At 33.7% G+C, this 69,160-nt stretch overlaps 6 protein-coding genes across 6 annotated transcripts; 3 read left to right on the top strand and 3 right to left on the bottom strand.

The window, feature by feature from the left end:
- The first annotated feature begins 1,555 nt into the window (after positions 1 to 1,555).
- LOC145612671 (uncharacterized) lies at positions 1,556 to 2,005 on the top strand. Its single transcript, XM_081667993.1, has one exon. It carries the CDS (start codon positions 1,556 to 1,558, stop codon positions 2,003 to 2,005), a length of 450 nt encoding a protein of 149 aa, XP_081524119.1.
- Positions 2,006 to 17,745: 15,740 nt separating this feature from the next.
- On the top strand, positions 17,746 to 24,383 carry LOC145610160 (4-coumarate--CoA ligase 1-like). The gene is made up of 5 exons (XM_081665432.1): positions 17,746 to 19,010; positions 21,755 to 21,953; positions 23,212 to 23,425; positions 23,551 to 23,653; positions 23,954 to 24,383. The coding sequence occupies exons 1-5, from the start codon at positions 17,943 to 17,945 to the stop codon at positions 24,074 to 24,076; spliced, it is 1,707 nt and encodes a 568-aa protein (XP_081521558.1). The 5' UTR covers positions 17,746 to 17,942; the 3' UTR covers positions 24,077 to 24,383.
- A 4,926-nt stretch (positions 24,384 to 29,309) lies between these two features.
- Positions 29,310 to 29,789, top strand: LOC145612670 (zinc finger protein 2-like). Its single transcript, XM_081667992.1, has one exon. It carries the CDS (start codon positions 29,310 to 29,312, stop codon positions 29,787 to 29,789), a length of 480 nt encoding a protein of 159 aa, XP_081524118.1.
- Positions 29,790 to 44,956: 15,167 nt separating this feature from the next.
- LOC145610023 (calmodulin-binding protein 60 D-like) lies at positions 44,957 to 53,106 on the bottom strand. Its single transcript, XM_081665265.1, has 9 exons — positions 52,858 to 53,106; positions 52,420 to 52,594; positions 50,933 to 51,008; positions 50,333 to 50,391; positions 49,327 to 49,820; positions 49,079 to 49,239; positions 48,630 to 48,833; positions 47,309 to 47,546; positions 44,957 to 45,941 (listed from the first exon to the last, which is right to left on the bottom strand). Exons 2-9 carry the CDS (start codon positions 52,551 to 52,553, stop codon positions 45,379 to 45,381), a joined length of 1,929 nt encoding a protein of 642 aa, XP_081521391.1. The 5' UTR covers positions 52,554 to 52,594; positions 52,858 to 53,106; the 3' UTR covers positions 44,957 to 45,378.
- Positions 53,107 to 54,332: 1,226 nt separating this feature from the next.
- Positions 54,333 to 63,740, bottom strand: LOC145611334 (bifunctional dethiobiotin synthetase/7,8-diamino-pelargonic acid aminotransferase, mitochondrial-like). Its single transcript, XM_081666653.1, has 14 exons — positions 63,038 to 63,740; positions 62,362 to 62,532; positions 61,666 to 61,927; positions 61,338 to 61,418; positions 60,111 to 60,231; positions 59,747 to 59,892; positions 59,069 to 59,163; positions 58,537 to 58,649; positions 58,239 to 58,385; positions 56,418 to 56,551; positions 56,196 to 56,327; positions 55,415 to 55,549; positions 54,779 to 54,891; positions 54,333 to 54,677 (listed from the first exon to the last, which is right to left on the bottom strand). The coding sequence occupies exons 1-14, from the start codon at positions 63,673 to 63,675 to the stop codon at positions 54,485 to 54,487; spliced, it is 2,481 nt and encodes an 826-aa protein (XP_081522779.1). The 5' UTR covers positions 63,676 to 63,740; the 3' UTR covers positions 54,333 to 54,484.
- A 2,846-nt stretch (positions 63,741 to 66,586) lies between these two features.
- Positions 66,587 to 68,232, bottom strand: LOC145611853 (transcription factor MYB36-like). Its single transcript, XM_081667234.1, has 3 exons — positions 68,066 to 68,232; positions 67,726 to 67,855; positions 66,587 to 67,601 (listed from the first exon to the last, which is right to left on the bottom strand). The coding sequence occupies exons 1-3, from the start codon at positions 68,199 to 68,201 to the stop codon at positions 66,809 to 66,811; spliced, it is 1,059 nt and encodes a 352-aa protein (XP_081523360.1). The 5' UTR covers positions 68,202 to 68,232; the 3' UTR covers positions 66,587 to 66,808.
- Positions 68,233 to 69,160: the final 928 nt, after the last annotated feature.

Raw genomic sequence — 69,160 nt, 5'->3', positions numbered from 1 at the left:
TAAAAATGTAGACATGTACAGTTTCTTAAACGTGCAAAATGCAATAGATCAAGGCAATTTGGCAATTTGTATGTTTTAATGATGCGCACCTCTATTCTAATCTAAATCTAAAAATCTCATAAGACTAAGTCTAAAAATGAAGAAAAGTGTAAAAGATATTAAGAAAGTGGTGTATTACCTAATTAATACTAGTACTCCGTATTAGAATTAGTATAAGGTTTTCAACTTTCCAAGTATTAAGTTAGATCGATTATTATTATGAAGTAACCAAGTCAAACTCTATTTTTTTTTCCTTCTTTTTCATACGTAATTTGTTCTATTCTTTTAGTTTATTTGGGTGTTCTATTTTAAGTCATAAAGTCAACATTTATGATTCAGGTATTGTTGCATTGCATCAACACGGTTTCATGGTTGACTTTGTCTACTAAGTGTTATATATAACATACTTAGACTAGACCTTTATTTTTCAAGTGCAAATACTATTAGGATTGTAAAGACTAAGGAGAATGTCTATGATACACTCGCCTTTATTTAAGTTGGTCTATGTACACTAGTAAACTCGTTTTCTCACAAGGAGATTATGACTTCTTGCATTGATGTAATATATTTGAATTCATTTCCGCATAAAAAAATTAGTGGGATTGAATATGTACGTGCGGTCATCATATTATAATTGAGGTAGTTATGGATGAACAAACCTAATGATTTTAAAAAAGAAAAAAAAAAAAAAAAAGGTACGTGAAAGACAACGCAAATGTGTTAATTTGAAAAAAATGAATCTAACATTCTTTGTACATAAGCAAATTGGCTCATTTCCTATTTACAATAGGTAATAAGGGTCTATTCTCATTGACTGAACTCAGCTAAACTGAACTGGACTGAACTGAATATTTTATAACAGAAGGAAATTAAGAACTGAACTGAACTGAACTGAGCTAAACTGAACTGAACTGAACTGAATTTCAATGTATAAGAACAGGCTCTTGGTTTTATAGCAATTTAGTTTGTGTTAAACTGTACTTAAAAAAAATCTAAAGGAGTAAAATCTACGAATAGTGCATAAAAATCCTAAATGTGTAGACAAAAACTTTTGCATTCACAAGTGTAATGTATAGAGTATATTTACAATATAATCTGCATTATTCAGTGCCAAAACTCGTAAATGCAATAGATCAGATAAAACAAATGGAATATAATTCATAATATGTTGTGAAGAATAATACTAGTCTAATTAATTTGATGCACTAAACATGAACAATTGATGTAATATGCATGTGAAGTGTCTAGTAACAACTGTTAGATAATATATTAATATTATCTTGTTAATATTCTGTAAAGATATATCCTTGTGTAATTTAGGTAATCTCATGATTAGGTTGTAAACCCTATATATATTGAATGAATGAGAATGCCTCCGGTAAGGAGAATTACACTATTCTACATGGTATCAGATTCCTCCTAGGGTTTTCTTTTCTTTTTTCTCTCTATTCTCTCAAACCCTACAGGATCCTAGGCCTTGCCGTCACTATTCACCTCCGGTCAGCTGTCAACCTCCATGGCTGGTGACGACGCAACCCATCCTCCTCCTCCTCCTCCTCCCCCTCCTCCTCCACACAACCCTAACACTCACCCGGCCTTTGCTGTTCCAAACATCAAAAACCTATTGAGTGTAACTCTTGATCAGGAAGAAGCACAATATGCTACATGGGCAGAACTCTTTCAAATTCACTCTTGTGCGTATAACGTTCAAGACCATATTGACTCCGAGGTATCTCGACCGACGGGGATTGATGATGCAACATGGAAGAGGCTTGATGCAATTGTGAAGAATTGGATCTACGGAACCATTTCTAAGGACCTTGTTCAAACAATCATGAAACCGGGTGCCACGGCTCTAGAACTATGGACCCGTCTCGAGGAGATTTTTCATGATAATAAGCATACTAGGGCTGTGTATCTAGAAGAGAAATTTTCCAACACGAAGCTTGAACTTACACTAACATGAGTGATTATTGTAGGAAAATTAAGCTTCTTGCGGATCAACTAGCCAACGTTGATTGCCCGGTTTCCGATCGAAAGATGGTTATGCAATTAATTGCCGGACTCACCGAGGGTGAGTATGACACTGTTGCTGCCATAGTTTCACAAGCTGAGCCAACTCCGAGCTTCAACAAGGTGCGATCCATGTTCTTATTGAAGGAGACTAGGAAGAACAAACAAAAGGAGCAAGGTCAAGCCTTTATGGCCCAAACCTCGCAGGCCCAAACTGGGACCAACTCTGGCAACCCTCAGCCGCCTGCAGACCAACAGCGCAGCACCACCAAGGGTGGTCGCGGCCATGGCCGTGGCAGCACCAAATCTGGGAAAGGGCGTGGCCGTGGACGAGGTTCCAACAACAACAATTCGCAACAGCAAGGTTCTGGGCCGTCCAACGTGGCCCAACAGCAACAGGCCCCAAAATGGGGAGCCCAACCCGGCTGGATCCCATAACAACAGCAAGGGCAGTGGGCTTCACCACCCTGCCCTTACCCAACCCAGCAGGCCCAATACTGTGGCTATGGGCAGCAGCAGCCTTCAATTTTGGGAGCCCGCCCGCCTCAAAACCAAGCATACTATGCTGGGCCGGCCCAGCATGGTTATGGGCAGCTTATGTCTCCTACCGATTTGGGTCAAGCTTACAGTTCAATGAGTCTTCAACCACCGGACAACGGTTGGTATATGGACACGGGGGCCACCTCTCACATGACTCGTGATTCGGGTAAACTCTCTAACTTGTTTAATTTGAGCATTCCTCAATTTATTTTAGTTGGTGATGGCAAACGCATTCCGATAAATGGTTATGGCAATTCTACTACCCCTACACCTAACCCCCCTTTCAACCTCAATAATGTCCTCTATGTCCCTAACATAATTAAAAATTTAATTTCTGTTAGAAAATTCACTTATGACAATTCCGTGTCTGTTGAGCTTGACCCTCTTGGTTTTTCTGTGAAGGACCTTCTTTCGGGGACCATTCTAGCGAGGTGCAATAGTGTGGGGGACCTCTATCCTTTCTCATCAGTTTCCGCAACAAATGACAATAGTCATCTATCTCTAGCTGCAATTTCTCCTTCAGTTTGGCATCATAGGCTTGGACACCCCGACGATCCTGTTTTTTATTTTCTTAGGAAAAATAACTACATTCGTTGTAATAAGGGAAATAGTTCTCATTTTTGCTATTCTTGTCCTTTGGGAAAACATGTACGGCTTCCTTTTAATCCATCTACTTCTATTACTTTCTCACCGTTTGATATTATTCATATGGATTTATGGACATCTCCTATTTCTAGCAAATTGGGTCACAAATATTACTTAGTTTTACTAGATGATTTCTCTCATTATCTTTGGGTGTTACCTATTAAATATAAATCTCAAGTCTATGCCACCTTAATTAATTTTCGAGCATATATTCGAACCCAATTCGAAAAGGACATTAAAACTTTTCAAAGTGATAATGGCCGAGAATTTGATAATTCACCTTTTCAAAATTTTTGTGTGAATAATGGCATGGTTTTTCGATTTTCTTGCCCTCAAACTTCTTCTCAAAACGGCAAGTCCGAAAGAATAATTCGCACAATAAATAATATGTCTCGCACTCTCCTTTTCCATGCTTCCCTACCTCCATCCTTTTGGGTTTATTCCGTGTCTATGGTTGCATATATTCTTAATATTCTTCCCTCCACAACCATACAAAATAAAACTCCAACTGAGGTTCTTTATCGTAGGTGTCCCACTTATGAACATCTTTGTACTTTTGGTTGCCTTTGCTACCCGAATCTTAGTGCTACCGCTTCCCATAAGCTTGCACCTCGGTCCACACCTTGTGTCTTCTTGGGTTTCCCACCTAATCATGGGGGTTATTTGTGCTATGATCTTTCCTCTAACAAAATAATCATTTCCCGACATGTTACTTTTGTTGAAAGTATTTTTCCTTTCTCAAATATTCAGCAGTTTAAAGAAATTGATTATGAGTTCTTAGAGTTTTCTGATCCGTACCTACCTCTCTTGCAAGCCCAAGTCCCACAAAACACAAACCAACCCCAAACACAAGGCCCAGCTCCTCAACCAAACCCCACAAACCAGACGGACCAACACTCCCCTCACCAGGTGGGCCGCGGAACTCAGCTCTCCCCCGCATGCCCACCGCGGTCCCCCCTGCCCACTTCTCCCCCCTTCCAGTTTACTCCGCAGGTGGGCCGCGAAAGTGAACAGCAGGCCGCAACCCAGCTGCGGACCCACCTGCCGAGTCCACCACACTCTCCAACTACTCCCTCCTCCCCCATTTCCCCCACCATTCAGTTTGGGTCATTACCCAACCCCACCCCGGTTCCCTCTCCTCCATCTAGAGCTACTATTGAGCCTTCCCACATTATGACAACTCGTGCTAAGGACGAGATTTTCAAACCGAACCCCAAATATCAAGCTCATATTACGGTTCCGGCAATATCTCCTCTTCCTAAAAACCCGAAATTAGCCATGCTTGACCATAATTGGAATGCCGCCATGCATGAGGAATTTAATGCTCTCACTAAACAGCATACTCGGGACCTTGTTCCAAGGCCGGAAGGGGTGAATATTATTCGTTGTATGTGGTTGTTTAAACACAAGTACAGGGACAATGGTGATTTGGAGAGATATAAGGCGAGACTTGTTGTGAATGGCAAGTCTCAACAGGTTGGTATTGATTGTGATGAGACCTTCAGTCCAGTTGTTAAGCCAGCTACTATTCGCACTGTGTTGAGTATTGCTATGGGGAGAGATTGGCCCATTCATCAGTTAGATGTTAAAAACGCGTTTCTTCATGGTGATCTCAAAGAAACGGTTTATATGCATCAACCTCCAGGGTTTGTGAATCCTGATGCTCCTCATTATGTCTGCCGGCTAAACAAATCTCTCTATGGTCTTAAACAGGCACCCCGGGCATGGTACCAACGGTTTGCAAATTTTCTCTTGCAGATTGGTTTTGTGTGCAGCAAATGTGATAATTCCCTCTTTATTTTGCGACATGGTGCTAATGTTGTGTATCTCTTGCTTTATGTTGATGACATTGTACTTACAGCTTCTTCTGAAACTCTCAAGTGTGATATTATTGCTCTTCTAAAGTCTGAATTTGACATGTCTGACTTGGGTAAGTTGAGCTATTTTTTGGGAATTTCTGTAACCCGGACGAAGGATTCTATGGTTCTTTGTCAAAGTAAGTACGCAGAGGAAATTATTCACAGGGCTAAGATGGACAGTTGCAAACCCGTGGTCACACTTGTTGACACGAAGTCCAAGCTCAGCGCTCACGATGGTGAGCTAATGAAGGATCCCTCTCTTTACAGGAGTCTTGCAGGTGCACTCCAGTACCTCACTTTCACCAGACCTGATATTTCTTATGTTGTTCAGCAGGTTTGTCTGTTTATGCACGCTCCTAGGGAACCTCATTTTAACGCTCTAAAGCGTATTATCAGATATATCAAAGGCACTTATGATCATGGGCTCCATTTGTATCGTTCAGCTCCTACGATACTAACTTCTTACACAGATGCCGACTGGGCTGGTTGCCCGGACACTAGGCGCTCTACTTCGGGGTAGACGATTAAATCACCACTCCGAGGTCGTCTATATCTATTGCTACTCTGAGTTCGTCGCTGCTACAAGGTATGTTGTTACCGGATCTATAGTTTCTATGATAAATTGAATATGTTGATTAAGTGGAATTTAATTCAATAAACTATCAGTAATGATTTAAAAACAATGATATAGAGTGATTGTTGTTAGAAATTGCTTGGACTATTAAATTTTAAACTAATTATAAATTGGTGATTATGAATGAACAGGTTCTACAAAAGCAAGAAGAAACAACAAGAGACAAGAGCTTTATGGTGGTATTAGAAAAAATACAGTACAATAGAACTGTTTAGTGAGTTTGATTTGTAATTAGAGTTTTAGTTGATTGATTAATTGTTGTAATATTAGATGCTTATACTAAAACGATTTCATATGTATATATATACTATTTTTGGTATTGCTGCAATGAAAATAATGAAGATTAAAATTGTTCTTAAAAGATTATGATTTTATAGTGGTGGCGCGTGGGTTTGCAAGGCAATTGAAAGAGGTAACAGATTTATTAGGGAAAATTACCAATTTTTTTTATTATTTTTTTTTTAAAAAAAATGTACAAAGACACCACATTTCCTACATATATGGTCTCTTTGCCTTTTTATTTTATAAATTTAAAAGGTATCTAAGAAACCATACATATTTATATAGTATGGTTTCTTTGTTAAATCAAACTAACCACACTAAAAACATGGTTTCTTATGCTAAGAGACCATTGAGATATAAACCATACATTTTCTGGTCTCTTAGGCCTATTTGGTGTGGTTTCTTATCCAATTTTTGTAGTAGTGTGAAGCAGAATATAGAGGCGTCGCTAATGTTGTTTCTGAGTTATGTTGGCTCCGGGATCTTCTCCTTGAGCTACATTGTCCTGTTCGACGGGCATCGTTGGTCTATTGTGATAATATATCAGCAGTGTATTTATCGTGCAACCCGGTACAACACCATCGTACCAAGCACATTGAGATAGACATTCATTTTGTTCGCGACAAGGTCGCTATAGGTGAGGTGAAAGTCTTACATGTTCCGTCTTCTTCTCAATATGCTGACATTTTCACAAAAGGGCTACCACGTTAACTCTTTTTAGATTTCAGAGATAGTCGTCCGACCTTCTCCCGCTTCGACTGCGGGGGTGTGTTAGATAATATATTAATATTATCTTGTTAATATTCTGTAAAGATATATCCTTGTGTAATTTAGGTAATCTCATGATTAGGTTGTAAACCCTATATATATTGAATGAATGAGAATGCCTCCGGTAAGGAGAATTACACTATGCTACAAAAACGAATGACACTATGAACTCAACTATTATTAGCTCATATGTCTGCATCCGAAAAAACAAGTTACTAACAAGGGAACTTGTATTTTGTCCCACACAGCAGATAGATAAATTTTGAAATTGTAAATTAAAAACTGTTTTATTTGAATAATTTGTTTATAACTTGAAATGACACTTGTTAAGATTGAAGTATATATTATTCGTGTATGTTTCTACTTTCTATCCAGTCCAAATTACAGGAAACATAGTCTTCAATCCTCAGTGTTTTTTTTTTTTTTCTTTTGTTGTTGTTGTAAAAAAAATGCAACATTTCAATAGTGAAATTATTAACTTAATTAACTTTAATTACATTTAATTTCATAGATATACATACTAAAAGAAAAGTCATAATTATATGATATCTTGCTAGATTTGTACGTCTCAATGTCTACTTTATAAAAAAAAAACATAAATAAATAAATTTACAAATTACATAATTATAAATATTTATGATTAAAGTTATGTCATAACAAACATTAAAAAAAAATTACAGGAAATATTGTAAGTAAAAGAAAATGGAAGTTTTAAATACATAACCCCCATCAAGAATTAAAATTCTACAGTAATAGTTGTCCTAATGTCCTTACCTTGAAATTGTGACTTTTGTGAGTATATATGGCAGTATCCACTATCCAGTATCCAACATTCCAGAAAAGGATGATTCTAGGGTAGTCGTCAACTACAGACGATTACGGACGACTATAGTCGACTATAATAAGAGACTTAATCTGAACCATTGGTATTTTTTTATTGCTTAATCTTAGCCTTTGAATAATTTTTTTAAAAAAATAAAAAAAATCAAAGTTACACATCATTTAAGTCATGACAAGTCAGCGACCAGTCAGCACCCAGTCAACAAAGGGTTGTTTGGTTCATTACTTTTAGAGGGTCAAATTTTTTTTTCCAAATATAACATTAAATTGCTAACCAAACCTTCATCCTCATTTTGATTGTTTATCTTTCGGTCAGGCGTACTTAATCTAAAAATCCAACCATAGATTACTAAAGTTCATAAGAAATTAATAAAATTAATGTATAACTATAATATTTTATTGATTATCACCAATCAGATTATCTTCATAAACATTTTCATGTAAAGGATCTGGCTTGTATTATATCTTATGATTTTATGTTTATGTAATATTAATTATACTTTTTTTTATTTATCCACCATTGTTGAATATTGAAGCTCTCAAATATATACAGCACCATTGTTGAAGGTTCAAGATCTCAAATTGATAATAACTGTAAATTAGGAAGGTGGTCATATGATTTTAGATAAAATTTTAAGAATAATTTTAACATTTTTTTTTTTTGGACGGAAAGAAAAGAATATTAACATTGATTTACCAAAAAAAAAAAAAAAATTTACATGTAGCTAGTTTTCCGTGAATTGGGGGGGTGATAGCTTTGACTAAATATACCTTGATTATCTTTAAATATACCTTGATTATCTTTACCTAAAAAAAATTTGTTACAAAATTACAATATAATTAAAACATGATTTTTTTTTACCAAACTTGTGTATTAACATTTAATGTTTTAAAAATATATATTTAAATTGTTAGATTCGAATTTCAACTTCAATCATAAGATGCATTTCGCATAACATTGGTGTCCGGTGATAACTTTTTTATGGGAATACAGAGTAGTTTTCTATTTTGATGAGTTTTGACAACCAGGTTATATTGTAGAAGATAAAATAATACTATGTATAATTATATTCCTATTCTTGATGATACTATAAAATTTACCATGTTGATTTTCTGCTGTATTAGTGTATTATTATACACATATATATTAGTGGAAATCAAGATTTGAAAGAAGAACAGTGAAAATGTTAAAGATTTACATAGTCAAATAAATACATGAACCAAATTTATCTTTAAACTTTTAATGGTTTAGATTGAAAACATTTACAATATAATGGGACAATGACTTACATATTTATTGTAGTTATTAAATAGTTTTCCACTAATTATAATTATAATATTACTACATATTTGTTATAAAATATGGATTATTTTTGTAAATGAAAATATACATAAATTACATACATTATATTTTTTTTAAATACTTAATGTTTTTTTTCGATAAATTAAATATACAATGCATTTTTCAAGTTGAAATTCAGGTTTAACTTGTATGATTATAAAGTAAAATATAATAAACGAACAGGATTATTATATGTATTGATTCTTAATATTTAAAGGGTTGAGATTAAAAATAACTAAAATGGCTATATTTTATGTATCCACTGAAAAGTCTTCTTAACAAGATTATTTTGTACTTTAGTCACCATTGACGAGCTTTGAATATCTCAAGTAAAAAAAAATAAATTGGCTTAGGGCCTGTTCACATTTACTGAACCGAGCAGAACTGAACTGAACTAATTGAAGCTGAACTGAACTGAAATTTTTATGAGAGAAAGAAATTAGGAGCTGACTTGAACTGAACTGAACTGATTGGAGCTGAATTGAACGAAACTGAACTGAACTGAACTGATTGGAGCTTAACTGAACTGAAAATATGAACAGGCCCTAGTTATAAACAAAAAAACGAAAATGCAGTTGTTTGAAAAAAGACGTAAATTGAATTATACGATATTTTTTACGACAAAAAATATATCAGTTTCCTACTTTCCTTGAATCATAGTGATGTTTTTAACAAAATCTATCCTTAATTATCTCAAGTAAGAAAAAATCCATTTGGCCAAAAGAAATAAAAATACACATTTATACCTAGAAAAAAAAAACGAAACGTGATATCATATATTAAAATCTTGTTAATAGGGTGGTCCCAGATCATGAGTGGGTATCCCTACCTTGTTAGGGTATGGTGAATGAGAGAGATGATCTTAATAAATTGCATTTTTATCATTTTAACCAACAATGATACCCTTGTTGATTAAATTAATGTTGGATTCAATATTTAAGTGTTCTTATCAATTTACCAACAATGACACACATGGCCCACTTGCTCTATATAATAATACATTAATACTAGATAAGTTCTACTTAAACACTTCACATCATGAGGTGAAATACTATGGGACTGATGCTCAAGGGGTCTTCTCTATGGATGTCTTTGGATTTTGGGGATCTTTGTAGGAATGTGGATAGCTTTTGGGGCTTTTGGGACTCTATATGATGTACATATTCATCTCCATAGGAGATTAGCTTCGAATGTATGCTATGCTTATGATATAAGCAGCTTTTGTGGTTACATCGATTTTCTTTGTAAAAATTATGGGATGTACCTTGTAAATATTAAGGCTTTCGCCTTTTAATCTAATATATCTCCTAGTTATGTTAAAATCATGAGGTGAAATAAATAATAAAAAAAAAAATAAAGTCAAAAAATGAGTAAGGACCTGTTCCGATTTATTGAACTAATTTAAATTGTACTGAACTGAACTTAACTGAATAGAGATGAAATGAATTGTGTATGAGAGAAGAAAATTAGGAACTGCATTGAACTGGACTGATTGGAGCTGAATTGAAATTATATTTTAAACAATACAAAAGTATAAGGTTATTTCAGATTATTTTATCCGTTTTTAGTACTCTTGACTAGATTAATTATCACTCTATCTTTCCAAAGTCTCATTAGCTTAATCATGATCGTCCTTGTTTGGAACGAAACCCCATTATCTTAATTTAGAGATACGCAAAATTTAAAACATATGCTTGCATGTACGTAGTACGCAACAATGAATACAAATAGGTGGTCCCAAACGACTACTAGTTAGTCCCAAAATAAAACGTTAAAGATTAATCTGTCTTTAATCGAAGGATAATTATCAAAATTCATACACACAAGAATCCTATCAATTTCGATTAGTTCTATTGTTTGCAACGGATTACTCTTGTATAGAACAAAACTCACAACCCATTGAGCATACATAAATTTCACTTTTAGATATCCCTTATTTAATTTTGGGGATACCCAAAATTTGAATTAACATTAAAGATAAGACATTATATATCTATCTTCAACCTTATTGTTTGGTTTGAAGTGCCAAGTAATGATTGAGCATTCTCATTGTGTTACGGTAGATGAATTATATAATTTTAAACACAAACGTTTAAAAAACTGAGTGTACATTAACTTACTTTGTGGCGCAGGAAGAAAAAAAGAAAGAATTACGGGCAATTCCTGATAGCTTATGGGTAGCTTTTGATAGTTTCATATGTTCTTTTTTTATCTAACCAATTTTCCTTATGGGTAACTTGTCGTTTTCATATGTTATATTTTAATCTTATCAATTTTTTAATTCCTTTTATGGTAAAGAAAATATATATCATCAGAAAATGAAAACATAAAGAAAATAAATAATAATGAATGGTTGGAGAACTACGTACCTAATTTGGTTATAATAACTTTTAAATATTCTTTATTTGGATTTTATAATATATTTAATTGAGATTGCCTAATTTGATTGTAATAACCTTCAAATATTCTTATTTGGGACTCTATAATTCTTAGTTGGGATTGCCTAATTTGATTGTAACGACTTTCTTATCGGACTCTATAATACTCCGTAGTTAATTGGGACTGCCTAATTTGGTTGTAATAAAGTTCAAATATTCTTTATTGAGACTACATAACACTTATTGAGTTATTGGGATTTCCTAATTTGATTGTAATAATAATCGCATATATACTATATTAATTGGGACTTTATAATGCTTAATTGGGACTGTCTAACTAATTTGATTGTAACCTTTATATATTCTTGATTAACACTACAGAATACTTACTGAGATTGCCTAAATTGATTGTAATAACCTTTAAAAAAAGTTTGTTGAAAGATTTTGAGACTATGTAATATTTAATTGAGATTGCCTAATTTGATTGTAATAACCTTAAATACTATTTATTAGGACTGTAATACTTAATTGGGACTTCCTAAATTGGTTGTAATAACCTTTAAATATTCTTGATTGAGACTACATAACACTTGTTGGGACTGCCTAATTTGATTGTAATAATAACCGCATGTATACTATATTAATTAACACTCTATAATGCTTTATTGGGACTGCCTAATTTGATTGTAAAAACCTTTATATATCTTGATGGAGACTACATCATACTTATTGGAACACCTAATTTGATAATTACGCATTGAGAGCATACCCTTTTATTTTTTTAAAAATTTATTTATTTGGGATTACACTATAATCGTTTGGACATTCTAATTACATTATTATTATTAGGGGTGAGCATGCGAAGGATACCCGTATTGTTAGTACAAACGGTTCAGGTAACCGAAAACCAATATCACTTAAAGTACCCGGATTTTCGGAACGGTGTTATCGGGTATCCAATAAGATTCCAATAGTGATAATTAAATTTAATAATATATATTTTTTATTTATTTTTTTGAAAGACAAAGTGATTTTTTATTGACAAAAATATGTTATGTACTTTTTTTTTTTTTTTTTTTTTTTTCTGCTGAATTAGACCCATATTGCCAGGCATGATGATGAATTGATGATAATATACAAATCTTTATTTGCTATATACGAAGTATAGTGCAAACCAGCCCAAATGCCCAATCCTATGAAATCAAAATGATGGTCTATTACAAGATTTTCTTTAATAAAGAGTCCATATATATTCCGTCTAGTATTTTTATTGAATTTTTTTATATTGACTTTTTTTACTATTAACATGTTTATTTTGATCATATATACTGTATAACTTTGTATATTATTTTTATCATGGAGATATCTTTCAAATATACTTAATTTTATTTATTTTTTTATTTTATTGAAACAATTTATAATTTTATTTTGTAGACACTTTTTTAGTCGTGAAATCAACAATATATTTAAAGATAATTAGATTAACAATTGTGGAATTGAAGTTGTATATTAGCAAATGTAGAAGCCAATATACTGTATGTAGTTATTTAGAATAATAAAAATTAAAGATGATACATAGGATATAAGATAGGTTATATGTGCATTTTTTATGTTTTTATGTTTGGATATAGTTGTAAATTTTCTATGTTTGGATAAAGAATTATAAGAGTATATTTTTTTTGAGGAACAATAATAAGAGTATTATTATCATTTTAATTGAAACAATTAAATTAAGGAAAAGATATATTTTTGAAGTAATAAATCAATTAAATTTAGGAAAAGATAATTTTTTAACTTTTTTTAAAAAATATATTTCCTCCTTAATTTTTTTTTTTTGACAAGATACTTCCTCCTTAAATAACGCTTCTTTTTCTCTCTCAAAAAAAAAAAAACTTCTTTTTTTTTTCTTAAAAAAAAACGTTTATTTTTAATTTCAGAATTTGTGTCCCTTAAAAACAAATAAAAATCTATTTTAATAGTTACCTAAATTTTTTTAACGTAAATCTCTATAATTTCAGTTTTTTTGTTAATTAAACAAGTAAATCTATATTAAAATTTTACCTAAAATCATGCCATCACCTACTCTATTTAATTTTATAACCTTTGAGAGCTTCAACCTTCAACAATGGCATATTGTTTACATTTGAGAGTATCAAAATACAATAATGGCGGATATAATAAAAGATGTAACTAAATTATAAAATCATAAAACATAATACTCCATACATGCTTATTCGAAAGAAATATGTGTAAAGTTAACAAAAGTGAATAAAATACCTATTATTCGAATCACATTACTATAATTGATTAATACAAATTAATATGTCTACAATTGAATTGAATAATTCAAATAATTATGTACTGTAGTTAAATTCACAAATCATCGATAAAAAATTTTGGTTGACGATGAAATGTTTAAGGATGAAAAAGACATAGGTTGAAGATCAAGTTCAATTGTAATGTAAAAGATGATTTAAGGTTGAAAATAGTATTTTTACAATTTGATTTTTTTTTTTCCTTCTGATTTTAGTTAAAAGAAATTATATGTGGTAAAAAAAATTATCTAGTAACCAAACAAGCTATTGATGACTGTGTATCATAGGTGTTGAATTAGATGGCTGAGATTAGATAAATATATATCAATGGTTCAGATTTAGTCTCTTATTGTAGTCGACCATAGTTGTCCGTAGTCGTCCATAGTCGACAACTACGCTATAATTTTTATCCAGAAAAATGCCTAGCTAAAACAAAATTATTTATTCTTTAATTTTTTTTATGAAAAAAAAAGAAAAGAAGAAGAAAAAAAAAAGTTGAATGATTATGAGTCATTGAGTCATATATTCTTGTTGGTCTTTCAAACAAGCCATTTAAACAAAAAAGAATAAACAAACATTTGCAAATTATCTCAACAACTTTTAACTACAAAATTACTAATATTGGTAATATATCAAGAAAATCACGATGAACTCGTTGGGAATCTTGGGGCTTTAGAACGGTTTTGGCCGTCTAAACAGAAGTAGTGGTTCCATCTAACCCACCTTATAGCAAGAGGGGGCATGTGTCCTTGCTTGATGGATTATAAAAATAATATACGAGGTGACTCGACATGTATTATATATATTGATTGCTAATACGTAGTAATTGATTAGTGATTTGTACGAATGTTATATCAAGTAAGGTTTTGTGTAATTAGTTGCGGATTCACCTTTTCTTCTTAAGTATATATACGATCCAATCATTCCAACTAGAGTTTGTTGGTATTGAGGATTTGTTATCCTTCTCTAGCTTCCACTTGTAGTCTCTAACCCATAAGTGCTAAACTAAAAAAAGCCCCAGATTAGAGCTCAAGTCTAGTCAGAGTCGTTCTTCTTACCATAAAAACAGAAAGATATTAATTAGGTCATAATTGTATATTTATCTTGAAAGTCACCTTCGACATGGTCACAAATACAATTTTAAAAAATCATTTTCAAATTTAATGATTAACTTGTACACACTTTTATCATTTCTGTTTGATTAATTTTAATGATTTAGACAAATTTATATTTTTATATTTCGTCCATTTCTTTTTTTTTTTTTTTTTTTTTTGGAAGCAATGTCTTGCATTTTTATGCGTATTCATTTATTTTGATTATCTTTAGTGATTTATAATTTAGAGAAAATATTCACTTTTTTTTTTCTCATTTCAAATCGTCTTTAATAATTTTGATTTTTTAGTAATAAATTTATGGTTAAAAGTATACATTGACAGAAATACAAATATATAGATAAAATACTTCCTCCGTTTCTTTATAGTTGCAACACTTCCCTAAAATGGAAAATGTCACGGTAGTTGCAACACACTATAATTGGAAAGTATTTTATGTCGAAAGTTGTACCATCACCCTCATTATAATCTCATGGCCCACTAAATTATACTCTTAATTATCTCTCTCTCCTCCATTTTAAGTGTTTTAAATCACATTAGATCCACTTTTTTAAATATCGTGAAAAAGAATGTGTTATAAGTATTTAAAAATGGAGGAAGTATATATTATCGACCTTTTAAAAATTTCTAAATCCGTAACTACATCTATACTATTATAGTAAAGTAATCCCCGTAGTTATCCTCTAAGTACACGTGTCACCACCTTATACAAAATTTTCCCGCCAAATTATTTATTTATTTATCTTTATTTATTTTTTTGTTATTTGTCATTGACAGAAGTTTGTTGCTATATGTTAGGGAGAAGTTTTAGCATTATATTTATTACATAATGACGCCAAACAGTACTAATTTTAATTAAAAATATAATGTTAAAGAATAAGAAATGTTACGTAATAATATAAAATACTACTTAGGATATTATCAAAAAGGCTTTTTTTTATCTCCTTTCATCTTACGTACATTAATTATACTACAAATTCACAATGTTTATGGTAATTTTTTTTTTTTAGTTATAATGATTTTATTTTGTACCGTTTCTATTAAACGATTAATGAAATACTATTTCAAAACCGTGCCTAGCACGGGTTTTGAACTAGTACTTTAAAAGTTAGGAAATTAGGTAACTGCAAAAACTCGCCAAATGCTAACCTAAGATATGTCTACCATATTAATGGGCCCTAACTTACATAAAAACAAGTGTATATTGCGATAATGATGGCATGCTCTTTATATCATGATCTTTGTAGTAACACTTATATTATTTTTTGCATATTTTATTTCTTTGGGTGGGTTAGTGAACTTGAATTGTGTCCACAAATTATTTGAATTGAGCACTAGTCCACAAAATCAACACAAATAAAAGGTCTAACGTAAAGAAAAACACACATACTATGCTTCTTTTTTTGTTGATGATGTTTTTTGGTGGAGTGACGCTTAATAGCGGTCATGCACACACATATATTACATAATAAATCACTTTCACATTTGTGGAACCCGCCACTCGGCCCGGCCCAAACCCATCCAGCCCGACCCGTTTGTAGGTGAAGTAGGTAAACATTGTCGTTTTCCTTAAGCTTTTGCCCTCTCTTATCTTCTCACCAATCTCAACCTCCTACAACCCTTATCGTTGTAAGTTGGTTTTTGTGTCCCTTTAATTCTACTTTTATCTATGCTTTGGTAAATCATGCTCAACTAAAATTATACTAACATATCTATGACTCATACTAAAATAACGATGCAATCTTGCACTATTTAGTATAGTCCAAACTAATATCAATTTATTTGGACGGTGTATAAAGAGTTATTATGAGAGTATTAAAATGTACATGGCATATGATCATACATCTTAATTTTTTTATTAAATATCACAATTAAGATTTAAACCAATTAAATTACTTTACATCCTCAATATGGACAAATCTTGTGTTTTTGCGTTCGGATGCATAACTTAAAGTTAGGTGCACTCAAGATTTTGTTTTTGGCTCATTTTATCAGTTTTACAAATAGAGTAGCTATTCTCTTTGTGTTTTTTTCAAAAAATTGTAAGTAAAGATAGTTCTTATTGTGAACTTGAAGTAAAAAAAAAAAAAAAGGTTATAAATTTATGATTATATTTACAATATATATTTATAATTTTATACTCATAATATGAACAATTCAATTTATGAGAACTTAACTTGCATGTGACGTGATAAAAAGAAATACTTATAATTTTTCATTACTCAAAATACAAGTACTTTATCGTCTCGATTTACTTGTAAAAATTATATTATTACATAATTCATGTACGATGACCAATTATACAAAATTGACGAGCAACATTTTTTTTTTTAATTTGTTGCAAAACGTAGACTTAAATTATATCAATCTCAGATCTTTGATATTTTCCTTTCATTCAATTTAAAATATCTATAATATTATAAAAATGAATTAAGATATTACAAGCAAGTACAAATAAGCTTATAACATGCGCCGAAAAAGAAAAAAAAATGGTTAAATCTAACATTACTAATTTTTTTTTTTTAATTTTTTTTAATTATAATTATATTTCCATTCATTCACCAACTTTGTTAGGTGAAATCCTACATGGCAACTCCAAATAGCCCACCCAGTCAAACTTCTGACCTCCAAATTTAATTAATTATTTTTTTCATCCCAAAAATGTTGAATGAGGTATCCAAACAAGGCTTTCAACTAAATCTCTTCACCAACTCCATATGTCAAAATTTTTTGTGATCATCTATTCATCTACTTCTCAACCCCACCATTATCCCTCATATAAACCAATCGAAACACGCCACGTATAATCATGAGATCGTAAACACGACACGTGTCGCATAATCAATGGTGCATTAGTCATACCATACTATGATTATGCACATATTATGAGTTATTGTGGGTGGTATGTAAGAGAAGTTACATGTTTTGTCAACGCACTTTCCATTTATACTTTGATCGCATTCTAATCATACCAACCCCCTTTGCTCCACCCGCTACCCCCCTCTACCTCTCACCTACTTCCATATATTAACCCCTTAACCAACCCTCCCAAAAAAATAGGGAAGGTTTTAGTAATAACTTACATTACATACCTTCTCTTTCTATCCTCCATCTCTAAGTTTTCTTCGTTCCTACTTTTCTCATCAACTATTATTATCACATACATTTCTTAAACATGGGTTCTGAACAAGTGAGCAACAACCATATTGATGAGCAACATGAGGTTGACAAGGTTGTTGAGCCAAAGGAGTTTGTGTTTCGGTCGAAGCTCCCGGACATCTACATTCCTAACCACCTCCCCCTACACACGTATTGTTTCGAGAATCTACGTGAGCATGGTAGTCGTCCGTGCTTGATCGACGGGCCTACAGGGAGGGAATGGACTTACGAGGAGGTGGAACAGACAGCCAAACGTGTTGGAGCTGGGTTTCATCACAGGCTCAGGTTGCAGAAGGGTCAGGTGATCATGCTGCTCCTCCAGAATAGCCCTGAGTTTATATTCTCCTTCCTCGGGGCATCCTTCATCGGAGCCGTAAGCACGACGGCCAACCCATTCTGCACCTCGGCCGAGATTGAGAAGCAGGCCCGAGCTAGTGGAGCTCGAGCCATCCTCACCCAGTCCGCCTTCGCGGACAAGGTGAAGTCCTATTGTAAAGAGAACAACATTCATTTAATCATCGTGGATGCCATGTCTCTAGATGGTCCCCACTCTAACGAGTACAAGCACTTCTGGGACCTAGTTGGGACCCAAGGGGAGGAAAACAATTTACCCGAGGCAAATATAACCCCAGATGACGTGGTAGCTCTACCTTATTCCTCAGGCACCACAGGCCTCCCTAAGGGCGTGATGCTCACGCACAAAAGTCTCGTGACAAGTGTCGCACAACAAGTGGATGGTGAAAACCCGAACCTCTACTTTAATAGCGAAGATGTGATACTATGTGTGTTACCCTTATTCCACATATATTCCCTAAACTCCGTGTTGCTGTGTGCTCTACGCGTTGGGGCCGCGATTCTTGTAATGCCCAAGTTCGATATATATATGTTGATGGAACTCGTCCAAAAATACAAAGTTACAATAGCACCCTTCGTACCTCCGATAGTTTTAGCTATCGCTAAAAATCCGGACATGGACAAATACGACCTTTCATCGGTAAGGGTAGTATTGTCCGGAGCAGCACCCATGGGAAAAGATCTTGAAGATGCTGTTAGAGCTAAACTACCAAATGCCAAACTTGGACAGGTAATTAATTTTAATTAATCTCGTATCATTATTATCAAAACTATGGTATAAGATCATTATTAATTTTTTTACTATTTCCGTCGTATAGTATTATAGACCTACAAAATCAAATTTGAGATGACTAAAGTCTAAAAGTTAATGATTTGATTTTTTGCTACTTTTAACATAGGTTGCTAGTTCAATAAAAGTATAACATATCAGGAAAATATGAGGAATAAATAAATAAAGTTAAAAAAATGAGCATAATTTTCTGTTATATCAGTCAGTCAATTCTGACGTTTATAAGGTTGTCAGATTTTACCGGGAATATACAGCAAAATAAAGTAACAATGTCATGAACTCACGCACTAATTAGCTTAGTAATTATTCAGAATTTTAATATGAAATACAAGTGGGGTTGATGAAAACGAAGTACATGCATAATGTTGAAGAGAACGTAAAGTAATGAGAATACACGCTTATAAATGAATAGAAATTATCTTCTATCGGAGACTTTGTATAAGAAAAATGGTGCATGCTTCAAGGGTAAAAAGAATAAGTTAAAATCGTGATAAAAGTACTTGTTTATGAGATGAATAAGTCACATATGTCGTCATATACGTACATATGGGAAAATGCTTGAAGTAATGGTAATGAATTACGTAGTAAATTATTATCAATTTTTCCTTACATAATAATAAGACCGTAAGTAGTTAGTTCAACTTATTTAAGATTCAAACTATTTAGTAGGTTTTATTTATTAACATAATTTCTTACAAAACAAGTCAAAAAAGAAAGTCTAATTTAACAAATGATTTGTTTAGCTTTCGATTATTTGTCTTACAAGTTTGAATGAGTTTCAATTCAAAAACATAAGTCCATATTAGTCACATCCACAATTAACAAATTATAGAGAGTAGTGTAATACGACCTTAATCATGATTATGTTAAACTAACATGAAAATTAATTCCAAATGACACTACAATTTTAAAGTATTTTAACTAATGTCGTTTTTTATAGTCGTAAGAAAATATTTGACAAAATGTTATGCGCTTATTGATTATAATTACGTGTGTGGAATGAGAGTTTGCTCTCTCTTTCACCCCATAAAAAACAAAAATAAAATAATAACATTAATACGTGTGGAATTGATAGCCTAATATAACTATTAGGTTTGACATACTAACGAGTTAGGTGAAGTTGAGTACTAACTTTTCCATAATTAGGAGAAATTAATGTAAAATTAATTATAGGACTAATTGTACCTATTTAATTAAACATTTCATACAACGAACTGTCACTGCCAAGGAAAAAATAAAAGGTTAGTGATTTTGACTTCATAGCTTTGTAATTGGTCTCCCTTCACACAAGAAGAAAAAAAAAAAAAAAAAAAGCTTTGTATGTAATTAGTCTTGAGATTATCTTAAAATTATATGGAGTATTAATAAGCAACCATTTTCTATAATATGAGGAGTACGTACTCTTAATAACTGTATTACGTACCTTGATACTTTAAGATATTAAAGGCATAATTTTTTGTTTTTTTTTTAATTTTTTTTTAATTTTGTTTTTATACAAAGATTGAAGGCATAGTTGGTGTGGTGGAAATCTAAATTCAGTAAATTGTAATTAGTGAATGACAATTACGATTTTTTTGACTTGATAAATTATAAAATATGATCGACAACAAATGTGATTCAAGAAAAGAACGTGATAATTTCACTATCACAAAGAAAAGAAATCTGTACTGATAAAAAGGAGCTTAATTTTCATCATAGTTGACATAAAAGGTTAAGAAATGGACAAGGCATGCTCTCCACCACTTTCTATTACTGCCCAAAAATATAAAATTATTTAAAAAAGAAATCGATATAAGAGTACTAGTTATCGAAGTGGTGCATTACATGTCTTTTTTCTCCAATTAATTGAAGATAAAAAATCACTTTTATTTTGTACACACCGTATTAAAGAATGTCGATCTTTTAAATTTAAATCATTATCGATTAAAAAGCACTTCAAATTATTAGACAAAATGTTATGTTAAGTTGTTAACGATGTCTTTATGATTAAATATATTTGCATTTATAATTTGGTCCATTTACTAAATTCTAGTACGTTATATATTGTTTTATTGTATACTTTATAACGTAAGATTATATTCATAGGCCATGGCCATCACTTCACATTATTGTATAAAAATTAAAAAATAAATAATTTAGAGTAATAAATATAATAGATGGGAGAAATTAATAGATTTTGATCTTATTGGACATATAACATCTATGACAACTAATATTCATAACTCATAAGAGTTATAATTCATAATGGTGGTTTTATCCCTATTATTAATCGTGGCAAATTTTGGTGCACCAAAATGCCATATGTGGAGTGATAGATTGATGGTGATAGATTAAACTACTTGACCTTTGCTCCACATAAATCCATGGATGATTATCTTGCTTGATTTGACTAACCAAACAATTTTATTTATTATTTTTTATTTTTTTAAAAAAAAAATTCAAAGTACTCGGTAGTTGATAAGACCTTCCCTCCTCTTTTGTTTGTCAATTGATATTTAATTGTGTTTTTCATTTATTTTGTGGGATGTTAGTAGGATCTGGTAATACTAGACGCGAGATTAAAGTAATGTTATTTCATTTTCACATAATGAAAGAATCAAATCCAAAATGAAAGTGAGACAATAAAAAATTGACATATAGAGTACTTTATGTGTCGTATTAATTATATTTATCAATACATGCAGGGTTATGGGATGACTGAGGCAGGACCAGTGCTCGCGATGTGTTTGGCATTTGCAAAAGAGCCCATGGATGTAAAGTCTGGATCTTGTGGGACAGTTGTACGAAATGCGGAGTTAAAGATTGTTGATCCTGAAACCGGTCTTTCTTTGCCTAGAAACCACTCTGGAGAAATTTGCATTCGTGGTAGCCAAATCATGAAAGGTGCGTTGTTATCTTCTTCTCTAAGTTTTGTTCAATAGTCATTATGTGAGGAATACGAGTACATCTTAAATTCTTAATATGTTACCAAAAAAAAAAACAAATGATATTAATTAGGACTAAGGGCCTTAACCAGATTATAGGCTAGCATTTCAACAAATAAACATGACCCACTATTTCGAGACAGACTTTGTGAGACTCATTAATGTTCGATCTCTATACTTAGCCGCATATATTTCTATCCTGACCCCTCTTAGATCCATTTGGCTGAGGCTAATTTTAGTGGAAAAGAATAATCATTTTAAAATGCCTCACTATTTTCTAGTTGTAATGTTTTACTTTTGATTGCTATGTGGTCCACTATACTCCATTTTATCATGCATTTTAAATAGTTTTTGAATGGTTTATTTTAAATTCTTCACATTGACTTTAACTAGTTCTGATCCTGTTCAACGCATAGTTTGTGTTTAATCAAATCAGCGACTTTGTATTATAACTTTAAAATGATCGTCTTAAATCATAGTGGTAGGCAATGAGTCAACTAATTAGTAGAAATTTGCACATCCACAATATTTTCGGGCATAACAATGATCGATCGATAAACAATACACATGATTGTCTTACATAAAAGAACAAAATCAAAGTATGTACATTGAGATTTATGTTTAACTTTAGGGAGGCTTAAATAGTAGATATGGTTGGTGGGAATTGATGTTATTGAACTATTGATTTCTTGTTGGATGGCCCTTCTATGTTGTGGAATTGTGGTGTGAGTGAAAGAGTATCTAGTATGATATTGTTGGTCATTCAATTTTTTCAATAATGTAGGCTATTAATTAAGAATATGGGACGGTGATACACTGATATCATATAGTAAACCTTAATATTAAGAATTTTCATAATGTGTAATTGACCATACTGCTACATTAAAAACCGTTACAATAGTCACTTTTCACAATTATATTTATAAGGACATAAGCATCAATCAAACAATTTACAATAATTCACATAGAGTACTATTTGTCATTGTGGATGTCAACTAGCTTAGTTGGTTAAAGTCTTGAGGGACAGTACCAGAATGAAGGATTGTATCTCATTTACGTCATTATCCCTTTTTTTTTTTTTACAAACATTTACATCATTATCCTTGCGGCTCTCTTTAAAAATAAAAATTATTTGTCGTTTAAAAAAATGTCTAACTACAAGTATTTTAGCTCTAGTAACCCCTTAATTATTAACAAACTAATGAATAAAAATTCAGGTTATTTGAATGACCCGGAGGCAACAGCAAACACCATAGACAAAGAAGGGTGGTTGCACACCGGTGACATCGGATTTGTCGATGACGACGATGAGATCTTCATCGTAGATCGGCTAAAGGAATTGATCAAGTACAAGGGCTTCCAAGTAGCCCCTGCTGAGCTTGAAGGCATGCTAATCAACCATCCTAACATCCATGATGCTGCAGTTGTTGCGTAAGTATTTTTTTCTTCATTAATAACTTATTAATCAACAATAATCTCTTTTATTATGTATCATATTAATATATGTTACGTTAGATTTGTATTTAATAAATACAATTTGTTGAACAATTTTTCAGAATGCAAGATGAGGCTGCTGGTGAAGTTCCCGTTGCATTTGTTGTAAGATCAAATGGCTCTCAAATTAGTGAAGATGATGTTAAGCAATACATCTCCAAACAGGTAAACTTGGAGTTAAATTATGTAATTGGTTATCCCCATACCATTAAATTAAATTATGTCGCGTTATGTTTAGCTTATATTTGCTAAACGTAAGTACATAACATATTATTACTGATTAAAAATGATTTTTACTGATCAAAATGATTGTTCACTAATCAAATTTGAGCTTAGTTGGTTAAAATTGATTTTTATATAATGATCCATGAAATAAGTATAATTTTTTTTACTAATTTAAAGATGTTTTAATTATATACACGATGGAGTAATAAGCTAATACTTTGTGGTAAAATTTACGTGCAGGTGGTATTTTATAAGAGAATATACCGGGTTTTCTTCGTGGAATCAATCCCTAAACTACCATCAGGGAAAATCTTAAGGAAAGAGCTAAGAGCAAGATTAGCAAATGGCATTATTACTAAATAGGTTATTAACAGCCATTTAATTAACCGAAGCTTGATAAATTACCAAGGCATTACTTCCTAGCAAGAGCAACTTATGCAACAATGCAATGTGAAGCAAGGATGCCAGTAAATATATGATTTGTACCAAGAGAATAACCTTTTGGCTTTATTTTCTTTTTTCTTTTTTTTTTTTTTGGGGCAATTTGGAAAGGGAAGGTGTTGGGAATTTCAATTAATTACTTCTATATTTTTCTATGTCATCTTTTATAACTTTATTGTATATGATGCCATGGACATTCTATATGAAGATTTACCTTCTTTTAATTTGATTACTGAGTTTTTAATCTTCATTTTTTTATGCTTTATCTATATTAGATGCTCTAATCAATTGAAAAGTTGGTGAATAAAAGCATAATACATAGTATATTTGCCTATTTGGGATATGGACAAAGATTACATATGACAACACAATTATACACATGTAACACGTAAGAGAGCGATTTGAGAGGTAGGAGAGGAATTCGAGAGTAGAGATATCAGAAGTATAAATTGGTGATTGGATATGCGATGAACCCTAAATTGGCCTCAACACTCTAAACCGTAGTTTTTAATCATACCAGTATAAATACTAGTAATATATAGTATATATATAGGCCTTAGATCAACCCAAAAGGCCAAAAGTAAAACATGAAAACTAGATTAGAGGCTTATTTCTTTGAATTGGACAATAACAGAAATATGACCCATTACTGTGAGATGGACTATTACATTAGATATCCAATGATCTGATGAAGGAACTATAATATAGGCCCATTTAACAAAACTATGTGCTTCAGATAGGTGTCCTGTGGTCTTAGAGGATTCGATCTGTATTGCAACGAGCAAGGTCTCCTCCTATAACTTCCTCATGGTGAACACTTCGTCGTCGATGACATATCATACAACTTTCCTGATGAAATAACGCTTTCGGATCCAAATCATTGTATTCAACAAAGGTTGTTACCCCCTCTACATCTTGAAGGAACTCGTTACCGGTTATATTACCCCAGTTACAACTTTTATCGGATGTAAAATTGCTCAGGCCATGCTTGGATTGTGGATTATATATTAAGGGGGTAATAAAAGTTAAACTTAAAAAAATATAACTTAAATATAAAGTTATTAATGGTCAAAATCCTACCTATGTTTAGGCTGGATAGAGCTTTGAGATGAAAATCGTGTAGTTGCTAAGAAAATCTGATTTATTTTGAAATTTTCTAACCTACGCCATTATAATTATCATAATAATAAGAAAAAGGTTTCATAAAATCATACATGAGGTGAATAAAACATTTTGTTATTCCTGGCATTGGCCACCTCGAGTTAGAAAATTTTGGATTGAGTCTGAATAGCTAGACATCTCAATTCCCAACCTCACTCGTTTATAATACAATGATATGACAACAACACTATTTTTCCTATAATTTTCATGACTTTCTTATGTGCATGCTACTTTGTGTCCCATTTCTTTTATGCATACCTTAGTCTTACGTTAGCTCCTATATTACCTAATATAATAACAAAACAAACCTACAGTGTAGGAAAAACAAATATTATTCCGTCTACCTTTTTAAAGCTGTCCCGTTTTTTCTTTTGGGTCGTCCTTAAAAGATTGCTCATTTTTGTTTCAACTAATATGATCCTCGCTCACAAATAAATTCACTCAGCTCTACCAACTCAATACAACTCTTAATAAAGTAAAATAAAAGAGACCGAGGACAATCATCTTATAAGCTAGAACGGTGGAATTATATTATACGTCCATATCCTTACATATATGACCAAGCTAAGAATACGTACCGTGTATGTATATATTTTATTGGAATATCATCGTTATGATCACGTTGAAGTAGTATAAAGGGACAAGGACATATCCTGTTGAAACAATCCTTAAGTTTAAGGATGATGTCCTACAAATTTTAACCCAGGAATCTTTTGCAAGTACCTCAAATGAGCTAGAATAAAAGCATTTTTGGTAGTTTCCAAGTTGATGCAATGTCTCTAAATTTAAGGACAAGTCAAGTTTCACCGCAATTCTTGCTGACTCTTTGGTTTATTAGTTTGGCTTTTGAATTCTACAAAGATTTTCTGCTTTAAATTTGTTTCCTAGGGATTGCCTAAACAATTCATTCTATGATTTTCTTATCATAAAATTGAATTCTATGCATGTGCTTCTTGTCAATCATCATCGACAACGTTATGGGTTTAATAATATTCTGATTCAAATGGATTAACATGTATATATGTTCTACAATGGTGTCAATGTTTTTAAAATTAAACTATCTATACTTATTATAAGATGGGTTATTTTGTTTAATGAGAATTCATATAGTTGTGTATATGCACTAATTGTCAGTCCGCGCTTTCGTAATTAATGGGAGTGTTAAAGAATTTATTTGAATGTTTTTATACATGTTACAAATTTAAGATATGTATAATAAACATTAATTATTTATTTATTTTATTTTATTACTACAAATTACATAATAGGATGTCACTAGCCGTACATAACCACGTAAATTTTAATCGGCGTCATGTTGGAATTTATTTGGGTTATTATTAGTAGGAAGACAAATAACATCTTTTAAATAATCATAATTTTACAAGGCATTAAGATCACACATAAAATTTCGGAATTGTAGAATCGGATAATAAGATTCAAATTGGAATTTAAACAACCCATGGATCGTACGTATATTATTGTCACGTGTGCATGTTGATCTACATGGAATAACGTTGTTCAAGTGATGAGTGAATATGTCATGGAAACATCAAACATGTACTAATGAGTCTAATTTTGTTGTCACAACCTTCAAAAGAAGAGACGAACAATAGCTCATGAATTGAAAAACACTGAAAGAAAGTCTAAATAGACAATACGTAGACCGTAGTGTATGGGATTTGAACCAAAGTGATTGAAAACTTAGAGCATCAAACTATACCCATGATCAATTGCATGGGGTCCCATATTAACCTATAAAAGACACACTTCTTTTTCCCATGAACTGAGATAAGAACTACAAACAACATGTTGAATATTCATTATCAACTTTCAAGTACGAACTAGTTTTCTCATCAATCCTGTCATTATGTATTTATGTGGCTTTGTTGTGTAGTACTCTTGCCGTCCTATTAGGTTTGCCCTATTTTTTTAGTTTTCGTTATACCAATGAAATTGTCCCATGTTCTTTTTGGATGAGAAATAACTACCAGTAAATAAAGTTAGGAGAATGACATACACAATCCTACACTTGTTTCTCTTATACCAGCTCTTTTAGAAGTGATTTGATAAAACATATTTGGGGCAATTCTAGTGGAATGAAGGCAGTACCTGCTACTTAGTGAGATTATTTCGCACTCTACCTTCAATATATTGTTACCGCCTTTGTCCAAATGAACAGGTAAGGTTATAATACAAGTACATCCATAGGATTGAGAGACAACAAGGGTAGAATTACTTTCTACAACATTGTATGCCTTTGCAAAAATTTAATCAAATGGTTTTAAGGATATATCTTGCATTGTAACCACTCCTCCCAACATTTTTAATTATTGGGGAGGATACATGAGGCAAACATCTGATAGGAGGATTACCTAACAAAATACATAAGAGTAAGAACTAACAAGGAAACATGCATTATTCATATGATCATTGAAAATATTGATTGCATACTAGTATTTCGTGCCCAATTCTAATTTCCCAAACGTAAATTCAACAGCTAGATATCGACTAGACATACCTAAGTATGAATAATCATAATCAATTAAGCAAACATTTTAACAACATTATTGAAGCAAATATGAATAAAAAAAATGCAAAGATATGACATTAAGAGTCTACTTTATAAGATCCTTTTTAGGAAAAACCTGTCTTGTACCATACTTTAGGATACATAAGACTATTCATAAAGGACAATGCTAGTACATGTAATACTTAATGTAAGTTGTAGTAAATTCATTGCACTAATAGTTTGTTAATAATTGAATGGACCTTTATTGTATTGAATGATTGGTCTATTCAATCTTGTTTTAACTTACTCGGTTAAATTACCCATCTTTAGATGATTATTGGAATGAAATTTGAAGTGGAGGCCGATATTATTCCATTAACGTACGTTCAAGTAAACAAACGAACGTGGCGTAAGTGAACAAAATATCCAGAACCATTATGTAATAGTACATAAGTATATTTACTCATCGATCAACTTGGTGTAACACTTAGCTTGTTCAAAGTCGCGAACATAACTCATACTATATAGTAGAGTGAGAAGTTCAACCTCTTATATGTACAATTTATCACAGTTAATAGTCAAACAAAAAATTAAGCTCAAACACGACATACATCTAACCAGATCATAAAAGTTTCAAACAAACCAAAATACATACACATTCAATAACCGAACACCTTAATATAAGATTATAAGTGAAGGAGAACAATCCTTTAGAATTTTGCCTTAATAACTTGGACTCGGTTCAGACTTCTTACACAGTCGATCCACTATACATATATTTACCTTGATGTATGATGATTAGTACATCATTTCATTAGCTTGTTGATTACATAACATTCTCAGATTTATTTTTCCATAATCTTCTAATATTATACTTCGTATATTATATCTTGTGTATCAATATCGGTACAATTTTTACTATAAAATATAGGGAGAACAAGACCAAATCCAACGGAATTTGAAAAAACAAAAATCCATTATATGACAAACTTGATCTCCAAACACCACAATGTTATAAAATAAACAAGTAGCTAGATTAATTATGTAAAGATTCTTGCATCCTCATGTCTCAACATATACCGAGTGAAAGCTAATTAAATAATTATTACAACTAATTAACAATACATTAATATATATAGTATGTAATTAATAACTCTCTCTATGACCATTAGCCGACAGTGGGGTCCAATTTATGCCATTAGTAGAGCCCACAACACTTGCCTCTCTTTCTCTCTTTTCTCTAATTTTTCACTTAAACTCACATAAAATTTTATCTCTTTCTATTTTTAGAAACCTTAACCTTTCTTCTCTCCCTTTTCTTCTTCTATATATTACATCTTAACTCATATTCTTCTCCCTAACTTATAACCACTTTAATTTTCTTCATCTTTGTTTCATTCTAACTATTCATTTACTATTAATTCTCTCTTAATTATTCTTATTTATCATATACACTTGCTAATATTATTTATTCATAGCATATATATGGATTTTGAGCTCAAAACTTCACTTCACCAAAACACTTCCACTTCATCATCTAATGATCTTCCTCACTTGATCAACCTCAACCTCGTCCTTGAGCAATCGATGTCATCGTCTATGTCATCTTCTTCACCCTCGAGCCCGGCTAGTGAGGCTAGGGTGTTCTCTTGTACTTATTGTAAGAGAAAGTTTTATAGCTCCCAAGCTTTAGGGGGTCATCAAAATGCTCATAAGCTTGAGCGTACTTTAGCCAAGAAGAGTAAGCTACTTAACTCTCAACTTGCTAATGATCATAAGCATCATAACTTCGATTCGAGTCGTATGGCTATGGATTCACATCAACTCCATGCTTATGCTCATAGGCAATATAGGGAGCAAGGGTTTGAGTACAATTTTGGAAGTGATCATATGGTTGAATATGGGAGAAGGGACATTAACTATGGTTCTACCAAAGAGGATCTTGATTTGTCCTTGAGGCTTTAATTAAGTACTTATAATTGATGTTATAGTTGGATATAATAATGATTATTATTTTTGAATCATAATTATTAAGGTGTATTTTAATTTGTACTATTTTAGAGATGTAATGTTTTGGCATTATGATGATCAAGATCATTGTTTTCCATTAATTTAAAGAACAAATAGAAGAAGATTTGTCACCCTTGTTTAACTTTTTATATACACTATTAAATATGCACGTTTTGGTCTAGTGGTAAGATTTGTCCCTAGTGACGCAGTTACATCTTACATGCATTATCAAGTATTGTTGAGCTCCTAGTATTTTAGGAGATAGGAGATGATTAACCTAAATTCCCTTTCCTTTTTTTAAAAATAAATAAATAAATAAATAATCATAGATTGATGTTAATTAGGATATAAGAAAATAAATTTTATCTAAGCTAGTTCTCTAATATAAAAATGCTAATACAAAAGATTTTGAATCTTCATGAAGTTCATGTATTATTTTTTTTCAATTAGTCTGTTTGACAAGCAAAATATCATATATATACAATGATATTCCAATACAAAAGTAAAAGTAACACGATTAACTAATCAAAGATGATACACTACTTTCATAATTTTCATACCCAAATTATATTTAAAATTGGTCTAGGCCATTTCCTTCAAATAAGAAAATATTCATCTAGGCCAGCCTCAATACAAAACTATTACAAAAGTTTTTGATGGTTTTAAATGTGTAAATCTTCCTTCCTTGGAGTGATGTCCATTAATGATTGTACACAGAGTTACAATAATTGAACTAACTGTGTTAGAAAACAATGCATATTATGAAATAGTATCTATACAAAATAAACCTATTATGACAATAGTCGGTATATATACTCTATCAAACGGGATAATGATAGGTTCGATCTAACCTCAACCACATTTATTATTGTTAAGTGGTGATAGAAAAGTTATGGAGTACATACAATATATTATATATCAATATATGACTAGTTAATTAATTGTAGAGAACGACAAATAAAATCAAGGAAAATTACTCATTAAATCATTAGGGTCTTGTATTGGCTATTATTGGAAATTTAAGTGGGTCCAACTTGAATGTTTTACAATTCATAAGCTATTGCGAATAATTATGTCCTCGTTAAAAAGTTGTTTGAGGTCTTGAGCACTTACTACTTAGTACTAGTAACCTTAAATTATTAATAGGCTAGGCTACATCTACATGTAACTTGACTATTTTATAAAAGTTTTTAAGGTTTTTTTGTCAACAATGGTGTACTTTTGTTATGGTGAAGCTAAGTACATGAAAGGTTATGCCCTGATACATAGTACTCATGCAATAACTTTTACCTCTCAATTCACTTTAATAGTTATCATCAAACTCCAAACTCACTTATTCTCTTATTTTGTGATGTCCATTTTTTCCCTTCTCATTTACTATATACATAAAAACAAAACTAGTTTTCAAAATAATCAAGCTACCATCAGTGTTTTATATACACTTATTATATTTTGAAAGGTGTCATAGCTACCCGATAAAATTTTAAAGTACACAATCACTTTTGACCCTAAGTATTTGTTTGAAATATAGACTTCCCAACTATCATTTTACTATAAGGCTAAGGGGCCGCTACTCCTCCTATTGCCATATGGTTTAGGATGGAGTCTCCTTTGACTTGTGAAATTGACTCTCTCTCTTGATTTGCGGGTGCAGCCCAAACCCATATTTAACACTTTTACTAAGAATATCCCATCATGTACAAGAGTTGTAACTCTTACTTTTGAAAGGTACAAGATTTGCAACTTAAACAGTGCTTAGTAGACATAGGGTCTATTTTGATTTACTGAACTGATTGAAGGTGAACTGAACTGAATAGAGCCGAAATAAAATTTTTATGATAGAAGGAAATTAGGATATTGACTGAACTAATTAAAGCTGAACTGAACTGAAATTAAGCTAAAGAGAACAGACCCATAATTAGTAGTTTAAGGAACAAAAAACATTGACAATCACATATCAATATCTTATTAACAATGAATTAAATGGTCTATATATGTAATTATGATTGTAGAGTGAAAACAATCAAATCCTTGAAAAGTTGAATTTTAATGAATACATGAAAAAATTAATATAAAGTGAGACAAAAGCTATTGAACATCCAATCCAAAACTTTGTGTATTTATCTTTGCACATTAAAAGGGGGTAGATAGGCTAAGTTAGGTTTATAGAATTTATAGAATAAAGCATTGCCAATATTATAGCCTTTAAAGATTATGGTCCAAAATGTTATGAAAACGCCAAACTTTGTATTACTAAATCTATGTATATCAAGGAGGCAAGCCCAAGGTCGATCAATAAGTCGGATCGGAAGTAGTAAACACGCATGATTTATAGAGTTATAGACTTGTGGTATAAAAAAGTAAAGCATATAAGGTTGAACCGTTAAGGAAGCAAACATGAACTTTCAAAGGCACTAAAACAATACCCTATAAACCTAAGTGAACAACCGTGACAAATTTTGATGTTAGTTGAGTAGCTTTTATAATTAATTGCTTACATGTTGAAGCTGAGAACTTGAGATGATGTATAACGCTTCGAGATAAGGGAATATCGTGATGATATGATGTATAATGACTTAAATGAAGATAATTTGTGCTAAACTTGCTTGATAATTAAACTAGTATTGCTAATTTATACTTCCTCCGTTTCTATTTAGTTGACGCGTTTGATTTAGGCACACATATTAAAGAAAGCACAATATTACTAGAAATTAGCTTATGTATCTTAATAGGAAATTTTGACTATTACCACCTTCTGTTATGTCCATTTTAGCAATTACCACCTTCTATTTTTTTTTTTTTTTTTGAAAATTACCACCTTCTATTTTCAAAAACATCAAAAGTTACCACCTTCTTGCCCCCCAACTACCACGTGACGTCATTTTGAGCCCATTCTTTCCCTTTCCTCCCTATTTCCCTCACATTTCTCATTCCTATTTGGATTCTCATCTCCCCTTTCACTTTTTTTCCCCCAAACCACCAATAATTGTTCGTCAATTTTGATTTGGATGAGTGAATTGAAGTGTTTTTGATTGTTTGGGGGAAAAGAAGTGAAAGGGGGGATGGGAATCGAGTTAGAAATGAGAAATGTGAGGGAAATAGGGAGGAAATGGAAAGAATGAGCCCAAAATGACGTCACGTGGTAGTTGAGGGGCAAGAAGGTGGTAACTTTTAATGTTTTTGAAAGTAGAAGGTGGTAATTTTCAAAAAAAAAATAATAGAAGGTGGTAATTGCTAAAATGGACATAACAGAAGGTGGTAATTGTCAAATTTTCCATCTTAATATTGATCAACATAAGATAATATATGAACCTTTACCACATCACATAAATTTGAAAATAAACAATTGGACAATTTTCATTATTTTACACTGGCTTCACATCACACACACACACAAAACCTCACATTTCAACCTTAAGTAAAGTAGTAAATGCATGTTCATATTATAATGTTAAAAAAAATAAATAAAGGTGATTGCAATGCTTATTTTTATACGTGGTTTTAAGACATTTTAATTAGTAGATGGGGACATATCATAAATTCGTAATGTAAAATTGTACCATCTTTCATTAAAAAAGAAGTGTTCATATCATATTATCATGTGACAGAGTATAACGCGTTACGTCTAGATTTATGATGGACATTAGTTGATATGACTTAAACCATGACTTTAAATTGAAAGCAACATGCATATTTGGTTTGGTGCCTAAAATTCATAGATGAAGCAAGTCTACTTGTCTGATTGTTACTATGTCACTTTAATTAAATTTCCAAATGAGTTGAAATGCTTAATTATCACAACTTGTACGATGACTAGCTACGAAAAGATTAATAATTGGGACCTCTTTAGCTCATGTCGTTGTACAATATGTACATACTACCATTATGTCTTCTATACTTAACTTTTTTGATTGGTCTAGCTTGGAATTTTATGTAATGTAATCGTGCAATTCTACTGGTTTAATTTATTGACTATTCTTGAAACATTAAAGGTATTAGGAGGAGAAGGAGATCGAGTTGTTTGTGTAAGAGTGAGTTAGTGTGTGGGTCAGGTAGTCATGAAGCCTTTTTTTAATGGAAAATCACGTGGACTAGTGCGATTTTTTAACACCTGAAATCATGTTTATATGGGTCTGTTTCCGGGAATTGATTTAGGCACACCCTAAATTGATTTAGGCACACCCTTATGTGAGAAGAGCATAGAAAACTGTGCTCTTACATAGGAGTGTGCCAAAATCCCTTTAGGGTGTGTCAAAATCATTTCCCTCTGTTTCTGCATAGTCTTGTTCTTGTAATGCAAATTCTGATTTAAAATATTCTTGCTTAATATTTTTCGAAGAAAAAAAGACTTACAAAAGTACAAGAAAAACATACTACCTCCGTTACATATTATTTGCAACGATTAGACATTTTTCCTCTCTACTTTATGTCAAATCGTTGCAAATAATATGTAACGGAGGTAGTATAAATCATTCGTTTATTGTTTATGACTTTGTGTTATACTTTGTTTTTTTATTCTTGATTCTTACTTTATGATTTTGTTTATTCGCCTACTTGATATGTTGTTTATTCTAGTATTCTTATAGTCCTACAAGCGATTCCATAAATAATCAACATACAATTACATACTCACACAATTAATTTAACTGAGCATTTCTAGCATAAGAAATACGTTACAAGTATAATGAATATTACTCTATCCTCTTACATTAGTGTAAAATAAGTGTTTCAAAGGCTACAAAAATATAATGAATAATGTGTTTGTTTGATCAAAGGAAGATGGTGTGACATGACATTTCATCACTAACTTTAATTTAAAAATGAATTCTGGCGCCACCGGGGTGCACATTGTATTGCCAGTACATTCCCTAAGTTATACCTTGCCAAGATATTTACCAAGGTCCCTAATATCCTCCGTGAGCCCATTTGGGTGGATAAAACCGTTCAATATGCCTTTAAATAGTCAATTTACTCGATTGCAACGTACACTAATTACATAAAATCAAGCTAAATAGACATTTATAACAACATATAATGGTCACATATGGTTCCAAACGTCATTATATGACCCCAGGATGTATCCTCTATCATCTCAAGACTTTCCGATACCGGGTCCCTGGTTGAGGGAAATAATCGGTCGTTGGACGATCACCCTAAAACCAAACAATATTTCTACCTAAACCAACCTAAGACAAGTCTAGGGTAAGTAGAGGATCGTATCCACAGGGAATGGGTAAGTACACCGAGAGTATGAAACGGTTGCAATCTAGTTCGGTCACAAATTGGGGGTTTTGATTAGATAACTACTATGGAGACAAACACTAGGGGGGAATAGGGATCGACTCCAACCAAACCAACGGATCAAATCAATAGGCAAGCACGAACACAAATTGGGTGATAGAGGGGGCACTCAATGTTACCTTCTTTCGAAGCCACAACACTAAGCATTCCTAAGCCAAACTCAACTAACAAGATAGGCCGACCAAGTCTTAACAATGAGAAGTAGACTACTAACTCGGGTTTGTCTTTCGATCGGTCCAAGAAAGCATTAAAGCACAAGCAATTGAGATTTCTCACCTAATTGTTGCAACTAAGACTACTACATCATTCAAACAAGGAACCATAATCAAGAGGAGATTAGCATAACCATAATAAGAAAAGGCTCACAACTAGACTTCATCTCTCAATGCAAGCATAGAAGTGAATACATGAGCAATAAGTGGCCATCCAATTACACATGCAATTAACCATCTCTTTAACAATCAATCATCAATCCAAAATGAACATGCAAGCACAAACATCAATCAACCCATGGCTTGGTTGGGTCTTCCCCCAACCCCTAGCTAATTAACTACTCACTAAACATGGTGAGGGACATCAAAACAACAAGTTCTAATCCAAGCATTAAGTTAATAAGTTAAGAGGAGTAGTAGGAATAAGGTAGATTGGACATGCAACAACAATTAAGCAAGATCAAGAGAGAAATTAACAATTAAAAGTAAATAAAAACTGAAATTAAAGAGTAAGAGATAGAGGAAAGAGATTACTTAAAATGCTTCAAAGTTGAGAAATTGTTGAATTCAAGAGAACAATCTTCAATTAATCTACTACAATGATTGAGTTTGAGAAGATCTAAGCTAATTAATGAGGGTTGAGAAGAACTAAGAGCCTAAGAAAACTAAAGGGGAAGAAGATGATCTTCTCCAAGGAAGAAGATGCAGAAAACTGAAGCCAAGGGTCGTATTTATACACCCCGAAATAACATTGTAAAATCCGCCCAAAAAGTCGGGTCTGCATGTAGGAGCGCCCGCTCCTACATAGAGGAGCGCCCGCTCCTCAGGCTGGAGCGCCCTCTCCTGGATCTTGCGCGCCCTCTCCTCCTGCAGCAATTTGAGGCAGTTTGTAGGAAAACAGGGAGGAGCGCCCGCTCCTATATAGGTGCACGCCCGCTCCTAAAAGTGCAGGGGAGACAGAATGTGGCAGTTCAGGCAGGACCGCCCGCTCCTAACAGGCTGCACGCCCTCTCCTCTTGTGCTTTGCTTCCAATATAGTTCTTCATGTTCATGCTATGTGACCAATTTCTCCTTGCATCTACAAACACGAACACACACATAAAAAGGAACGGGGAAGCCAAAAGTTGTAATCATACACAAAAAGGAGTCGGAATGGGGGATAAAGAGGGGAAAATGACAACAAAATTGTGCTAAAAATACCATGATAAGTGGACAAATAAAACACTTATCAGTCCCGAAACCTCCAAAATTTCTCGAAAAATGTGGATAATAGCCTTCAATTTTGGAATTTTTTGACATTTTTTCGCCCGAAAATAAAAATTGCCGAGATGTTTACCAAGGTCCCTAATATCCTCCGGGAGCCCATTTGGGTGAATAAAACCGTCAAATATGCCTTTAAACAGTCAATTTACTCGATTACAACTTACACTGATTACATAAAATCAAGCTACACCACGGACATTTATAACAACATGTAATTGTCATATATGGTTCCAAACGTCATTATATGACCCCAGGATGTATCCCTAGCATTTCAAGACTTTCCGATATCGGGTCCCAAAACCTCCAAAATTCCTCAAAAAACATGGATAATAGCCTTCAATTTTGGACTTTTTTGACATTTTTTCGCCCGGAAGTAAAAATTGTCGAGATGTTTACCAAGATCCCTAATACCCCCCGGAAGCCCATTTGGGTGGATAAAATCTTTCATTATGCCTTTAAACAGCCAATTTAGGCCCAGTTCTTTTGAGCTTCTAGGCAGAGTAGAATAGAGCAAAGCATATTTCAGCAGAGAAGAACAGATTTCAGCAGAGCAGGGCAGGGCAGAGCAAAGCAGTTTGAAGCAGCTATTTTTAAGCACTATTTTTAAGCAGAGCAGAGAAGATCAAATTGAAGCAGAGCAAAGCAAAGCAGAGCAGAGCAAAGCAGCTCTAAAGAACGGGGCCTTACTCGATTACAACTTGCACTGATTACATAAAATCAAGCTACACCACGGACATTTATAACAACATATAATGGTCATATATGGTTCCAAACGTCATTATATGACCCCAAGATGTATCCCCTAGCATCTCAAGACTTTCTGATACCGAGTCCCGAAACCTCCAATATTTCTCAAAAAACGTGGATAATAAGCCTTCATTTTTGGAATTTTTCGACTTTTTTATGCCCGAAAATTAAATTTGCCGAGATGTTTACCAAGGTCCCTAATACCCTCCCGAAGCCTATTTGGATAGATAAATACCCTCTGGAAGCCCATTTGGGTGGATAAAACTGTCCAATATGTCTTTAAACAGTCAATTTACTCGATTACGGCTTGCACTGATTACATAAAATCAAGCTACACCATGGACATTTATAACAACATATAATGGTCATATATGGTTCCAAACGTCATTATTTGACCCCATGATATATTCCCTAGCATATCAAGACTTTCTGATACCGGGTCCTGAAACCTCCAAAATTTTCAAAATACGTGGATAATAGCCTTCAATTTTGGAATTTTTGGACCTGTTTTCGCCCGGAAACAAAAATTGTCAAGATGTTTACCAAAGTCTCTAATATCCTCCGGGAGCCCATTTGGGTGGATAAAACCGTCCAATATGACTTTAAACAGTCAATTTACTCGATTACAACTTACAATCATTACGTAAAATCAAGCTACACCACGAACATTTATAACAACATATAATGGTCATATATGGTTCCAAACGTCATTATTTGACCCCGGGATGTATCCCTTGGAATTGCAAGACTTTCCGATTCCGGGTATCGAAACCTATAAAATTCCTCATAAAATGTGGATAATAGCATTCAATTTTGGAATTTTTTGACTATTTTTCTACCGGAAATAAAAATTGCCGAGATGTTTACCAAGGTCGCTAATACCCTCTAGGAGCCCATTTGGGTGGATAAAACCGTCCAATATTTCTTTAAACAGTCAATTTACTCGATTACAACTTGCACACATTACATAAAATCAAACTATACCACAGACATTTATAACAACATATAATGGTCATCTATGGTTCCAAACGTCATTATTTGACCCTAGGATTTATCCCCTAGCATCTCAAGTCTTTCCGATACCGGGTCCCAAAACCTCCAAAATTCCTCAAAAAACGTGGATTATAGCCTTTAATTTTGGAATTTTTCGACCTTTTTTCGCCCGAAAATAAAAATTGTCGTGATGTTTACCAAGGTCCCTAATATCTTCCAGAAGCCCATTTGGGAAGATAAATCCATCAAATATGCCTAAAAACAGTCAATTTACTCGATTACAACTTGCACTGATTACATAAAATCAAGCTACACCACGGACATTTATATAACAATATATAATGGTCATATATGGTTCCAAACGTCATTATATAACCCCAGGATGTATCCCCTAGCATCTTAACACTTTCCGATATCGAGTCCCGAAACCTCCAATATTTCTCAAAAAACGTGGATAATAGCCTTCAATTTTGGAATTGTTCGACATTTTTATACCCGAAAATAAAATTTACCGAAATGTTTACCAAGGTCCCTAATACCCTCCCGAAGCCTATTTGGGTAGATAAATTCGTCAAATATGTCTTTAAACATTCAATTTACTCGATTACAACTTGAACTTATAACATAAAATCAAGCAACACAACGGACGTTTATAACAACATATAATGGTCATATATAGTTCCAAACATCATTATATGACCCCAAGGTGTATCCCCTAACATCTCAAGACTTTCCGATACCGGGTCCCGAAACCTCCCAAATTTCTCAAAAAGCGTGGATAATAGCCTTCAATTTTAGAATTTTTTGACATTTTTTAGCCCGGAAATAAAAATTGCCGAGATGTTTACCAAGGTCCCTAACATTCTCCGGGAGCCCAATTGGATGGATAAAACCGTTAAATATGCCTTTAAAGTTAATTTACTCGATTACAACTTACACTGATTACATAAAATCAAGTTACACCACGGACATTTATAACAACATATAATGGTCATATATGGTTCCAAACGTCATTATATGATTTCAGGATGTATCCCCTAGCATTTTAAGAATTTCCGATATCGGGTCACAAAACCTCTAAAATTCCTCAAAAAACTTGGATAATAGCCTTCAATTTTGAAATTTTTTAACAGTTTATCGCTCAGAACTAAAAATTTCCGAGATGTGTACCAAAGTCCCTAATACCTTCCGGAAGCCCATTTGGGTAAAAAAAACCTTTCAATATGCCTTTAAACAGTCAATTTACTCGATTACAACTTGTACTGATTACATAAAATAAAGCTACACCACGGACATTTATAACATCATATAATGGTCCTATATGGTTCCAAACGTCATAATATGACCCCCTGATGTATCCTCTAGCATTTCAAGACTTTCCGATACCGGATCCTGAAACCCCCAAAATTTCTCCAAAAACGTGGATAATAGGCTTCAATTTTGGAATTTCTTGACATTTTATTGCCCAGAAATAAAAATTGCCGAGAAGTTTACCAAGGTCCCTTATACCCTCCGAGGGACAATTTGGGTGGATAAAATCGTCAAATATGCCTTTAAACAGTCAATTTACTCGATTACAACTTACACTGATTGCATAAAATCAAGGTACACCCCGGACATTTATGACACCATATAATGATCATATATGGTTTCAAACGTCATTATATGACCCCATGATGTATCCCCTAGCATCTCAAGACTTTCCAATATCGGGTCTCGAAACCTGTAAATTTCTCGTAAAACGTGGATATTAGCCTTCAATTTTGGAAATTTTTGACATTTTTTCGCCCGGAAATAAAAATTGTTGAGATGTTTACCAAGGTCCCTGATATCCTTCGGGTCCCCATTTGGGTGGATAAAACCGTAAAATATGCCTTTAAACAGTCAGTTTACTCGATACAACTTACACTGATTACATAAAATCAAGCTACACCACGTACATTTATAACAACATATAATGGTAATATATGGTTCCAAATGTCATTATATGATCCCAGGATGTATCCCCTAGCATTTCAAGACTTTCGGATACCGGGTTCCTAAACCTCTAAAATTCCTCAAAAAAAACATGCGTAATAGCCTTCAATATAATTTTGGACTTTTTTTGACATTTTTACGCCCGAAAATAAAAAATTGCCGAAATGTTTACCATGTTCCCTAATACCTCCCGAAAGACCATTTGGGCCGATAAAACCTTTTATTATGCCTTTAAACAGTCAATTTACTTGATTACTACTTGCGCTGATTACATAGAATTAAGCTACACCACGGACATTTAACATATAATGGTCATACATGGTTCCAAACGGTATTATATGACCCCAAGATGTATCCCCTAGCATCTCAAGAGTTTCCGATACCGGGTCCCGAAACCTCCAAAATTCCTTAAAAAACATTGTTAATAACCTCCAATTTTGGAACTTTTTGACATTTTTTCACCCGGAAATAAAAACTACTGCCGAAATGTTTACCAAGGTCTCAGATCTAAAATCATCCGGGAGCCCATTTGGGTGGATAAAACCGTCCAATATGACTTTAAACAGTCAATTTACTCTATTAAAACTCACACTGATTACATAAAATCAAGGTACACCATTAACATTTATAACAACATATAATGGTCATATATGGTTCCAAATGTCATTATATGACTCTGGGATGTATCCCCTAGCATCTCAAGACATTCCGATATCGAGTTTTGAAACCTCCGAAATTTAATCAAAAAAAGTGGATAATAGCCTTTAAATTGGAATTATTTGACCTTTTTTTGCCCGAAAATAAAAATTGCCGAGATTTTTACCAAGGTCCCTAATAACCTCGGGTTACCATTTGGGTGGATAAAACCGTCCAATATGCCTTTAAACTGTCAATTTAATCGATTACAACTTGCACCTATTACATAAAATCTAGCTACGCCACGGACATTTATAACAACTTATAATGGCCATATATGGTTCCAAACGTCATTATATGACCCCAGGATGTGTCCCCTTTACATCTCAAGGCTTTCCTATATCAGGTCTCGAAACCTCCAATATTTCTCAAAAAACGTGGATAATAGCCTTCAATTTCGGAATTTTTTATCCTTTTTTCGCCCGAAATAAAATTTACCGAAATGTTTACTAAGGTACCTAATGCCCTTCGGAAGCCCATTTGAGTGGATAAAACCTTCTAATATGTCTTTAAACAGTCAATTAATTTGATTACAACTTGCACTGATTACATATAATCAAGCTACACCACGAACATTTATAACAACATATAATGGTCATATATGGTTCCAATCGTCATTATATAATCCCAGGATGTATTTTCTAGCATTTTAAGACTCCGATACCGGGTCCCGAAACCTCTAAATTTCCTCAAAAAACGTGGATCATAGCCTTTAATTTTGGAATTTTTTGACTATTTTTCGCTTGGAAATAAAAATTGCCAAGATGTTTACCAAGGTCCCTAATACCCTTCGGAAGCCCGTTTGGGTGGATAAAACCGTCCAATATGCCTTTAAACATTCAATTTACTCGATTACAACTTACTCTCATTACATAAAATCAAGCTACACCACGGAAATTTATAACAACATATAATGGTCATATATGGTTCAAAACGTCACTATTTGGCCCCAGGATGTATCCCCTAACATTTCAAGACTTTCTGATACCGGGTCACGAAACCTCCAAAATTCCTCAAAAAACGTGGATAATAGCCTTCAATTTCGGAATTTTTTGTCCTTTTTTCGCCTGGAAATAAAAATTGCCGAGATGTTTACCAAGGTCCCTAATATCCTCCGGGAGCCCATTTGGGTGTATAAAACCGTCTAATATGCCTTTAAGTAGTCAATTTACTCGATTACAACTTGCACTGATTACATAAAATCAAGCTACACCACAGTTATTTATAACAACATATAATGGTCATATATGGTTTCAAACGTCATTATATGACCCCGGGATGTATCCCCTAGCATCTCAAGACTTTCCGAAACCGGGTCCCGAAACCTCCAAAATTCCTTAAAAAACGTGGATAATAAATTAATAGCCTTCAATTATGACAATTTTTTACTTTTTTTGGGCCGGAAATGAAAATTGCCGAGATGATTACCAAAGGCACTAATACCCTCCGGGAGTCCACTTGGGTGGGTGGAACTATCCAATTTGCCTTTAACCATCCAATTTAACCATTTTCGTACACGCCTCTTGTATTGTCTATAAGCTTCTACGGGGCCTTTACGTTGCCGAATAATGGTCATATATGGATCGAAACAATATTACATAACCGTGTGATGCATCACGTAGTGTTTTGTGAGTTTCTGACTCTGGGTATGGACACCTCTTAAATTGCTCCGATCTCTTGTATTGTAGCCTTTATTTTTGGCTTCCGTATATCATTTTTTCATCGGCGAGATTATGCATCCAAGTACTTCCATGGGTTCCCAAAAGGCCTTGGGAGTCATACATAGTGCCCGAAACCATCTCATTCATCCTTAATCATCATGTCTTAATTAAGGGGCTTGGGAGTCGTAACTAGTGCCCGAAACAAGTATGCCTTGTCCTTGGGTGCGTGCACATGTCTTGTGCACATCCCGCACGGCCCCTTGTATGGATACAAGGATTTGTGATAAATATGTTTGTTATCCTTTTCCTATTATTAATCGTTGTTGTTGTAAAAACTTAAGCCTTGTTTCCAATAAGAATTCCTAGTATTCAAAGTAGTTTACCAAAGGACAATGTGATTCGTTTTCCTGGTCGTTACTATGCCAAAGAAGCTGTATAGTGTATATCGATGCGATGGTGATAATAATTGACGTGAAAAAAGTTGTTTGCTTGAGGAAGACGAAGGTAGCGGATTCCACCATACATCATCTGATGGAGGTAATTATATGTGAATTGGCAATTGTGAAGTGTTGTTACTATATATGGCAATTGTGATTTAAGATATTAATTGCATTGCAACGGTTGTATGAGTGTAGGTTGAATATATAGGGAGTAGAATGTGAGGGGTGGTCTTGTCTTTATAATGTTGTTGACATATTATTGTCTACACTAGAGTAAGATCATGTTTTGAAAGGATAATTTTTCATATCTAGCTCATGTTTAGTTGTTCACATGAAATAAAAGTTTTGGTAGAAATTAGGATGCATGAGATAGATATTTATTTCCGTACGAAAGTTGAGATCCAATTTCTAAATTTAACACCAAAGTTTAGCAACAAGCTAAGCTAGCAAATTTAGTTCAATAGTTTCAAGATGAATACACCAAAAAAAGAGGAAGCTTGGAAAGGGAAATCCACTTGAAAAAGATTAATGACTAGGAAATTAAAATGAAAAATAATTCAATTCATTTATCTTATTGAAATAAATTAAAAGCATTATACATAAGACAAATTTGATTCATCGCATTGATAGAGATAACATCACATTTCTCCATCACAGTAATGCTATCAATACTAGATCTAAAAACCAAGCTCTTAAACTCAAAATCACATCAATTAATTAGTGCTACATTAGACATATTTGATATGTTCTCATACCTTAGGAAACTTCAAATAATATCAACTTGGACAGATTGTAGGAGCTCCATAATAGGGCTATATAGGGAGTTCCCCCATGTAACAAATATACTTAAGCACACAACATCACGATGTGTGATTTCATTCTTCGTGCTCCTTTGTGCATGATGACACGTCTTGCCACTCTTTGTACTCCTAGGTGCATGGTATAATTGATCTTCCAACGACCAAAAAAAGATGAATTTGGTGAGGGTCTCTAATTATGCCTTGGCTTATTGAAACTTAATTCAAGCCTTGATCTTATCTCATGCATATATACATATTATACCATTAGCGTAGATTTTGTCAGGCCAAGCGAATCAAGAGTACGTAAAGGTTACGGAAACTTAGCCCGTCATAGTTCATAATATATGGGGCCTTTAAGATATAAATTTAACTTGTCTAAATTTTATATTGTATCTATTATTGTGTCTCCGAACCTAACAAGAGATAAATCGAGAATGAACAAAACAAAAAAAATTTCGAAAGCGAGTAGTGTCAAAATTGTATACTAGTGCGGAGTATTCGACAATGCAATCCACATGATAGAAGTACAAGCACGTTTATTTAAGTATTACAAGTGATTGGGTTTTGTACGGGTCTTATTGCTTGCTTCAAAGAGCTTTCATTATTGATTGGATTTGATTACATCTCTTACTTTCGGCTGCATTTGTTTGGTATACAGTTATTGTACGTATGTGCAAAGTTTCCGTACTTTTACTTTAGCTTATAAAGTTCTAAACTTTTAATTTTAGGAAAATTTCATTATAGTGTCAAATTTGAAGTGTGTTGTAAAATATTTTGTAGATATATCATGACATTTTAAAGATAGATTTCACAAGGAATTAGCTCGGAATGAACGTACTAGTTGAACTTTTGATCCGTCTTCTTAAATTGGTCCCAAGTGGGAAAAAATTCCGATGTTGAGAGGCACCTTACCATATAGCCATGGCCCTGTACACCTAATAAGTTGCCTCGTTGTAAGGCTAAATTCATTTCAATTACGATAACTTGCTGTATAATAAAAGTTCAGGATAATTACATATACTAATACTATAATTCTGCTGAAGTTGAAAACACAAATTTTCTTTGAAAAAAGAAAAAACGAGACTACATAGAGAATTAGTCCTTCATTAGAATTTTCTCCCTATAGTACAAGTACATCATGGATGGAAACAGCACCATCAGTACTTCTGCATTACCTATAAAATCCCAAACTCACGACAGACAAAAGTAACGACGAAGCAAGTTAAAATACAAGGTTACAAGAATTACAAATCACTGTACAGGAGGAAACTGTACAAAAGACACATCTATGTCTGCTAGATCTCAATAATAAACAGCAAAGTCAGGCCTGATTTGGCAGCTACTTGCGGTAAATGCTATATACTATTATACCTAGCAGAATATGCACCAAGGGAGCTAGTTGACGGTACCTTTTCTGTTGCAAATTTAGCCGACAAACACACTTAATCAGGAGCTCAGTCATCCAACTCCACAAGCTGTGCACGCCTCTCAGCTGCTTTCTTCCGGATAAAGAAGCCCCACCTCATAGCCGCCTTGATCTTCAACCAACCAACAACAGCTTTGCCTGAACGACTACGATCCTCCTCAAAACTATTGTAGGTAGATGGTGTAGGCATGAAAGACGGGTATGATGAAAAGGCTTCATCAGGCATATTTACATGGCCTCCCATGCTGAACAGTCTCAGCAGCTGTTGCATATCATCGCTCTCAAGTAATTCATGACTTCTGTTACGAATGTCGTCCTCTGATATTTGGTTTTGTGACCAATCATCATATGGGTTGATATTGGACGGCTGAGACGGTTGTACAACTTGAAATTCAGATGCAGAAGGCTGGGGAGGACCCAAGGCCAATCCTGCCCTGCTATCATTCCCAGCAATATGGGCTTGTTCTGACATGCCACCGATCAGACCATGCTGAGAGAATGAGGTGCTCTCAAACTGATTATGTGAGTTGGAATTTATCAGCTGTGACTGATTGGGGAATCGGTTTACCAGATTATCATTATATCCTGCAACTGCACACCAAAACCCAAATTAATACTAGGCTTTTTTGACAAGTTAATACTAGGCTGTTAAGGCCATATTACGAAAAATGGGTAAAACAGTCGTATGATCCATTTGAGCATTAAGAAACAATAAAATCATGTCATATGATCCATATGAGCATGAAGAAACAATAAAATTAATGCTTACTAAATGTTGCCGTGTTTAATAAGTGTTACACTTTCTTTTTTCGCAAACAGCTACATTTTAATATTATATCTCTCTCCTCTCATGTTACCCACCCAAACCCACTACTTTTTAATTATTTATTTCCTCTCACATTCATTACCTTTCAACAAACTATTAACCCCACTATCTTTCTTTTACAATACTTTAATACTCCAACTACCTTACTTACCTCTTATTTTATTCAAGTCGATTAAATTGCCTAAAACCATGTGCTGGTTAAAGTGTAACACTTATTAAAACACAGAGGGAGTAAACCAAACTTGCAATGAATGTTCTTTTCTCTATCTTGCTTTGGATGGCAATTCTCGTGGAGTCATGGTTATGAGCTAATGACTATATTCCTTTATCTTAATGTCCCAATTTTCTTCCCTTCGGGAAAAGGGGGCGGGGATGGAATGAGGATGGATCAGTTGTCAGCCTCTACCATATGTCCATATCCGTGTATATTTAGGATAGTGGCAGCCACAGCCTTAGTCACCAGCCAAAAATGTTGCATCATCTAAATAACAGTTTATCAGCCAAAGTCATGTCCAAAGCCAAGCAAGAAGGATCTTAAACAGATTATGGTCATCATTTTTTACAGCAAAGATACTGGGACAAATTTTACTAGTTACTCCACTAGTTCCTACAATGCTACATGAGTTAACTCACTTAGAAAACAAAGGCCTTATTTGGTGCCAAAAAGAAAAACTCTTGCCAGTTTGGTATTTTATTTTGTTGAAAAAACGCAAACGCAACATCTTGGCCTATTTCTCATCAGGATGAATTTTATCAAGCACGTGTTCACAAATTAGGGAGTTTTGTTAGTTATTTAAGAGAGGATTGGAAGGACAGGAAAAGACTCAAGATCAGTGGGCCAAGTTCCCTCTTAACCTGTACCTACTTTCAAAAGTACAGGTCCTTTGCGCATAAATAAATACCATCCTGCATTTTAGAAAAACTTGGAGGGTTTTTTCTTTTGTAAAAGACAAAAAAGTAAGAGAGGATGGGAGAGAGAAATTCAAACAGGGATAGGCACATAGCCTAAAAGACATCTAACAAAGCAACCGACATAACCTTATTTTTTTTCTTTCCAACTTATCTTCTTGGTTTAGATTCCAAAAGTTAATTGGCATATTGTACAAAAAATATACACAAACTGAAAGCTTACCTGGAGCCACTACATTGTTTTCCAACATTGCCTGCTCAGAAGAAATAGCAACAGGCAACCGAGGTAGAGCCAGCTGACTATCGACAGGATTTGAATAACTGATTGTATTCATCGATAGTTCATTTTGAGATGAGCGAGTCCTCCTAGTTTGTTTGGAATTCAAAAGTGCCTTTCCATCGTACTCTATGACTTGATGCCAATTGTCATATGCTTTCTTCACTAGGGCATCAACATATACCTGAAAAAGGTATACAACAACAACAAAGCCTTAGTCCCAAGATGATTTGGGGTCAGCTAACATGAATCATCATAAGGAACGTACAATATACAGAAAAGGACATAACAAAATAATCATTTGAAAGAGTTTGAAAAAGGTGAGTAAAGTGAACAAATGAAAGAGCATTCAAGAAAAATTAAGGGAGTTTCAAAGGGGACCAAGAATAATATTCAAGAAAGTTTTTAAAGGTATCAAAAGTCACATCCCATGGACATGAACCTGAAAAAGGTATCAAAAGTCACATCCTATGGACATGAACCTGAAAAAGGTATCATAAGCCATATTTATGAATTACATCCAGAGTGACCACAATCAAATATTTAAGGTTTTCCCCTAGGCCAAGGTCAATTCAGATGTTGAGCTTCTCTTTCTGGGGTAGGGGGCATTATAGGTTAATCATCATCTTACTTCATCCTGCAAAGTTACAACCTATTCTTCTCACATATTAAAAAAACTAAGTAATAACAACAGAAAACGTAATAGTGAAAAAAGGGGACACAAGTCCACAACACATCAATACTCTAAGTCAAAAGTATAAGAATGCAAAACAATTCTTTCATGCTGTGCTTTTTTCCCTCTGATTTAAGCAATCACAGTTTGCAACTGAGTACAAGACAAAAGTAGCCCCAATGACTCCCAAGCAAAAGCTAGAGAGCCCATGGAAGAGGTAGCCTTAGGGCACACATTACAAATCACTGTTTCAACCCCAAAGTTGAGATACTTAAGGTTGAAATCCTCATCCTCAAGGTTTTAAGGAGCAAGAACTCTACCACAAAAGCTCACATCCTCTCACTTTTGTTTTAAAGAAGGTAAATGAACGTTAAGGTGTGGACAAAACGTGGTTAGGACAAAGCAGCAGGAAGAAAACAGCAGTACACAAACCAGGCATGACACAATAAACATTGAGAGTTTTCAGCACGAAAGCTTATTTCGATCTTTGTCAAGAAAAAACATGAAGCTGAGGTTATTTCATGACATGAAGAACAAAGGGAACATAGTATCCCCATCAAAAACAGGAACAAAACTGAAAGCAGCATGACTAACCTTTTGACTGTCTGAGAGAGTATCAGCAGAACAAAATTGGTCTCCAGCAATTAGACCACTCAGCTCATATATATTATTAAATGCCACACCGACATTTCTTGCATCATCGGAATAATAAACATACAACTTTCCACTCAGAACACAAGTCTTTGCATGCTCCATTAGAGCATCCCACATCCTATTAGACATGCCACTTCCAAGGGTCTACAAGAACAATGATGTATCAGTAAATGTATTGCAACAACATAAAAGAAGACTCGGGACTAACAATCACAGTTGATAACAAGTCTAGACATACTCAAGGTTAGGTCAAATAGACTTGGCTCACTAAAAAAATTTAGACAAGCTCCAGTTCAGGATAAGCTTGGAGATTCACTAGTTCAATAACATGGAAGAAGAACTAATGGGAAATGCACGACTAGCAAGAAATATCATAAAGATGCACTAACAGTTCTTAATTTTTGAGGATCTCTGACTGCAAGGCGGAGAAAATCCTCCACCGAATAGATCCCAGCAGAATTCAGCCTCTTGTGGAAAGATCCATCTTTTCCAATCTTCTCCAATCTCCAAACCTCATCATTAAGGGCTGGAGGATAGTGCTTCTTATATACTAGAAGAAAAAGGAAAGAGTAAATTGTAAGACACAATCAGCAATAGCCAAAAACAACCAAAAGAAGCCACAATCCAATGCACTTACATTCCCCTCTGTGATCCTTGACAGTAAATGCTTCTGTTTTTGCCTCACGTATACGCATGCCCTCACAATGTCCTGCGGACACCTTGAGGCCTAGCCTGAACTTTCTGCTCCTTATCCAGCTTGAATTATCTGTGAATGTAAGTTCTCCAAGTGTTCCTACACCTTCTTTGAGATTGACATGCAACTCCCCATGTAAAAGTGGTCTCTTTCCATCACGTTCCTTTACAACATGGCTTTCAAACTCTTCTTGAGACCAATCTTCATCATCTTCATTGTTGAAATCACCTTCAAGCACATTAACTTCAAGCTTTGTGGATGATTCAGGCCCAGAGGTCACCACATGACCAGTGTTGGCATCAATTAATACAACATGGATTGCAGCACCCTGCTCTCCTTCAACTTTGCCTCCTGTGAACAGAGGAAGTGATAGTTTGGATCGGAAATGCAGCTGCAAGTTCCTGCCATCTGACCCTCCAATTCGTTTTGGTGACACCCTACATAAAGTACAAGAAAAAAAAAAAACTTACTCCATGCTTTTTCAAACACCAATATAGCAGCATACTTTAAAGATAATAATAACTTAGTGTCATAATTCATATCCTTTACCGTGCCAAAATTATTGGACAAAAAAAAAGAAGACATGCACAAGCTTCATCCATATATCCAGGATAAAGTTAGTAGTTATATAAGCAAACTCAAGATAGTAAAACTCTTGTGAATGATGTTTCAACGCTTCTCCTTTAGATATAAGAACTGAATCTTAGGGCCTGTTCTCATTGAATGAACTCAACTGAACTAAAATGAATATTTTATAAGAGAAGGAAATTAGGAGCTGAGCTGAACTGAACTGAATTGAATTGAATTTCAACGTATGAGAACAAGCCCTTAGTCAGATTATGACTACTTAAATCTTTGTCAGATGAATGAGACAGGTTAAAACTATAAACATGGGCACAAAATAAAGATCTCATTCAACAAAATATTACTAATATCAGATATGGCTTACCTCCCAGAGATTTTGGCAGGAGCTATCCTAGCCAGGGCACGCTCAACTTCTTCACTGACCTGATTTATCCAAATATGAGAATCCACTCAGCTCATGAGAAAGAGTATCTTGCAAAAGAGCTATACGAAATCTTATAGACAAAAAAGCAAACAAGAACAACCCTTAAAGGCAAACATTGAAGGATTAACCCTTTCTTCCATCTTTTAGGGTCCAGGAGTAAGCACAGCATTTGTCCTTATAATTCGTTTTTCAAATCCCATAACAAGTACCAATGATCAGCATTTGGAAAAAAAAAAAAAAAACAATTTTCAGCATACTAAGCCACTTAAAAGGCTGAAAGATGTGTGTCAGAGTGTGAGCGGTGTTAGAGGAGCAAGTGACCAACTGCTATAAACAACATCACTTAATATATTCACGTACAATTCCCCTAACTATTTATTCCTCAAGACTTTCATCAACTTTTTATCAAAAGGAAACCCACAGCCCAAACCACAGAGTAAAGTAGGACAAGTAACCCACCACCATAGTTAAAAAGGATAAGTTTACAAGTCAAAGTTCTTGAACATAAAAAAAGGTCAGCTGAGAAGTCATGTATCTTACAACTCTACGAAGTATAGGTTCCAATGATGAGCAAAGTCTCTGCAAGCTGTCCACCTTCAATGCTTCAACAATCACACTGCAAGAAATGCATACGATTCAAGAAGTGGACCCAAGAAAATTTTGAGACAATAATCAAAATTAAGAAAATGGTTCCACCAATACAAGATGACTCGAAACATTTGAAGGAGAATTTAATTTGAGAAAGTGGTTGCAGTAGCTGAATATTTGTCAGATATTACAATTTATACATAACTTTGGTGTAATTAGATCAGTAAAATTCACATTTATTGTGGATTCATAATGAGTCATTGTTGAGCTGAATGCAAAGAGCCTGATTAGATATGTAAGTATCTCATCCAAAATATCTAAAAAAAAAAAAAAACTAGCTTTAGAGACTCATTCCTCTTCCCTAGACAGCCATAGGGTTCACAACATGCTTCCTCCGTTCATTTTTAGTAGTGACAGTTTGACCAAAAAGCTCTCACACTTCTAGTCAAACTATTGCAACTAAAAGTGAACAAAGGAAGTAGTATATGAAAAAAAACATACTCCTGTGAGATGATTTAAATGCTTACAATTGTCAAAAAACAAAAATTGAAGGAAGTGACAAATCACCAAGTTACAAACTCAAAACAAAAGAAAGAATTCAATAATCAAATTGGCCTTTTGACATACCAATTTCGATTGCACAAAAACAATAGACATACACTCTAGTACATATAATGTATGCTTTTCACCAAAGAGGAAATTTGGCTTTGCTTTTTAAAGTTTATAACCCAAGTAGACTTCTAGTAAGGAGATATTAATTTACATTCAGCTAACAGTAAGCAACTTCTATTTTATTTTTCAAACATATCTTCAGGACTCGGCAACCAAAATACATTCATAAAACTCGTAACAGATAATGTTCCAAATACAATGCATGTATTCACTTAAGATTACTTTTTTATTACATATAATAATGCCCTAATGTATAATTATACAGCACTACAAGCCTACAATCAACTCTCTAGCATGTCGAATGATGTTTCGTACTAACCGGATATAAACAATTTTAAACACAACTTCCATCAGAAGCCATACAAATTATGAGAAAGGGAGCTTCCCAAGAACCTTCTGTGTATACATAGGAAACAGATAATCCAAACACACCACTTTATTCCAAAGAACTTTATACTTCTATAAATATCTCACATCAAATAAACATTGAACAGCACCCCACATTTGCATCCTCTTTCTACTTAAACTTCCCATCATCAATAACCAACACAATACTTCTTATGAAGCAAAAACAACAACCAATTTTGTCCAAAATACCAACTTTATAGCACAGAAGTAAAATTAATGATTCATACCAAAATCAGATGCTCAACCACCCCTTCAAACAGGCAATTACCACACCCCACCCTTCAATTGCAAACAATAACTATCAATCCATTATAACATCAGAACAGAAAATCATCAATCATACAAGCCTAAAGACATACCTAGCTAAAGCCGGCCGCTTTCGCTCCGGTTGATCATCATCACCACCACCAGCACCACCGCCGCCGCTACTCTCCAAACTCCGCTTTCCCCTCATACTATTGGATCTCTCCATAGACCTCGTCTGTCTCTGCATTTGACCCCACCAATTTGTCACAACACCCTAGATTAACAGATCTGTACCACCAAATCAGACACAAATTTTAGTTCAATCTTTGCTTAAATTAACAATAACCCACATCAATTTCCACTCAAAATCACAAACCCATATGCAACAAAACACCAAATTCACAATAAAAACCTACCCAATTCATATTTCACCCAGAAAAAATTACCCAGATGCAAAAACCCACCAAATTCCTAACAAAACAAAACAAAAAGTACCCAAAAACAAGAAATTTATAAACTTTTAATCATTAAAATAAAAAATAACAGTTTACCAGAAAATTGATTACTTCAGAAGTAGAATACAGGTGAGATTAAAGAGACAAACACTGATGATTATGCTGCTGAAGCACACCAAAAATAAGGAGGAGAGAGAAGGAGAAAGAGAGAGAAAATAGAGTTAATGGATTTTGTTTAGAGAGATGACTTTGACTGTTGAGGTGAGCTGAATCAGTTCTTTTTTTTGTAGATTTTTTTTTTTTTTTTTTCGGCTGCTGAATGCTTGTAACAGTGCAAATTGAGCTGAGTATAATATTAATGTATATATATCTGATCATAGAAATATAAAATAAATGACAATAATTCAATAAATAAAATAAATATCTGCTTTTTCTTTATTGGTCACTGGAGAGTATTGTCGTTGAATCTTTGCCGTTGATGTTTAACGTTCCTGTCATCTTTCTTTTCCCTCTTTTGGATTGAATTAGGTAAGCCTTAACTAAAAACCTACGACAATATGATTAGGAAATTTGAACCACATACAACATTAAGGTCCTAATTTCCTTCTCTTATAAAATATTCATTTCAGTTCAGTTCAGTTCGGTTCAACTGAGTTCAGTTCAGTTCAGTTCAGCTGAGTTTAGTTCAGTTCAGCTCAGCTGAGTTCAGTTAATGAGAACAGGCCCTTAGTAAAGGAAGAAAAAAAACGCTATCCAAGAATATAAAGATTATGAAATATTTTTAGAAATAAGGTTTATTGTTGCGTGAATAGATCTAAAAAGATAGTTGAATCACTTAAGATTGAGTATAATATAGATGCCCAAAGTCGTTGGTTGATATAGAGTTAGAGAGGGAGTTAAGAGCTAAAGATTTGTTTCACAATCACTAAAGTTATGTTTCAGAATCAACAATGATGTTACCGATGACCACAAAATCTTTACTGTTTTTCTAGATAGAGTTGGTGACGCAAAATTTGTCATCTTTAATAGAAATATGTTTGATATTAAGAATTCAAGCCCCTTTTGAAAAAGTTAGGGCCTGTTCTGATTTTCTATACTGAACTAAATATTTTATTAGAGGAAAAAATTAGGAACTGAACTGAACTTAAACTAGAATAATAGGCCCTTAATGCTTCATAATGACAAGCAATACTATTAGAATTAATGATATCATTAATCGGTTACATTCCTAAAAAAAAAAAAAAAAAAAGAAAAGAAAAAAGTGTATCAGTTTCACAAGTCCTTAAAACTACAAGAATCATTTAGCGGGACTGATTGCCCAAGATGAACAAACATTCACATAGATTCATCTTTGGTAGCTTATTGATCGGTTGAATAACTCAGAACTTCAGCATTTCTTGATACAAAACAAAAAATACATCATATAATTTTCAAAGCAAGTACTATTGTGAAGTATGATTGCGCAAGATGTAAAATGAGCCCAGAAAACTATAGTAGTTCTGTAATTGAACATTAGATAGACCAAGAGGCAAGAGCTCAGATAGATAATATTGATAATAATTGAACATGAGATAGAAAAAGAGGCAAGAGCTCAGATAGATAATCTTTGAACATTAAATAGTCGATGTGCAACAATCTCTGCCATCTACTATGCCTTATTATCTCTTACAAAATAACTCTAGCAAAAGTTTTCAACTAAATGATGCAACATTAATCAGAGAGCTTATAAACCTGAAGACGTACTACTCTTGTGAAACTCATCAATTCTATGGTATAATTTCACAAGCAATTGACTACAGGTAGTAGGAGAAGAGTAAGGTCCACACATTAGATAAATAACATTCCCCAGAGGCCTTGCGTATATGCCATCTTCACGAAGCTTTTGAAGGATTGATGTAGCAATAGTCGATGCATACCTATAAGGCAAGAATGTTTTGATCTTATTAGAAATACTTGAGGATGAAAAGTTTTTGAACTACTACGAAAAGAATCAAATGAACTAGTTCGATGATATTACCCAGCATTTGAACCACGAGTTTGGAGCTCCACTGCAAAAACTGTTCCCAGCACCATCAACCTTTTGATTTGTGGATGCATTGAAATCTTTTTAACAAGTTCTGCATCCCATATCTGACAAGCATAAAATAAAAAGATACTGGCTCAAGTGAAACATGACAATATATACTAAAATAATTGAATTGAAGAGCTAAATGAGTTAAAACCAAGAAGTTCAAACTGTACTATTTTGTTAAACAAAGATGATACATTCTTCAGGATTTGCAAAGTGTTTATCCAAGACACTGATGATGTTAACCTTTGCAGGATAAATATGTAATTATGATATAATGATGTTTATCCAAGACACTAATATAAATAATTGAACATTAATAAATTTCAAGGTTTCCTCACATAGAGAAAATTTTAAATCCACACAATCGAACAGACACAAACACAAAACTAAAATTTGCAAAGCTACTCTTCCGATCCAAGAAAAGTGAGAGATTATTATATACACCCGGGTGCACGGTGCACCCATGAGTATTGATGATTGTTTTTCATTTAATCATCAAATGAAGAGCAAAAACTAACCTTGGCTTTGTTGGGTGCACAGTGCACCCCGGATGTATATAAAAAATTAAGAAAAGTTGCTCACCTCTTTGAGTGCTCTTCCATCAGGTGTCAAGTTTGGGTTTTTCTTTTCATTTTTGTAATTCTTAATAGATTTAGCAGCAGCAGTACATCCCATAGCATGTGCGGAATAAGAGTGACCGTGCAAAAGTGCTTTCAGCTGAAGAAAGATATGCAAGCATTTAATTATCAAAACAGAAAATAATGGTTCAAAATTCACCCACAATAAGTAATAGAAAAGATACTAGTAAGTTTACAGGACTCAGATATTTAAATCAGTAGATCTTAACATATTGATTTTGAGTTTGGAAACATTTTTAATTAACTTGAAAAGCATGCCAAAAATATTAACAAATCTGCAATCATGCTGTGTTGTTTTCCATGTCGGATGAGTAAGGGAAAAAGGAAATATTGCCATGGAAAACTAAGGATTAAGTTATGAAAGCAAGGAAATAAAAGGGAAATTCTAATTTATATATTTTCTATCATTGTAGACAAGTTACCCACCCTGTAATTTTATCATCAATTGAAGGGAAAGTAAATGTTTGTTAATTTTACTAGTATATTTTATAAGTTGTTATTGTGCTGTTATATATTGGGACTAAGGCTTTGTTGTTGTTGTTGTGGTTGTGCTGTTGTATTAGGCGAACTCTACAAAAGCTTTACAATTACTACAATCTCATCACTAACAAGTGTAATCATTTTTGTACTTCATCATTTCCTTTCCATACAAATTCCAAAAATTGCCCCAAAAAGAAGCATAACATTAACAAAATACTCACATGCAGATATTCAAGCAAACTTACCTTTGAGTCGCTCATAAATGTATCGAAAACAGCTTCTGTAGCTAATGTAACTGCTAAAGGTATAATCCCACCAGTCAATAGCTTAGCATAGCAGGCTATATCAGGTGTACAATGAAGTAGCTCTGCTGCAGACTGCCCAAATAATTCAGGTCAAACATATTTCAGATAATAATTAAAAGAAAGGAGGGATGGATGAATAGCAGCAATAAAGTGCCAGCAAACCTCTACTCCTAAGCGCCAAAACCCTGTGAAAACTTCATCAAAAATGACTGGAATTTTTCGCTTTTGACACTCTCTAACAAGGATGCGTTGAAAAAGTGGATCAATCATATACATACCTCCAGCACCATGTATAACTGCAAAAGAAATAAGAGGCTAATCATTAGATATCAACTTAGCACGGCAAAAGCAATATGAAGCTCTAGGATGAGTAAGACCAAATAAACCATAACAAGACCAATAACATCCCTGTATACTTCTTCAAAAAAAAATCCCTGTATACTTCTTTATCGAAAGAGGTGTGCAAAAAATTGGAACAGAAAGATCTATTCAATATAACAGATTTTACATAAAGACAAAAAAAACATTTAGAAAGTAAGAATCTCTTTGACATTCCTTCTTGGAAGCACAAGCTAGATTTAGAAGCAGGAGTCTTATTAACAGCTTGAATGACTTAGAGGCTATCAACAACTAGAGCTATGGGAATCTTCCAACTCCTTCTGTATCCAAAACATAAACATAACATGCACCAAAGTAATTCGATGTACTAGAGTGTCAAAGGGTCATAATTTTGTAATTGTTACGTGAATCCATGTGCTGGTTCAAATATTAAGCATTTTTTTGGAGTCAAAGTATTATGAAGATCATGGATTATCCACCAAATGAAGTTACTCTCTAAACCAATCACGCTTATAAACTGACCAATTATCTTAGGCAACCCCAGTACCCCCCTTTTTGAAGTTTAACTAAATACAAAGCCACAAGGTGATTGCTATCCCTCCTTCCACCCTATATTCTCAACTTAATTATAAAATACTAGTCTACCCATCATCAATTCCATCCTGAAGTGTTTGATAAGGTATTTTCATTTCTTAACTTAATATGTACTAGTCTACCCATCATCAATTCCATCCTGAAGTGTTTGATATCAGGTACAATACTCATGCCACTGTAGCCTCAAGCTAAAATAAATGCAGTGCAGGTAAGAGGTGAGAAATACCCGTACAATTATAGAGGTTGTTTCTTGACTGAAATGGCATTAATTGGCCAGCAGCTTTATAGAATTTAAGAAGCAGAGCACAAAATATTGATGGCATCTTTCGGTGACAAGTGTTCCCGATAATCTTTCTATTTATTTAAATAACCCTCATGGCATTTTCCCTCAAGTTTCTAATGTTATTTAATCACAGAAGAAAGAAAACAGCACAATATTGCCACATGAAGTTCTAAAGCATTCATTTGGCACAATAAAAGAGTAGAGAAATTCAAGTTAAAATTTATCTGCACCAAGCAACCAAGTGTCGATCATTTGAAAAATCTTGAGCCAGTTAATTTTTAAAAAAAGGGGCCATTAACGCTATGTTTGGATAGGAATATTTGGAGGGAAAGTGTGGGGTGTAATTTTCCTCATTTGGATAAGACATAGGGCAAGGGAAGGGAAGGAAAATGGAGGGAATCCCTCCATTGTTGGAGATTTGGAAGGAAAATGGAAGGTCACTCTCCCTCACTTCACCTCCCTTTCATTTCCCTCTTTTTTCCTTTCCCTCCCTTTGCCTTCACTTGTTTTCCATTTATCCAAACATAGTGTAAATATTTTTTTTCTTCTCCAATGCACCACCACCTAGGGGCTAGGGCAGTTCAAAATGAAAGTTTATCAAGTCATATAGTCAAGCTAACTAATACTTTGTATAAACTAGATGTCATCACTCACAAGCCTATAGAAAATCAGCAGCTTACAGGAAACACAAAATAAGAAGGCACAGTCAAAATTTACACTAAAGATAAACTACTAAAAACAAAATAAGTAGTCCAGTATAATCTTGCCTGGTTCAATAATTAGAGCTGCTATCCATTTGTTCTGTTCACTTCTAGAGAATGCTGATAATTGCTTTGATACATAAAATACGTAACTTCTAGAAACATCTGACGTATCTCTGCTCTTTGAGAAAACTTCATCCCGTGATTCAAAGACTGCACAATTGTTTTGTGTAAGATACCAATATGAAGGAATTTATTAAAAATAATAATAACAATAATAATAATAATAATAATAATAATAATAATTATAAAAAATAAAATAAAATAAAATAAAAAAATAAAAATAGAAATTCCCTAAACTTACTCAAATCTTCCTGCTGATGTCCTTCTGAAAGTTCATCAGGTAACTGAATATTCCATTTTCCACATTGCATGTACAAAGTTGGTGGATCCACAAAGAGGCCTCTGCCTATGTACCTACAGAAACCAAACATCAATTATATTACTATATAACAGCTGGCATAATTAAACCTGGTACAGGGGAGGGGATCCCTTTCAGGAAGCTGGCATTGTGGGAAGCTCTAATGCAGTTTATTAGCAATTCTAAATAAGCCCTAGTTGGGATTTACTCTCTTAGCCCCACATGCTTCTTGTATTAATAAAGGACAACTAAATCTTCACCAAAGAGGGTGGGGAGGCTAACACAACATGAAGGCATTCAGCATCCACCAAATTAAAACTCAGAATTTTCATGTTTTATAGACAACAGATTGGTTAGGAGTAGGCAATTTACAGGCTTGGAGCAGAATCCCTTGCTGGGGGGAAATTGAAAACAATAATTGACACAGAAAAGAACCAAATGCAACTAGATGTACTCCTAATTCCGTTCAGCATACCATGGTTGCTGGAGAAAGCCTGTGAAGGATGATGGTGCCTGTGCTTCCATTGCACCCAGAGTATCACCATGATATGATCCTTTAAGAGCCAATACCTGCTTCATAAAAATTGGAAAAGGCAAAAAAAAAAATGACCACTGGTTAAATCACCAAAACAATAAAAAGAAAGAAAAGCTAAAGGTTAAAATTAGAGAAATATTATCAACATTTTTTTATAGTTCATACATACATGTTGAACACATGTACCTAAAATAAAATTATAATATAAAATGGTATATCATTTTCTTCTTAAAAACGGAGTATAAAACAAAAATGTATGATCATTTGCTCCACTGAAAAAAAAATAAAAAAATAAATAAATAAATAAATCTTGGTTTAGCTAATCCATTCAGGAACTATGCTTCATCATATGGCTAAAACAAATTACAGTCAGATGGCTGCAACTTTTACTGATCTAGACATACAATAAGTAGAACTGACAGATGTTTATTGAAAAATGCAAAGGCATGTTAAAAAAATTTCTTCTTCCACCCTTCAGTTTCACCTCAGTGTCTCCTCAGTTTTCTCTTTAGTAAACTTTTCCACTTGAATGTAACTTGAACAGCAGAATAAACAAGTTTTAATCAACAATAAGCAAACATCTTTAAGTTGATAAGAAACAAACGAAAAAGTACCCACCCTAAACTCTATGGATTTCTCGAAAGTCTGGTCAGAAATATCCACAATTGCTTCATTGTCATGCAAGAATTTGCGAAATGCCATCTTAAGGGCAACTTCAGTTGCTGTTGATCCATTATCTGAAAAGAACGTCCGAGAAGCCCAACCTGTACAAGAACTAATTCAGATCAAGTAACTGGTAATCTGACATCTCCAGGATAAGACACATGGGATCTCAGCTCGGTGTGGAACCCTTCTAAGTAAACACATATATTTGAACAGGAACAAACAGCTGAAGAGTAAAGCTAGCCATGGACAAAATGAAACACAGTGAGGACAAAATGGCATTGCCAAAATTATATACGAGTATATAAACCAGGATCACCTTTTCCAACTCCTTCCAGCAAAAGCTCTGCACATTCCAACGCTGGTTCATAAACATTCTCAGGAAACATCACATGCCCATATCTTGCAGCAGCGTAACCCATATCTCTAGCCAATTCAATCTAAAACAACCTAGATTAATAAACAACATTAAAGAACTTCCACAACAGCAACAACAAAAAAAAGTACTGCTTCACATCATGCATCTTAAATTTATTTTTTAGTTTGCACATTAACTACATTTATACTTGATATACACCAACTTATACTCCAACAGTCCAACTTCCAGTTGTCTTCCATTCAAAGGTGCCTAAAATATGACATTTCCATTCAATCATAATCTCTTGAAATTTTGCAACTAATGTTTTTATTGGAAGTACATTTCAGAGATGTAACTATATATTTAACTTGTCACAAAAATATTGGGGACAAAAATTTAAGATTCAAGAAATCAATTTTTTAAAAAATATTAATAACCAGAAAAAATAAGGGGAAAGGGGGCATTAATAGCTAGATCCCACACTTTGTCCACTCATGCATTATTCATGATGCTCTATATTGACTCCAATAAGCAAAAAAAACCCTTGTTACTCAAGTTTTGGTAGTGCTTCTATATAGTATTATAGTACTAATATGTTCAGGATCCTTCCAGTACACGGTGTAAAGCTGTGCTTGTTTCAAGTTTAAAGAATATCTGGTCCAGTCTAGTTTAGCTAGAAACCAAAAGTGCCTTGAGGTAATAGCATTTCCTTGAGGATCAACACTGATGATATTCAAAAGTGGCCACAAGTCACACAAGGTACTTCATGGATTTTTGGAAAAGAAAAAATAGTTAGTGTGATGATGTGTTTTAGAAGACAATATCATGACAAGCCTAACTTTTGTATTGAGAGGTTTGCCTGACTTACATTCAGATATTTAACGGTGAGTTATATAATAATATGTACCAAGAGTCCAAGACTCAAAGTGTAAATTCTGTACTATTTTATTAAAGATACTCCTATCCTGATTCAAAAGCATCCATTCTCCTAGGTTGCTACATGTATTTACTCTTTTATCCAAAAAAATAAAGGAAAAAAAAACATACAAAGAACAAGGAAGAGCATAGCTTTTAAAGAATTAAGTCATAAAGCAATATTTACAAGTAATAATCACTTATCAGTCTTTACTCTCAACTGAAAAAACAGAAGAAACAAAAATACTTCATCAAAGAGCAGAAAACTATAACCTGTAAGGCGGCATTAGGTCCTTGAGTCCACCAACTAGCACAAGCATCAAACTGCTGAGTCATGACATCGCCATTGTCAGCCTGAAATTACAAAGATAAAAATGTTACTTAAAGGAGAAACAACTAAAAGCACCTACGCCAACCACATTTCAAAAGGACTAAGAGTTGCCAATAATTTATATTCAGGTGAGTTTACGTTGATATAAATTGGGGACCCTACATATCAATATAGCCCACTTTAACTACTAGTTGAGTCATTGGTGAAAATCAAAGAGTTAGGATTTTGATACACGCTTAAGGATAATAAACAAGAAAAACGTATATCCACCTTGTGAACTGCAAAGTTTTCACCGCAACGGGAATCTATTACTGTGACTTTTTCTTTAGGTACAAATTGATGTTGCGTAAATGGCCACCATAGGATGTCTCCTGCCTTCTTTCGCAAGTCATGCAATCGCTTTACTCTCTGAGAAAATGCTGACAGCATTATTTGCTTCAGGGAAGCAAATACATCATGGGATTCATCAAACCATTCCATCAGGTCATCTGATAGATCTTGTGGAACAGGTGGCAATACAAGAACTGGCAAGCTAAGATAAATTCACACCATTAACAGATAACTAGCTCAACAGTTATGGAAGAAAGCAAACATCAACACAAGTCAAAAAAGACTTATCAACCTTCCCGTGCATCGATTAGGTATAAATTGAAATGAATTCCTTAATTATGTATAGAAATAAAATTAACATGTCTAGTCATCAAAAGAAAAGTTAACATATCTGGAAAGCATTTGTTGTAAAAATGAGTAATTCACAGATATTGATAATAAAAAGAAAAGAAAAGAAAAACCTCCCCTAGTCCCACTCCCTCTTCCATCGTGCATCCATGAGAAAAAGATATAGAATAGAGAAAGAGACCCTACAGGCTCGTTGAAAATCCACATAATAGCTATACCGATGGCCAAAAAGTGGTTCGGTCCACAGTACATTTTCTAAGATATATAAAAAGTGTCCTCACATGTTACCTGTTCTGTAAATAAGACAGCAAGGAGCCATCATTTGCAAGGCCATGATTTTCAAGTACTACAGCTACCACGTCATAGCCTCGAAGCTTTAGAGTTTCATATGCAGAGATTGTCCCAGAAATACCACCTAGCCTTCCATCTCCAACAAGAACAGCAGGTATACGAAAAGGCCTGCAGATAAGTGAAAATGCTAAATCAATACAGAAGCTAATTGACAAAAATGATCAGATTCACAAGATACAAGAAAATCCTCAGTTTTCCTTCATCTAAACTTCAAGGAGAGAGAGTGAAAGGTATAAAAAGGAAACAGAAATTGCAGCACATCTAACAATTGAAACAACTTGGCCTATTTGTTTATGAATTAGCATAAAAACACTGCTTTCTCTTTATAACAGTACCACAAGAACAAACTATATAAATCATCTTGAACGAACAGCTAACGACAAACGTTTCGTCTTAAACTAGCATTTCCATAGGAATGGATATTCTCATTACCACCATTAAACACTACATTATCAAACAGACATACAACTTTGACATTACCATAAAATTCTAGCACATAATACAACATCAACATCAAAGCCTTAGTCCCAAAATGATTTGGGGTCGGATAAAGGAAAGTCTTGCACAAAACAACACAAAAACAACAAAAACTATAGGATAAACATTAATGTACCTATAAAGATCACATTGAAGAGTACCAGAAGGTCCAGGACTAGCAACACCACCAGCAGTTTCAATCAAACTCCAACACTCACTCTTCTCCTCACCCATCCACAAGCATTTCTCCACCATTTCCAACACCTCTTCATCCTCCACACCCCCACCTTCCCTCTCCACCGCCAAATGCGGCGACACCGCCTCGTTCCAAGCACACAAAGTCCTACAAATCAGCCTCTTTTCCCCAAACCCCATCTCACCACCCACCTTCCTCTCTTCATAATCCCCATTAACCTCCTTAGCAGCAGCACCCGACACCTTAACAACATGATTCGACGCAACAAGAGAGAATTCAGCGCGACGACGAAGGAAGAGATCACAAACCCTATTGAAAACGAAGCGGGAATCAGAATCTGAGGGAAACCCAGTTTGAACAGGCTTAATGTAGTGGAATTGAGATGGGTTTTGGGATTCAAGGACAGAAGAAGCGATTCCTGCGGAAATTAGGGTTTTGCCGAGGTTGGTGTTGGCAGCCCAGATAGTGTAGATTGGGTGAGAGAGAGGGAGGGAGGAGATGAAGCGGCAATGGAGGAGAGAGAGTGGAGTTGAGGAGAGAGAATGTGAGGTTTTCAGGAGAATTGAGAGTGTTTTCATGGCGGAATGAGGAGAGAGAAAATGGAAGAATTGGGTGAAAGTGAAGAGTGAAACGGCTAGCTAAGAAAGATGGAATTTTTTGGTGGGAAAAGATTTGGTTAGTTGGTCCGTATTAAACTGCGTAATTGAATTGGTAGTTGAATGGGTAGTTGGATACTTGAATGGGTTGGGGCTTGGGGTCATGGGTGATCGGAAAGGTACACGGTTCTAAACTTCTAATGGTAAGGGCTTAAGGGGTGCTATGATCATATTTTTTAGATCGGAAAGGTACAGGGTTAGATCAAAAAGGTACCCGATTTTAATAGGGTACTTTGACCTTATCTTTCGACAGAAAAAGACAAGTTTTAGGACATTGTCTTCCTTATTCCTTGAATTATGTTTTGTGAAATTATGGTGTGACTCAATCGAGCTCTAAGTCCTTTTATCTCCCTAGATTGGGGCATTAAAGGTCTTAGCATTTTCTCTCTTGCCTTTGTTACCTTGCCTTGGATCCTTACTCGCTCTTGAGATAGGATGAAGTTAGTGTCCTTCCATTCAAAATAATAAGCTTACATTTTATTTTATTTTATTTTTTGTTCATTTTCCCTCTTCTACCTCAACTCTTTGCTGCCCCCACTCCGTCATTGAGTCTTTTTCACTACCTTCACCCACCAAGCAATAAATTCTTCAACCACACATTTTTTTTTTCATTCTCCATCTATCTTTTTCTTTGTTAATAGCCTCATACTAATCGAACATGTGATGAACAATAGGCCAATTCAATTTGGGATTGTAGCACGTTTTTCTCAAGCACTAATTTGCTGACATCCTATACCCAATCAAGCATACCATGATCCATCCACCAACTAAAAAAAGTGAGTCCCTTTCTACCTATTCGATGGGATTCCATGAAGACGATGATAACTTTAGTAACATATTGACATTATGCTTTTTTGTGAAAAGAAAATGGACTCATATAAGTTTAACACCAATATTCATAAGTAACTAGTAAATTAAAATTGAGAGTATATTCATACTTGTCGAAGTAGTAAATTGATCAACAACCCTATTTAACGAGAGGAAGGGTTTTGATATAGCTAGATATGTTGGGGTACTTTACATGCTCTTAAATGAATCAATTTTCTTTAAAAAAAAATGAACTAATAAATTTGGTACTCTTTATGACGCAATTTTAATAGAACAAGAGGAAATATAATTTTAGATATCCTGTCTTCCCAGTGGCGGAGCCACCCTTGGGCACGGTGGGTCACGTGACCCAGCAAAAAAATAAGTTTTTTTTTTTTTTTTATGACAAAAAGAAATTGAGTTTTAAATATTAAACATTACACTAAATAACCATAACTTCTTACTAGTCTAGTGGTTAAGGCTTCACAATTGTGTAAGGAGGTTATGAGTTCGATACCCATGACCTAGCACCCATAAAATCCTGGATGCGCCACTGTGTCTTCCTACCAAAATTGCTTGAAAGCCATCATGGGGCCTAATATCGATTGGCCTTTAGGCTTTTAGTCAACTGAAAACACCAAATACATTACCAATCCACCATTACAAATACACCCTTTTATATCCTAATTAAGAGTTTCATCACCAATTGACATGTCATACAAATTACGAAGTATTTGTTCTAGCAATATTCATGGGAAACTTTTGTTGAAAATGGAGGAATCAACAAGGCGTGTACTCTACCTAAGGTAGAGTGACTTATAATACTCCCTTTTTTTTAGAGTCTTCTATTAGGACTTTTGCATTTTGGCATTATTCACTTGACCCGTTTTGACCTATATATATAAGTAAAGGTATTATTGGTTAAAGTTTTGTATTGACATGTGTGTCAAGCTCCAATGGAGCATTTTAAACAAAAAAGGAGTATGTAACATGTAATTATAGTAACGTTGCACAAGAATTATATGCACGCAATAAAAGTTTATCAATAAGGTAGTGAAGTAGGATGTTTATTTTCCATTGAACCAATTCAAAACCCTTGGTATGAACCTCTTTTGGCGTATTATTAATAAAATTGAAAAATTATTTGAATACAATTGAGAGTGGACTCAAACTATCATCAAGAATGGTTCATAGTGCAACTTTGGTCTTCGGTGCTCTACTGCTCTAGCCCACCATACGACATAAGCTACATACCAGAAACTTGGAATGGATTCATGAGTGTGACTATCAATAATATTTACATGATTCACTACTTTAACACATAACTTCAATGACTATCAATAGAGTCATTATGTTGTTGAGCAATGATGAACAAAACATTATTAAAAATCTATTTCATAGCTAAAAGGCCAATAAGAACATGAGTACTTAACTACTTACACATTAAATTTGTACCTTTATTTTAACCTAAACCTCAAATCTATCTGCGTGATTTACAAACCAATGTTCATTGAATAATTAAAACTAAAAATATGGTTTTTGGAATTGATCAACGTTGTTATTCAAATTGACTTTAAATTTAAATTTGTTTTGTGACTCATCTTATAAAAACTTGTCATTTAGCTTGTTCATGTCCAAGTAGGGTGGCGGCTCTTAACCTTTGAAAAAATAGAATAAAGTCTACATCAAACGCTCTTATGAAAATTCGAACATTATGGCTTCATCAAAGATTCAAAAGTCTTTTTTACGTACCTTGAGATTATAAATTCAAAATCCAAAAAATATACTACCATTGTTTCATAATTGATTAAGTGGATGTCAACTTTCTTATAAAATCAAAGTTTTAGCTAGTTTTAGTGGCTAACAATCCTGACACCCCAAATTAAATACTCAGGATAAAATCTCATTTACATTATTTGTTCACGTTGATTTAGTCTTTCTACACAGTACCAATAGTAATAATAAATAATTACGTACTTCATAACTACTCAAAAACATTTGTCAAAGTTTAATTCTTTAGAAAATAACAATTTTATTAAAATTCATTACAGTTAATACTTTCACAATATACAAGATCAAAGTGACGATCCAACATCAATCACTTGTTTATCCAAGGCCTCCTACAATTTCCATAAATCATTACAAAGCTCACAAAGACCTATACCTAAATCTTACACTTTCTATAACCTCTAATTACAAGAAAATAATAAATAATAATTATAATAACTTAAATTATTAAAATTAATAATCAAGCATAATCTTGGTTGTACAACATAGTTGTACTATTCTCAGGCTGAAGAACAACACTTGAAGCATCCCACCATCCATTAATCCCGTCGAATTCGTGACCAGCCAACTTATCACCACCAAGAAGCTCATTTAGCTCGGCTTGAAAGCTTAAAACTCTTTGCATACCTGTTGAATATCCCTCAGTTTTCGAAACACTAGGATTAGGCATACCAACAAAACTACCAATACTAGTCTTGTTATTTTTGTTGTCGTTATTGTTATTAACAAGATTCGAGCTTCCTGATGATGCTGACCCATTTAAGCTAGAGTTTTCCAACTCTTCAACTTGCTCCTTACTAATCATACCGTTATTAACATTGTCATCATCGTCGTTGTTGTTGTTGTTGTTGTAATTGTTGGCTTGTAAGTGTACAAGACTTGGAGTTTGTTGTAAGAAATCAACGTTACTATAATTATTAGGGTATTGGATCATTTGAGGGTTTAGAGATTGGAGGTTATTTTGAATAAGTTTTTCTTGAATAAGAGGGTGTAATTTAGGCCATATTGCAGGGTTATTGAAGAGAGAAAGAGGGTTATTTTGAATCCCTCCTTGTTGGTTTTGAAGTTGCATATGAAGCTGAAGTCGCTCCAGGGCCGAGCTGCTTAACGAGGGCAGCTCGTCCCTAGAGCCATTTTGTTGTTGTTGTTGTTGCTTTCTCCTTCCAAGGAGCTTCTTCTTAAGCCTAGTGTTCCAATAATTTTTTATATCGTTGTCTGTTCGTCCTGGTAGCTGTGCTGCTATTATTGACCACCTAAACAAATAAAATTCGACATTATTCTTCACATACTAAAAATTTGGGAAAACAAGTTTTGTTTATGACAGTGAAAAAGTAAATGAGACAAACATTAAGGGACAGAGGGAGTATGTAGTATTACCTGCTGCCGATGCTAATGTAGAGACTGAGAATGATGTTGTCTTCCTCCTCGGTAAAACCACCATGTTTGATATTAGGCCTTAAGTAGTTCAACCACCTTAGTCTACAGCTTTTTCCACATCTCTTAAGCCCTATAATCAAACACAACAATTCAATACATAAATGACAAGAACCAAAGTCAAAAAACACCAACTTTTGAGATAATTTTTCCTAGCAAAAATGTATTATTGATTTATTGTTGTACTATTATTATTTCTTTTTTATTAAACTTATTAGTAGTAAATTAAATTAATTACACCGTAACAAAGATAATTAAGACGCGATTAAGTATAGATACATACCGATCTTCTGAGGAAGCGCGATCCAATTACCACCGGTGCCATACTTCTCAATGTAAGCCTTAAGCTTAACATCCTCTTCAGGAGACCATGGACCTTTCTTCACATTAGCTTTGTCACAACATGGAGCTCTTCCCATCTTATTCTTTCTTCAAAATTTTCGACTTTTTCGATCTTCTTCAATTCTTCTTCACTCTCTCTAACTCTCTCTCTCTCTCTCTCTTGAATTGTTGTTGTTGCTTGGTTTTTGGTGATGCTTGTTGTTGTTGTTGATGAAAAAATGGAGGAAGAGAAGACCTTGTTTTATAGGTTGAAAAATGTGACTAATTATTAGGAACATAAAAAGTCTTAAGCATATCTCACCTCCTTTATTTTTACTTTTTTTTTTCAATCTTCAAACATTGCATTAAAATAATCTATATAATTGTTTTTCTTCTAGGGTTTGTATGTATTACTTTATTAATTAATTAATTAAACTTTGAAATTTGGATCAGTTAACGTAATAATAGACTAAAATAAGATGACGTACAACCCCTCACTCCTTTAATTAATCATAAAATAAAGTAATAACAATAATTAAATTAAGGATTATTATAAGTTTCATTTGTTACATAGTAGTAATCATATAATATAAAAATGCATGGCTTTTTAAGCTTTTGAGTTGTTTATTAGTAGGTAGTAAGAGAAAAATGTAACCTATTAAGTTTGTCCTTAAGTAAGATTGAAAATGTTCCTAAATCTTTTTTGAAATCAATTAGTAACTGCCTTGTACTGTCTGCTGTATTCATGCTTGCATTCATTGGATGAATTTAATTAAGAGGATAGAAGGAATAATCCATATTCACAACAGCTCCAAAGTCTAATTAAACCATTTACAAGAATCCAACCAAGTGATTTAAAATTGTTTAATTGCGACTCGATTTTTGATATGCTAGCTTGTGTTTGTGGGAGCTGTATTGGTTATGCTTCTGTTCAATCTATTAAACATACACTGGCTTTGAACCATAGATAATGAGGCAGCGATAATGTATATTACGAGCCATATATGATATTCGATCTTTTATTTTTTCAATTGAGTTAGGGATTCATTCATGAAAA

Source organism: Chenopodium album, chromosome 24 (genome assembly GCF_948465745.1).
Source record: "Chenopodium album chromosome 24, dcCheAlbu1.1, whole genome shotgun sequence".
Taxonomy (NCBI): Eukaryota; Viridiplantae; Streptophyta; class Magnoliopsida; order Caryophyllales; family Amaranthaceae; genus Chenopodium; species Chenopodium album.
Note: the sequence above shows the minus strand (reverse complement) of the source record. Positions and strands in the feature narration are given on the sequence as shown.

Coding starts and splice junctions, on each gene's coding strand:
- LOC145611334 (XM_081666653.1), bottom strand. CDS start 63,675: ATGAAAACACTCTCAATTCTCCTGAAAACCTCACATTCTCTCTCCTCA. Junction 60,232..61,337: donor GACCTAATGCCGCCTTACAG/GTTATAGTTTTC, acceptor AGGTTGTTTTAG/ATTGAATTGGCTAGAGATAT. Junction 56,328..56,417: donor TTTGGCGCTTAGGAGTAGAG/GTTTGCTGGCAC, acceptor TTATTTGGGCAG/TCTGCAGCAGAGCTACTTCA.
- LOC145610023 (XM_081665265.1), bottom strand. CDS start 52,553: ATGCAGAGACAGACGAGGTCTATGGAGAGATCCAATAGTATGAGGGGA. Junction 51,009..52,419: donor AAGCGGCCGGCTTTAGCTAG/GTATGTCTTTAG, acceptor CATTTCTTGCAG/TGTGATTGTTGAAGCATTGA. Junction 50,392..50,932: donor AACCTATACTTCGTAGAGTT/GTAAGATACATG, acceptor TGGATAAATCAG/GTCAGTGAAGAAGTTGAGCG.
- LOC145610160 (XM_081665432.1), top strand. CDS start 17,943: ATGGGTTCTGAACAAGTGAGCAACAACCATATTGATGAGCAACATGAG. Junction 21,954..23,211: donor TGGTAGCCAAATCATGAAAG/GTGCGTTGTTAT, acceptor ATAAAAATTCAG/GTTATTTGAATGACCCGGAG. Junction 23,426..23,550: donor CATGATGCTGCAGTTGTTGC/GTAAGTATTTTT, acceptor ACAATTTTTCAG/AATGCAAGATGAGGCTGCTG.
- LOC145611853 (XM_081667234.1), bottom strand. CDS start 68,201: ATGGGAAGAGCTCCATGTTGTGACAAAGCTAATGTGAAGAAAGGTCCA. Junction 67,856..68,065: donor CGCGCTTCCTCAGAAGATCG/GTATGTATCTAT, acceptor GTTTGATTATAG/GGCTTAAGAGATGTGGAAAA. Junction 67,602..67,725: donor TACATTAGCATCGGCAGCAG/GTAATACTACAT, acceptor TTATTTGTTTAG/GTGGTCAATAATAGCAGCAC.
- LOC145612671 (XM_081667993.1), top strand. CDS start 1,556: ATGGCTGGTGACGACGCAACCCATCCTCCTCCTCCTCCTCCTCCCCCT.
- LOC145612670 (XM_081667992.1), top strand. CDS start 29,310: ATGGATTTTGAGCTCAAAACTTCACTTCACCAAAACACTTCCACTTCA.